The 69338-nt window shown below is 39.4% G+C and overlaps 1 protein-coding gene across 1 annotated transcript; it reads left to right on the top strand.

The window, feature by feature from the left end:
• The first annotated feature begins 26325 nt into the window (after positions 1-26325).
• sstr3 (somatostatin receptor 3) lies at positions 26326-60101 on the top strand. The gene is made up of 2 exons (XM_063470862.1): positions 26326-26491; positions 58605-60101. The coding sequence occupies exon 2, from the start codon at positions 58650-58652 to the stop codon at positions 60099-60101; it is 1452 nt and encodes a 483-aa protein (XP_063326932.1). The 5' UTR covers positions 26326-26491; positions 58605-58649.
• The last annotated feature ends 9237 nt before the right edge of the window (positions 60102-69338 follow it).

Raw genomic sequence — 69338 nt, 5'->3', positions numbered from 1 at the left:
AATAAACGTCTCCAAATCTGCTTGGATTCGTGGCAAAAACACATACTGTGCACAAAAAAGGTCAGTACAGTTTGTTGGATCCAAGAGTCTGTCTTCCTCAAGTCCGTGAAGAAGATCGTAGTAGATGTTGGTGACAACATTCCAAACATCGCGCCACAGGCGTTCTATCCTTTAAAACAAAACAAAACAAAACAAAAAAAACATTTAAAAAAAAAAATCACTATACAGTGACATTCATCCTCATAAAATGAAATAATTTCCAAGCATTCTGTGCAAACAAAATGTTATGGGAATACTACACCTGGCAATCAAAAATATGTTTTTGTTGTAAATTAGGAATACCTTTGGTTATGCACGCTTTTGCCAGACATAAAGCTTCCTCTACCACAGCCCCGAACTTCAAACATGTATCGAGCAATGTCAACATTCTCAACTCCTTGGTCTCCCCTCACTCTAGAAATATGAAAAACAAAGGACACAGAAATTACAGAGAATCACATTTTAGCAATATTTTAAAGTTAAACATTTAAAGAAAAATGTGAATGTTTTACATTCAACTGTATAATATTTTTAGGTCTCTTTGAGCTCTTATGCAGAGCTATATTTGTAAATATTTTCCCCAAAAGTACAATGCACAACTAGTAATGTTAACTTGCAAAGTCAGTGAAATGGTTGTTCTGTCACAGTCTGGCTGAGCAGCTGACTGTGTGAAGTATGAATAGTGGACCCAAGTGCAGACAAAAATGGAATGTGGAACAAAACTTGAATGTTAACAGAAAGCAAGCCGTTTCTTAAGCCTGGTAAAAACTATACAAAACAAAAGGCAGAGATGAAGCTAAACTGGGCAGACTAAAGATAAACATAAAAACCAAAACATGAAACTCGCCGTGGATACAAAGATACCTGAAACATGGAGCGTAGAAGCAGAGACGCATGGAAACATGGCACAAACGACAACAGACAACATGACAAAGAATGAACAGAAACACACAGACTACATACACACAAGTGTGATTAGAGAAAATGAAAACACATGGGAAACAGCTGACACTGATTTGACATATTTGTCCATATTTATCTGATCTTCTACATTTGTACTACATTTGTACTCGCCCCCTCATACACTTCGCTCTTCTTCAGTTTCCCTTCTGTCTGTTCCACATGCTCGCCTAACTACAATGGGACTCAGAGCCTTTAGTTGTTCTGCCCCAAGACTTTGGATGTGCCTCCACCAGATCTCCGGACCATAAACTCTTTCACCACTTTTAAGTCACGTCTCAAAACCCATCTATTCAGAATTGCATACACCTGATTCTGTATTAGTCCATTTTAACTTGCTCAGCTTTTTATACTGTCATGCTTGCTTTTTTCTTCTTTAACTTATGTCTAAATTTTATTTGCAATGTTTCAATATATTGTATTGTTGCTATTGTAAGGTAAACTTAAGGTGTTATAAAACGTATTATTATTATTGTAGTATTTCTCTGCAAATAGAATACAAATGATAGGAAAATTCAATCATTTCCAGACAGTAAGCATGTGTGTCAGGCACGAACGTGTATTCAAAATTGAAGTGAGACTGATTTAAGCCTCTATGCTCTAATGTGAACAGCTAGTTTTTGCATTATACCTCGATGGAAATCCATGCTTCTGTACAGCCTCAAGGAAGAACGTCAGTGCTGTAGAAGCCTTGTTGTTGTTAGCTGCTTTCAAGTACAAGATCTGAAAATAAAGAGACATTATGGAAGTACTAGTACTAGCATCACATTTTCTGCTATTTTAGTGAAGAATGCAAACCTTCCTTGAGAAGCCATCAACACCACCAAACATCACAAGTCCATATCTGTAAAGAGACAAAGACACAGCCCCTAAGACTTCAGACACTGAGTATAACGGGCGACCGTGGCTCAGGGGGTTGGGAAGGGCACCTGTAACCGGAAGGTCGCCGGTTCGATCCCCGGCCTCTCTGTCCTGGTTGTTGTGTCCTTGGGCAAGACACTTTACCCTACCGCCTACTGGTGTTGGCCAGAGGGGCCGATGGCGCGATATGGCAGCCTCGCTTCTGTCAGTCTGCCCCAGGGCAGCTGTGGCTACAACCGTAGCTTGCCTCCACCAGTGTGTGAATGTGAGCGTGAATGAATAATGTCATTGTAAAGCGCTTTGGGTGCCTTGAAAAGCGCTATATAAATCTAATGCATTATAATTAATTAATTGCATTTTTCACCAATAATCAAATATGAAACATTACAAGTTAGGACTTGTCAAATTTGAAAGTGGATCACACATTTCTAAAAGCATGCAAAGGCTGGTGAACTTCTCTTAATCTGTTAGAATTTAGAGAATAAATATATATATATGTATATATATATATATATTTATTTATAACTGCTAACTTGGCGGTAAAGTAATGGCGTAATGTAAAATACAGTGTTTGCATATGCATGAATGAGTTAAATAGTAATGTGCCCAAATGTGCCCTATGACTATTGAGTTATGTTAAACTTACCTAATTAACTTATGGTTGGTGTCAATGTGGAGCAGTGACAGAGGACCAGGAACACTGTATGTCCTTCTAACAACACATCCAAGATTTGCCATCCTTTCAAGGATTCCAGCACTGTCAACACGACGCATGGAATCCCATACTCTGTTCCACTGCACCCTGTGGCCCAGTGCCCTGAGGCGTCCTTTAACCATTCTGTAGCCTAAAACGACATTCCATAGTGAAAGAATTACAACAGCACATTGGAAGGCACTTATAGTACAGTAAATCAAACTACTAACTAATCATGACATTCAGCTAGTGTTATTCATGTAAATATGAAATGTTGCTAGCAAGAAAAATAAAATAGAATCTTATTACAAGCATTATTTTTCACATGAATAACTAACCAAGATTTTTCGATTCCTGTTTTATGGCTGCAATTAAGTTGTCAAGTTCATCATCTGATAGTGAGCTGTAGGTTGCCGTTATTGAGAGGCCCCACTCTTCCATTCTTCGTCGGACTGTTTTCTGCGATATGCCCAAAAGCTTGGAGATACAAGGAACGGAGAGGTCCATCTTTATTAGATCTTTGAGGTGGTCTTTGGAAACATAGAGCTTTGCCCTCCCCCGTTCACCAGCTGAGCTGTCAACAACAATGGCAGACCTTCTTGTATCCATATCGGAATGGATGAGGCAGATGAGGTGGTGAAGAGCTTCAACTACCTAAAAGATGGTTGCATTAAAATATTTAGTTGGATGAAGTCCTAGAATTCAGTTTTACCATCTTAGTAACATTATTCTTATCCCCAATCTTTATATTGAAACACAGAACAAAATTTCATCTTGGATTTAACAAAGCAATGGATGACAGGTGTATTTGTATAGCATAATTACTACACTTTAAAATTAACATTATAAGATACATAAGAATGGCATATATTGAAACGATTTTTAAAGGTAACCAAAACTAAATCAAATAAACCTACCAGTGATGGAACATTAATATGAGCAGAAAGAGAACAGACTAGAGTTGATGCGTTCACGCAGAGGAACTCAATATGATCAAGATCCAAGGGCTGTTGTTGGTAGGACTGCACCAGCCTATTTTGAAGGTTTTGGAAAACATGTCTTCCTAAAGCCACCTGAAAGAAGAAAAAAATGGAATTACTGATATCATATGAAGTGCATTGAAGGAACAATGAAATGTTTTATTGCGTAAAACTCAATAAAACAAAATAATATTCTCATGAAAATCTTTTTATTTTTATTAACTTTGTAATACAGTAAAGAAACTGAATTGCATTAAAAATTATTTTTAAATATGTTCTATCCTGTGCCACCTTGCTGTATTCAAAAAATTCAAACAACATTACTTTAATAATGAAAAAAAAATGAACCCACCAAAGAGTCACAGGGACATCCCAGGTTCTCTGTTCTGGAGGGAGATAGACCAAGGTCCACTTGATTTACAGTCACCTGTTAAGTAAAACAATCAGACAATTTTCAAAGATTTACACGTTTCTCTATGGATGTATCATACACTCTCCTATTTAAGAAGGGTTCTCTCTGAAGTACCCCGTGGACGTTCCCATGATGACACAGATGACCCACAAATTTAGTATAGCACACTTCAAAACACAACCCGATGCAGAAAGACTTTAAAAGTCCCTAAACACATTTGACATCTGTTAGGGTTGAAAATTTATTTACAAGTTTACAAAATTATTAAGTAAGGCTGTTTCATTATTTTTTTAAGATTTACACAATGCAAATGTGCTCATAAGCATGTTGGCACTCCATGTTTGAAGGTTGAGAGCGTCATTCAGCGCTGTATTTGAAATGTTGCAGGTACACATAGAATGCAGAGGGGGTTTTTGCAGCATGCTTACAAACACACGATAATGGTTAGATTAGTCTCTGGGTTATGGAGTCTGAACAAGATGCCGTGAACTGGGCCTTAGAATCAGCATCTGTTTTTATTGTCACAGTATATAAGCTGTAAAGCGTTTCAGCATTATCCTTTTTGGGAAGCTGGTTCACACAAAAGGCTGGCACTATAAACTTGTAATTTCAACTGCTGAAGCAAATTCAATCTTTTTAAATCTTTTTCTCCTGAATTCCTTCTTAAATTTTTGAACACGACACATTCAGCAAAGCAAATATCAATAGACATAGCTTACTGACACCAGACAGACACTGCACTACAGTTACCACAGAAGCATTCTTGGTCAATCTGGTACTGTATGACAGAGTACTTCTTAATGTCACTGCCTATAAGCTGTCATAAATGAAACGCTCACTGAAGCTAGGTCCCCTAACTTTCAGTAGCTGTTGAAAGTTGTTGTATACTGTAATTACTGTAGTATTACTCTAACACAAACTCGGGGGTGACCTGGGACCAGTGCTAAGGTCAAGTCAGAGCATTTCAGTTCCAAATATTACCAAAACGACATCTCACCGGGATTAAACTTAAATCCAAACACATAATTCTCCACGATGCTGCTGATGTTTAAGCAGACAGACCGTGCCACACAGGAGACTATTTGAACACATGCAACACTAGGGCTAATGTTGAGAGCCCTTTTTAAGCTAGCTTTTGGCACCGTGAAAAATTACAGTGTAGTAACCGAACATGATATTCAAAAATATATGTCTGGACAATTAGCTTGTTCCAGTAAACCATAAATTAAAGCTTACCTGCGCTGCAGAAGCGCCACCGCTGTCCTCCATCTTCAAACTGTGTTACCCTTCCAGGACCTGAAGGTCCGTAAAGCATCCCCCCCGACAGCCAAGCCCATCTGTTCTCTGATTGGATTGTTTAATTTGTGATTGACATGACATTGACCAATCAGCTTAAAGGAAGAAAAATAGGGTCAAAATTCGTACTTGTAACTTGCAGGGGTTTTTTGGCTAAGTCCACACACAAATCTTTTTTACACACGCACAAATCTGTTTTACACACGCACAAATCTTTTTTACAGATACAAATCTTTTTTACGCACACACAAATCTTTTTTACAGATACAAATCTTTTTTACGCACACACAAATCTTTTTTACAGATACAAATCTTTTTTACGCACACACAAATTTTTTTTACGCATACAAATCTTTTTTACAAGTACAAAACCGATTTACAAGTACAAAATATTTATGACCACATTTTGAGCCCATAAAATCCTCTCTTAAAGACGAAGAAACATTTATCATATTGTGGCTGCAGCCTTTCACCGTTTACCACAAACATTAATGCTGGTATGATTACAGAGGCACCACTGAGAGTTAAGAATGGTTTGGACTGAGCCGTTAATGAAACTGTAATGTTGTGAAGCTGTGCATATGAGTAGCAGAACTAAAGCTTGCAAGAGATAAAGCTACTTAAGCTTTATTAAAGAGAAAAGAAACTGCTGAGGCAATTTTTATTAGGGTTTACTGGCAGCAGTAAAGACTAGATTTCATGGAGTCATCGAGTCCAAAGGATTTTCATCCAAATATTGAAAACAAACGTCATTTTTAAAATTGTGTTAGTTTGTCCAGTTTCATTTATGTCTCTGAAATTGGTTAGCTATATATAAAAAATATCTATAATTGCTAAAAAGTTAATGCACATGTGGATGGTTTAATTTGAAAGCTACTGTGGAGGTTCATCGAAGCAAACTACAAAAAAAAACAGTCACTGTCCAAACACTTACGGACCTAATTGTGTGTTTGCAGCAGATGTCAGACTCCTATAATATGAGCGAAGATTTTAATTATTTGTTTTTTCAGTTATACATATCTAGAGTGTGGAACCATCTGTTTTCATAATGATTCTTAAAGCTTCCCAAATAATGAAGATGTTTTATAATCACAGTCTGTCTGGAAGGATGATGAGTGTCTTATCCCTGGTGAAACACTTTAGATTGAACGGTTTGGAGGAATTAAACATCTGTGGGAGGTGTAGTTGGCTCCTCATCTACAGGTTGCTTGAGGGTTAAACAATATGAACAGCAGATTATGATGCAAACTAGCAGTTGCCAGCCTGATAAAACATTTTGTACTTTGGTGAGATTGGGTCTCAGTCACGCTGGCCTAGAGACCTCCTGGCAACCTGTGGTTGAAAAGGGGAAAAATAAGGTTTTCTCAACAGGTTGGTGAACGGTTGCTGGGGTCTACTGGCAGTTGCAAGATAAAATTGGTTGGGTATACAGTGCAGCACCGACAACCTTCTTGTGACTGCTTTGGTCAGATTACTGCGGCCACTTGTTTGCAACCCACTGCCAACTACTCACTGAGCAGTGATGCAAATCGAAAAAGGAGATGCTCACCTTCAAAACAAAAGTTGTGCCTTTTGAAATGTGTTGGTTTCGGTGCTGAGGCCCAATGTTTACTTTGAAGGTAAAAACTCTCAGTTTTAAGTTTTTGTTACACTTTTTCAAGTTTCACTACTACTCAATGAACATTACATAAGCAAGTGTTTGCAGACAAGTTGCTGTCTTTCATACAAACTGTGGATGACTGTGGCAATCTCCTAGCAACCAAAGCAATAACAAGGAGGCACCCTCTTTGGGGGTGTCCTCAGGAGGATGCAGCCTATGAATTTGGACACCCCTTTTGTGACCAATTTCACCTAGTCACAGCCAGCAACCACTTGCCAGCCAGTTGGGGAATAAACATTTTTCCCTAACGGCCAATGGTTGCCAAGGGTTCTCCAGCCAGTCTCTAGGCATGTGTGTAATGGGAGTCTTAGATGCTATCATCAAAACAGGAGAAACGTGCAGAGCCAAAAATGACCACGGCCGCTGAGGTCATCTACTAGGTCCAGTCTGCACATAACTGAGTAGACTTGTAAAAAGCTTCACCATATTAAAATTGTTTGCAGTGAATATTTATGCTTAAAATGTCCACCCTTACTAGATTTAATAGATTTGAACAACGTAATTATGCAGCAAAGTCTTTATCAGGCTCAGACTTAACATATTAAACTTCATTTAGTAACAAATGCAGTCCAGCCCTGAAGCTTATTTTTCATTAATTTGTTCCTTTTCTTCCCAAACATTATCCAAAATAGAAATGGAAATGTGTGATGTTTGAATAAGAAAATTGAACACAATGAAAAGACAGCGCTTATGATAAAGTGTACTGATGTCTGAGGGAAACTAGGCTGCAGTTGGTTTGTGATTCAATGTTTTTTTTTAATTGTTATAAATCCATTAAATGGATAAATGGGAAATGACGAGTAAAATGAATGTCCTTCTGTTTAAAAAACAGATGATCTATTCATCCCTGTGTCCATTATTCTTCTTTTGGACAAAAAGAGTAAAAATTTTAACAAAATTTTATTTAAATTTGCTTTTCTTTTTCTTCTCTTTTCTCTTTGCCTGAAAGCTGAAAGAATATGTTAGTCAGTGAATGACAGTTACATCACTGGAGTGTTCATTCAGAGACAACAATTTGGATGTCAAATCAGCCCTTCTCTTCTGTGGTCACAGAAGGTGGAGGTCAGGGATGAAGCTGCCAGGGGTTTAGTGTGTTGTTCCAGTTCACCTGAAGAACACTTCGCTGTACTTTCCGCTCAGTTGCTGAAGTACATCGTTTGAGTTAAGTCTACTCTTTTTTCCTATTTGTCTTTTTTTCATTCGAGGCTTTATGATTGACAGCCTGAGGTTCTTTGTACAAGTGCAATCTTTCCATTATTCAGCACACACAGGATTGATTCTCCCTCTTACAGAGGTTTCTGTAATGCTTATTGATGAAACTGCACTGGTTTTCTGTATTTATTTAAATATCTTTTTGTGTGTAGTTGCTTAACAACAAGAACATAAGTGCTATTTGGTGGTTGCAATGCAACCCAACTTTTCAGGGTCTGTCTTTTGAACCAGGATGGAGGCAGTTCTTTTGATGCCCAGGTATGACTGTAGGGGCGACTCCAGTTCAACCGATCAGACTTTCATTGTCTTACTTTCATAAAAACAAATCTGCAATAGTCCTGGATATGGATGGTGCCACCGTAACATCACCCTTAAGTTTGCTGTCTCCCTATTACGAAACTTCATGTTTTAGCTTTTTGGCCACTGCCATGTATTTATGGAGCCTGAAGTGACCATATTTAAAGGTTGGCGTGCTCAGTTATGAGCCAAAGGTTGGAAAGCTGCATTAATACAATGCTCAGATACAGACATCTGCTAAATAACTGACTCATTTCACTGACCAGAACTACAGCTCAGACTTCTTGGATGGGGATGGATGGATGAAGTCCAGTTAAAAAAAGTTGAAGCTACAGCTACAGCTGCCTGCGTCTGCAGGACTCTCCTCCAAGTGGCCACTAGAGGAACTGCAGTGGCTTCATGTTTTAGCCCTGGAGGTTTCTTCTTGGCAAGAACAAGCCAGCTTTTTCTTGTTCTTTTAACACTTTCAACCTAACAATGTAACAGACACTGGTGGGTGGGGCCCAGTCTAATTACTTATTGTCTTGTCTGCTCTCAGAGTGGATTATCAGTCCTTTATCAATCCTCTACAGCCACACCAGCCATCTCCGAGTCCTCCTTCACTACATCCATCTGTGGCCTTCCTGTTTCTCCTACCTTTCAGCTCCAAAATTGTTGCATTTTTATTCAAACCACTGATGTGTGAAGTCATTTTTGATAAGAAAGCATACTGTAACAGTGAAGTTGTTAATAAATATTTTTCCTTCATATAATTAAACAGGGAAAAGTCTTTTTTCTGAACTAAGTTCCTGCAATAACCTACAGGAGGGCAGCGATGTGTGAAATTATTTCTGGTGACACTACACTGCCCAAGTTGCATGCTTTTGTAGCTTTTTTTGTGTTGTTCTTTGTAGATGGCCCTTGAACGCTCATTTCACAGCACATCTTTTCAATGACAACTTTCTCATAAAAGTGTCCAGCTCATACTCTTCATGAAAATGGTGATTTAGCAAAACGTTTAAAAACATACATGGAAATAGGGTTTGAACACCTTTGTTCAGCATCTTGAATATTCTGTACAGTAACTAGTCTTCATGAGTAGTTCTTCAGTTAGATAGTTTTTAGCCACTTCTTCTTTTGTCTTCCACCTGTACAGTTTGCTCAGATTTTTTAAGAGCACACTGCAAATCAGGCAAATATGGCAGATTTTCAGCAAATAGCTCTTTGGGAACCATCACGGTGGTGTAGATTTTACGCCTGTCAAACTGTGTTTTTTATTTTTTGTAGATTGAACTAAAGAAAGTGAAACAAATGATGTGTTTTTTTGACGGATGCTAGTAACAAAGTACTGAAGATACAATTTAAAACTGGTTCTTGTTGTCTGCTGTTAGTTATTTATAGTTGTCTGTTATGTGTAGACCCAACACTGCTTCAGCCCTTAAGCTGGGTGTCTTTTTAATAGTTGAATGATTCACAGATCAGTGTTAAATGGCTTAAAAAATGGACTGAACATGAGTGAAAAAGCAGACAATTGTCATGGTCCTCTGTCCTCGCCGTGCCAACCTGCCTGTTTCCGTCTCTCCACCTCAACCTCTCTGCCACATTCTTCTGCTATCCTGCTTTGTGTGGTTATGTGTGTGTGTGTGTGTGTATCTGGGTGTGCTGGTTTTTTGCAGTGGTGGCAATCAGTGGATATTTCTCCCCTTTTGGTTCCACACACCTTCTGGCAATCACACACCTGCCTGTGATGACCTTGTCAAGAGCCACTACTTAAGGCAGTGCGTGAGCTTCTGTCTGCGCTGTATCGATGAATGACTACAGTCAGTGTAACCTCAGCTCTGGTGTTAGTTTATGTTTCCTGTGAAGAAACTTGTTGTGTTTCATGTGTAGAGAAACCTGTGGAGCGGAGGTGTGGAGAGAGTGGTGAGCAAATAGTTAATACTGAGCGAGCTGTAGTGGAGAACAGCCTTCTGGAGTAAAATCACTGGCACCTGGGAGTCGGGATCAAACATGACTGTGGAATCGAGGTTTTGGGATTGTTGTTGTTGTTGTTGCACATTTTTCACTTTAAATAAATTCACTGTTATTCAAGGAGTCCTGCATTTGAGTCCTGCTTTGCCTCACAGCCAACCTGACACCACTGTCCAAAGAAAAACTTTAAAAGATCTTTAGAAATCCTGGAGAACTATTCAAGCCTCAACACCAACTAAAAAATATTACAAGAAATCACCATTGGTGAATGCAGGCAAAACAGAAGCTGCCTTGGCATTATCTCTCCTTGGAAGAAAATAAAAAGAAATGAGCGGTGACTTTTGCACAGTGCTGTATATTAAAGCCAAAACCTCATAAACGGGTTACCAGGTTGCTCTGGCAGATAGATTGAAATTGTATTTAGTGTGTTAATTATGTATGGAGCCACAGGTCAGTGTATTATTAGTGCCAGGTCTAGTCTCAAACCCAGATAAATAGGGACGGATCTGTCAGGAAGGCCATCCGGCTGAAATCAAATGTGCAGAACATCAGGTATGAGATTTCTATACTGGATCAGGGTAGACCAGGATAACAACGACTGCTACTGGTGCCATTAATCAGCAGGCTGAGTACTACTACTGAAATTGTGTTACTGCTGGGTAAAGACACAGGAAGAGGAGAGTTATGGATGCAGTGAGAGAGGAGATGCAGAGGGTTGGTGTGACAGAAGAGAAAGCAAAGGATTCGGTGAGATGGAAGCAGATGAGTCACTGTCATGAACCTTAACAGGAGCATCTGAAAGAAGAAGAAGAAAAAGAAGAAGATTGTGTATTTAGACTGTGTTTCATAAACGATCTGGCAACGTGGGTAAAATTAAACACCCAATTTACAAATTTGGCAGCTGGGAAATGGTGCTGAAGTTTGAACAATTCTACAAACAACAGTTTGCATATCACAACCAACATGCCACACAATTTTAAAGTTGTAAAGTATCTTGTAAGAACCAAGCAGTTCTGTCAGCTTTTATGTTCAGTGCCTCGGGCCTTGAGTATTAACATATCACAAGTGACGTGTCTCAAGATGTTTGCTATAGAAGCAGTTTTATAACAGTAGGTGGTTCCATGTATGGCTTTGATTCCAGCGTCTGCCAGTAGCAGCAGCTTCACAAAGGCCAAGTGGATGTGCAGCCTCCTCCCTCATCAAAACCAGAAAAAAGATCAGTGGCAGGCAGAGTGCAGTCCACACTCTGGCAGACGTGCTTTATTCAGAGACAGTCTGCATGCCCCAAAAGTCGAGTTTTATTCACCAGAATTTTCTTTGACTACAGCCCTACAGAGCAGGGAGGTAAACAATGAGCTGAAGCTCATTATAAAAGCAGCAGCAGATTCAGCAGATAATCCCCTGCAGGTTTATCAAGACAAGAGAGAAGTACTGTACGGTCCTTGAGTAAATGTAGCTTGCACCACTAAGAAGCAGTGAACCTTTAACATTTCTCCTGTCTCTGTTTACTAATTTGTACTAAACACTGAAAAAGAGCCGCACTCATTAAACAGCTAAAAGGCAGAGAGCAGGGATCTCATTAAGAAGATCCTGTTTTTGTTACGCGCTCGCCCACACCTCATCATCACATCTGACTCATCAGAGTCTTCGCAGGACTGTCCAACAAACGGTTAAAAGCTAAAAGTTAAGGATCACGCTTTGAGGTGGATGCCCTCTGAGCCCTAGGCCGCTGCTTTCGTTCACCCACGTGCAATCGACAATCCCTCTATTTTTATGCATGTGAATTTAATTAGACAAACATTACATCAGGTAATGAGCTCAAGCTGGAAGCAGGGTCTGACATCCCCATGAAACAAAGACATCCAGAAGATGTTTTAATTTGACAGTTTCATTGACTTTGTGGAGCTGGTTTTTTTTTTTTTCCTTTAGGGATCAGGTTTGCCATTTACAGTCTGTGCTATTTGTAATGATAAAGCAGGCAGGAAAGACGTGGGCAGTGTCCGTGACCTTTTTGATGCTGTAGGAGTCTGGTCCCTGAGGCGCTGTGCGGCTTGCACTCTTCACATGGATGGTAAACTACAGCAGATAAAGAGAATGTAATACCAAAGCTATAGGACTGTTATGTATTGTGCCCAGACTGAGCGACTAAAAGGATAACCTTCATTTTCTTCCCAGGCAGAGCCAGTTGACAGCTCTTTTGCTGAGACCTAATCTGAACCATGGAAAATATGAATGGTAAACTCCGATAATAGATCTTCTACAAAAGGCTGGTGACAGCAAACACGTGAATGTTAGTGCTGCAGCACTTCTGTTTGTAGCCTTCACAAACATTTTTATATCGGTTTCCTTTTTTTTGTGTTTTTTTTATTTCTCTTTTTCCTTGAAGAATCTAAACTTGACAGCAAACTTTCCTGTTGTTCTCTTTTGTTAAGGTTGCATTGTGATACAGATAAAATTTCTCATTTCAGTTTGATACGTATTTGTGAATCTGACTCAAAATGTCCAATTTTGGCCTACGTTTTTCTCAAATCCAACATCAAAGTAATTAAGTAATAGAAAAACAATAAATGACTGAAAATTACCTTAGAAATGTTGTGGGTTTTTTTTTGGTTCAATAAAAAATGCTTTAAGTTGACAAAAACATTTTGCTTTATAATTGCAAGAGAATCAGGTCAATGAGCTACCAGAACTTTTTCTGCAAATTTACACATTTATTTCTTACAATTTAAGCCCAAAGAGCCGTGTTGACAGATACTAGAGTGCCTCTTTTTCATGCGGAAAAAAGAAATTGCACTTCTTTTTCTTATATTAAAATATCTTAGGCACTAAATGTGTAGTTAAACTTTACACTGACAGAAATACGAGTTTCCCTGGCCATGCTTTTAGGTGACAGTTGTTGGCGCTATAAAATAAAATGGAATTGGACTAAATTGGTCCGGCCCACTTGAGATCAAAGTAGGTTGTATGTGGCCCACAATGTAAAATGAGTTTGACATCTCTGCCCTAGGAAAACATCTGACCTGATTTTGAACTCAAGTTCATACAAAATGACAAAAATTATATTTAGCCTCCTAGGACCTGCCGTCCACATATGTGGACATCACATTTTGGGTTATTTAGACCAAAATACTCAATTTTGCCCTACATGGGCCTGATATCCACTTACGAGGACATTATACTGCTACTGTTCTATCAGAATTTTAAACAAATATCCTCATATGTGGCTCTTATTTTTCTTAAAAACAAAAATAAGGTAAAAAAAAAAAATCTGGTAATTCTTTGTTTTTACATTCATCGGGCCCCAATATACCCAAATATCAAAGAGAAATTAAAAATGCATGCCGTGGAAGAGTTCGGGTCTTAGGAGGTTAAGCTATGTGCAGTATAACGGAGCCCCAGGCACCTGTGAATTTAAAACCTTTTTTGGGGTGCTCAAGCATCCCGAAATTTCATCCTAGCACCCCTAAAAATTGCTATAGTAACAGCAGTAATAATAATGTATTTTGGTATTATCTGACTTACTGGAGTCTCTACTGAGATGGTGCAGCTTAGAATGAAAACAGGTTTAAATGTCCAGTGTTCTTGATGTCACGGTGTTAGGGTGCACACACACACACGGGCGCGGGATGCTTCAACACTAAGGCTTGTCATCAATAAATAAGACTTGCCGCTCGGGACAGAAAGGAGAGGAAAAGGTAATTTCATGTCACAAACTTTAGAAAGTGAAAATTATTCTGTTAATGCCCGGGTCATTGCAGTACTTAAAAAGTGTCTGGTTGTGTGTATTTGTTCTCTAAATAATATCAACAAAGTTCGCTAAAGTAGGCTAAACTGCTAGAAACTGTGAGCTTTCTGAGTCACAGTCTTCTGGCATATCACTCGCTGCCAGCCAAGAAGCTGATGTCCTTTATTACTTTAGTCTGTTAAAGTTTTCTATTCTTGTCAAATTGGGCTTCATTATTTATTTAAAGTACATTTATGGATAATGAACTCAAGCGAAGAAAGGAAAGATGCTGTTCTGAAAATTACATTTTTTCATATGTTACCTCTTAAATGACCGCCAGTCGTAGCAGCCCAATATTCAATTCCAGTATGACTAATTGATATGGATGGAGAGGGAAATCGACAGGGAGAGCAAGAGAGGGAGAGCTGTCTGAAGACAGCAAAAACAGACAGCACAAAGAAACAGGTAAGAGTGGGCGTGTGGCCAAAGTCAACACCACTGTTTTAATGCCAAGACAGCTTCTGTTTTGCCTGCATTCACCAATGGTGATTTCACATAACTAAGCAGTATGCTACATTGTAATCAAATGTGGAGTCTCCCTAACCTGATTTTAGAATATCTTATGTCTCTTTATTTACTGATAGTGAAGTTAAATGGAAAACAATGATTGTTTAGCCAGAAAAAAAGATTGATTTGTGTGCTTTTCAGTGGAATTGGAGTGTTTAATCCTACATTAATTGCTTGATGAGTTGGTGGACGGCTTGTGTGACTGAAACAATGTTGAGTATGTTTCTACTTTGATCTGCTTTGCTAAAAATAGTTCTTCAACTTGCTTTAGAAAATTCTGATAAACATGACTAAACCTTTGCCTCAGGTTTGATAATTGAAGGGTCCACTCCAAAGCAACTGGATTAAATTCTGATCTGCAATTATTCTTCCAAATTATTTTTAGACACTCCAATCAGCCATCCGACTAATTAGGTTGCTTTTAAAAGAAACACTGTAACGTGTATCTAATTAAACTGACATTTGGAGAGTTATGAAGGGTTAAAGATGTTTACTAGGAGCTTACGCCATCATTTACTCATTCTCAAAACCTATTTTGTGGTATAAAACTCACAATACTAAAAGCAATTTACTATTTATGTTTCATCAATTATAAATTGGAGATATACTCTTGAAGTGTGACCTTATTATGGTGAGCCAGTCCCAGGACATACGGGGGTATTGTCGACCACTGTTATCTGCATGAAACGCACCAAACCACTTTGACATCTGGCAGACCTAGTCAGTGCCTTTTTGTCTTCAAGTGGTCCAGAAAAGAGTGGCCAGTAGTAAGACCCTCTCTCTGCCTTTGTGTGTAACTTTGAAGATGAGACAAATCAGGTGACATCTTCACTTTTATGCACTTGAGCTCATTTTAAATGTTTTGCAATCTGTTTAATCTGCAGTGATTTATCATATTCTCCAAAGTCATGTTTGTAGTGTGGCTGTTCTGCAAGGAACACTAAAACACGGCTGTTTTTGAGCTCAGAGAATCACAGCTGAAGTTAGAGGCAGGGTGTGACATGGTTAAATGTAAATATCTGCAGGGGAACTGAAAATATTAATGAAAAGTAAAGGTGGTGTATTAGCAAAAGAACAGGTTAAACTTACACATTTAGTCAAGTAGGTAATCTAAAACTGCTTGAGACTCCACCAATTCTACGCGCCTGTTTTATTAAACTAGATCTAGGAGCTCATCATCATGGATTACTTTGTTAACATGCTAAAGCAGTTATTAACAACTTTTTCACAATATACTCTAAATCTACCCCACATGGTCAGCGTGGGTAGTAAAAAGAAACCTATCTGTTAATGATGCTAATTTACAGAAGTTTGTTTAGTCGCTAACCCTAGCTCCGTTACCACAGAAAGCAGAGATGTAACTGATCTCAGATCAATGAAAGCAGAGCTAGCTACAGCTTGTCTGCAGCACGCTTGTCTCTAATCAGTTTCCTGTCAAGGACCAGAGCTTCATCCACAATGTGCAAACAAGAGATAAAGCCACTGGCCTCTCAGCTTCACAAGCTGATGCAGGCATGCCATCAGAGTGGTAATTTAAGTAATTTAAAGGAAAGATGCAAACAGGCCAGAAGCTTTATGACAAATTATTATTTTCGATGAAATGAGAGAGATCACTTTAACTTTGGTTTTAATTAATGTCTATTTTTAGATTTCAGTGGACAAGCACTGCTTGCCTTGCTTACCCTGACTGGATGGCACGGCCTGAAAATATGAGGCAAAGTGAGCGTGAGCTACAGTAATAAAGTTGTAAAAACAAACAACTAAAGCACAATATAAAAATATGAATGGGAATATTTGAAGAGTGATCAGTGACACTTGATTGCTGTTACTTTAATCTATGCTGGCTACATAATTGTTCATGTAACAGTTCATGCTCCATCTGAAAGCTTAATTATTTCCATTAAATTAAATATTTTCGGACTGGCTGCTCTTTTCACATCAGGTAGATGGGGCTTCCTGAATGACCATATTAAGGGCTCTTCCTGACAACACAGAGACCCAAGAGTAGAAAAAACTGTGAATCCCAATTGTTTAGAACACTATAAAATTAGAGTTTTGGCATTTTTCATGCTGACCTCATTATATGAAACTTTCTTCACATTTAAGATGAGCATACATATGTCACAAAGTAAACAAAAGGCATGGGCCTACTTAAAAAACAGTATTTTTTTAATTTTCCTGGTAAAAAATTAAGAAAACTTGACATTCACTGAAGAAGAGGACTGATCTTCCTGAACAGACAGACAGAGATTTCAAATTACCCATTATTTGGATAAACTGACCACATATTTAAAATCCAAATGGGTAACTACTCATCTAAATATCCATCCTGTTGTAAAAAATAAAACATGTCTCTGATGTTTGGCCGATCACTTCCCTTAAGTGTGTTTTTTAGTGTATTTTTTTGTTATGTTCTGCAAATATTTTGCCCTTTTCTCTGTGTTTTTATACACACTCTATAATACTTTCAGTATTGGGTGGCCCACATTCTTGTGGAGGTTTCACTTTTCTTTCACAGTCTGCTTTCACCGCAGAGGACACACATATATTGTATGTGAAATGTGGAATGAATCTTCATCTGGTTGGCCGTGCATGTGCACTCACACAGACTCACGCGCTGTTGCGGCAGCAGATGGGCTCATCATCCTTGTTGTCATGGGTGTTTTAACGAGAGTGAAGGCATCCTTTTGTAGCCTTGGAGGGAGAGAAACACTTTATTTCAGAGAACCGCCTGTTTGTGAAAGCACAGAAGAAGTGATTATAGGGAGTCTGGAAAAAGAGCTGCACTGGTGGTCTGTTGATCGGTTGCACAATTCAATCCATACATCTGAAAGAAAAATGTTGATGACAAATCTGGTGTATGAGATCTGTGGTGCCAACAAAGCAACGCCAGCACACAGGCCGTAAAACAGACACATTCTCACAATAAAACTATATTAAAAGATGTCTTTCTTATTTATCAGCAGGACTAAAAATTCTTTTACCCACATTGTCACCAATCTTGTGAACATTTGATGCGCATACGACAGCTTTATTGTTTTTCTATTGCTTATTAAGTAAGAAATGTAATAAAATAAATCCCTGCAATGAAAGACAGACAATGGAAAACACATTATATGACAAACATATTAGATGGCAATTTGAAACTGATGTATTTTTATACCCAACCTCATGGCAGCTGTCAAATAAGTACTATTTCACATGGATCCACTTCAAGTCCAAATTATCACCGGCCCTAGTATGTGGGAGGATTTTGTGGAAGAGAAGTGCTAAAATTTCCCCAAATTTAATAATGTAGCTGTGAAGCCTTTGAAGATAAAAACATATTTAACTCCTTCTTATTACTTTTATCTTCAGCTTTTTGGGGGCTGGGAGCTCATTTAGCTTTCAGTTTCTGCACCTAACACTCCATTATCAATAAAGAATTGCAGAGATTGGTGTAATGATGAAGCTAAAAGCAAGACACTCTCATAATATCTCCAGTCTGAAATCAAGAAACAAGATACAAGTTACAAGATATATCATTTATACCTCAAGTGCATCTCCAGCTGAGGCTTGGCATGTCCTAAAATTAATCATATATTTAGTATTTGCTCTAAAATATATCAGCATATTTTATTGCTGCAGTGGGCCAAACATATTATAGACTTTATAGAAAGAATTTAGGTTGTCAGTTCTGAATTCCTCTTCTGAAGCCTCATTGTTTCTCATTCTGGTTGCTGTTCTATTTTTTTGTTTGTTTGTTTTTTGAGCCCCAGGTTACACGAGTCTACAGCTACAGCTAAAATGCTTAAAAATAATCATTAATTTACTAATTTTTGGTTCAGTGAGCATGAAAATGATTAGGTTTGCTCTAGTTTTCTTATGTTAATTGGTTATTTCTAAGTCCAAAATTAACTGAAACTAGAAACGACATTTTGTTTCCTGAATTTTGGTGTTGAAAAAAGAAATGTGAGAATGTGAGTGTGAATGCTTGTCTTTCTCTCTGTGTTAGTCGTAGGCTGGCGACCTGTCCAGGGTGTACCTCTTGCCCTATGATAGCTGGGATAGGCTCAGTTGTAACTGTATCAAGTACAAAGAAAGATGAAAATACAATCATATGACGTGACCCTAAAGAGAGAAGACATAAGCTCATAATTTATCAAAATAAAATTGATCTAACAGATGTAAATACAGCAGGTATCAAATGTGAAAATAAAAAAACAAGAGCACTCAGAGAGATTCAACTGCCCCAAACGGGCAAGGGCTGTAGTAAAAGTTTTTTTTACTTTTTATGTCAAAATACTGACGTCAGTCTGCTTTTAAAACAACTTGCTGATGTCTGACCTTTGACCTTGAAGCAGTACAAACTAAAATGGTGTATTTTACCCATATGAGTGCAGCAGAATCGGCTGAAATCTTTGGCTTCTGCAAGCTGTAAAAACTTGAGTTTTCCAAGGTCTAGTATATAGTTGTGAAGTTTGAAGGCGATCCATAAAACATTGTTGGTAACATTTAGTTTTTACTGATTTTCACACTTGGTGTGACCGTGACCCAATTTTCACCAAAATTAAATCAGCTTGAGCTGTTATTGTTTTTAGGTACATTATTATACCATCACAAAAAATTTTAACTTTATATTCTGAAAACTGTGGATGCTAGACTGCTAATATACCGACAGACAGACAAATGGAACTGATTACATGCTCCCTTCCTCTGGGGAGAATAAAAAATTTACTTACTTTACATATGTGTGTTCTGTGTATCAAATTACATAAGATGTCATCTCTGAAATAGATAATTAGCCAAATCTAGAATGTTACATCCACAGGCTGTAAGGATGCTTCGTACGGACACCCATAGATTCTAATTAATGCAGTTAATTGAGAATCATATAATGAAAATACTGATTTTAAACTTACCAAAACTTGATTCAGTGACTTGATTTAACAAAGATGAAGCCTGTCATCCCTGGTGTATCTGTCATGAAGGGGAACTGCAAGCATGTTTATTTCCCCTGTAAAGTTGGGTGTTTTAATATGGAGGGGATTGACTCCGTTTTAGAGTGAGCCTCAAGAGGCCATGAGAGGAACTGCAGTTTTTGTCATTTCTGTGCTGGTTCAAATGTCCAGCCCCACAGGTTTTCCCATTAATATGCATGCTCCACCTCTGCAATAATGGTTTGGTTAGGTAACAGAAACATTAATGGATAAATTATTACCTTTTAAAAAGTTATATATAAAAAGTCCCTGAAGTATCTTAGCTGTTTCTAGGACCGCACTATTCTGGACAGAGGTCCTGGATGTTGTTCCTGGGATCTGCTGGAGCCACTCACCTAGCTTGGGGGTCACTGCACCGAGTGCTCTGATTACCACTGGGGCCACTGTTACCTTCACCCTCCACATCTTCTCGAGCTCTTCTCTGAGCTCCAGCTTCTCGTGTTCCTTCTTTCTGATGTTGCTGTCATTCGGTATCGCTACATCTGTCACTACGACCGTCTTCTTCTGCTTGTCCACCACCACTATGTCCGATTGGTTAGCCATCACCATTTTGTCTGTCTTTATCTGGTAGTCCCACAGGATCTTAGCTAGGCCATACTTAGCACAGATTTTTCTGTATACTATGCCGGCCACTTGGTTATAACGTCCCATGTATACCCTGTCTGCTAGCATCTTGCAACCTCCTGTTATGTGCTAAAATGTGTCAGGGACATCTTTACAAATCCTGCACCTGGGGATATAAATTACTAACAGATACGTGTGTTGTTAATGGTTTAAATAAAAATGTAAATCATATAGCTCAGCTTGGTCTCATCGCCATGGTGGCAAAGAATACTGTTTAATCATCGGGGCTGTCCATCCTAACTCATCCCTCTTCACTGTGAACTGTTCATTTTGTGAAGGGCCTTTTTGTAACCCAAACCACTATATTTGCCTAAATCTAACCAAGCAAAAAACCAGTGACTCAACACGTAGAATTCAAATCAAGTACAAAACAAAAGGTCCAAACAGGAAGTAAACCATGGTCTTCTGGCTAACAGTTATCCCTCCAGTCTTCTGATGTGGACTTTCTAGGTCTCTAAAATTGATTTGTTATTTTTTTGGCATGTATCATTGCCACAGCTGGTCTGTCAAGGAAGCAATTCCCACAAAGCGCCTTGTGTGTAATTGTGAAATGCAGGGAGAAGGTGACAGAATAGCATTACATGACATAGACATTTAATAACGAATTTCTATAATTTATACCAAACATTACAAACTGAAAGTCTTCCTTGCAAAATGCCCATTTTCTTTCTTTCTTTTAAACAAAGGCAGCTTCTGATTGAAACCTGACATTTTGGGGATAAACCACAGAGGACAGCAAACAAGCAGGAGGGAAACCTGCACTGTCATCAAATGCAAAAAGCGATTCTTCTTCTTCATAAAGCATTTTCGGCAGTGACAAAAATGCACAGAGAAAGAGGCGTTTATTTCTTTTCTCTCCTTTGCGGCATCATTATGACTCTTGCAGCTGCAGTATAGTCGACACTCGACAGATTTTCCATTCCCTGTGTGATCTGAAATGAGAAGCTGAGCTGAGAGATTGGCCCTTTGAAACATTTGTTGCAGAGAACACGCTCATGTAGCTGAATAGACCTGGAAAAACAGGTTACTGCACTTCATGGAAACAGATCTTACAGACAGACTTGTAACAGAGTTTATGTGTATTTGCTGGTAAATGTAAACTTGATATACGGCTGAGCAGTTTTCCAGGAAGATGTAGTGTCAGGAAAAGCGAAGACAAGATGCCTTATCTGTCCATTGATGCTTGACCGTTAAAAAAGGACAACGTGACTAACATGAAAAGCATGAAAGTGTGCCTTTTTCTGACATATACAGACATGCATACACACCAAAAACATATATTTTTGTGCGTTGGCTATACATTATGATAAACCTACCAGGCACATGATATTAATATGTGCAGCGTAGTGTTTGCATCACAGTGATGCTCCATTAAAATAGACCTGAGCTCCGCCAGAATCACTACAGCTCATTAAGTGTGATTAAAATCTAACATCTCACTGTCTGTAATTTTAAAGGATCGGCATGTTGAATTTAGGCGGATCAATTAGCAGAAACAGGATACAGAATTCATAACTATGTTTTCATTTGTATAGGGTCAACTGTGATTATGAATAGCTGGTTTCTGTCAGACTTGAATGAGCCTTGCATATCTACAAAGTGAGCAGATCATCTTGCAGTCTGCAGTGTTGCTCCACCATGTTTCTGACTCTGAGGGTGCTCAACCTCTAACTCTGTACTTAATTTTGTCACCTTGTGACAATTTCCATCTCCCTGTGTTTATTTATTTATTTATTTATTTTACCTCTTTTCGGACATTTTGTGTTTATTTTTCATCTCTCTCATAGGTTTGTAGCACTTTGTAGTCATTTAAATCTCTTAGATGTTAGCAGTCTCTTTTAAATCATTGTACTTGCGGTATTTATATTTTTGCTTTCAGTATGTTTTACTGGTTTATCTGAATGTTTTTGATAGCTTAACAGTCATTGCATCACCCTTAACCACATGGACTGTTTCTCTGTATGCAATCAAAGCAGACTCAGATGGGATTGGTTAATTGTGCACAATCATATTCAGATATCTGTTAGTAGAGATTTCATCTTATCACTAAAGGTGCAATAATTTCTCTCACACACTGATTCATCTCTGCTTCCACAAAGACAGAAACCGCCAAGCTTTCATACCTCATGCAGTAAGTCTTCACAGTGCAACATGTGTGTCTTGTAGAGAAAAATCTGTCCTCTTATGGCAACAGCGCCTTTCTGAACCCTCGCAGCACATTTGTATTTCACTGAGCTGTGAGTGTTCTACTTATTATTAAGCTGTTTTGTTTTGTGCTTAGCTTAGTTTGTAGTTGCTGTCACAAAGAAATTCATCAGCTTTTGAAGTGAATAATGTTGTGCTCTTCTAAGTTGTTCTGCTTATTGTTGGGGTTAGGTTTTCCTTTTGTAGTTTTAGTATTTTTTGTTGGTCATCTGCAAATCATCTTTTTGTAGTTTTTTGTAGATTTTGTGTCATTATTTGGGTGATTTTTCAGTACTTGTAGCTGATTTGTGTGTCTGTTTAATTGACTTTTGTTCCTGATGTAAAAAAAACAACAACTTTATATTGGAACAAAAAATAGGACAAACATAAAGATGAGATGTGGCAACAAAACAGTAAGAAGAAGAATGTATAAACATTGAAATGTGTGTGTATGTGTGTGTGTGTGTGTGTGTGTGTGTGTGTGTGTGTGTGTGTGTGTGTGTGTTGAATATTTGTGTGCTAAATGTGTGAGAAAATGCTGTGAAACTGTTAATTCTGTCCAAAACCAACAGTATTGAGACTGGTAAAAACAAAAAGGATCAACAAAACAAAAGCAAAGAAAAAAATAAATGAAAAGAAAAATAAATTGTAATAAATATTTAAGTTTAGTTCTGTGTTGTTTATGTTTAAATGTAAAAATATAAATAGTAATAATAGTAATAGGGAGGTACTGGAGGAGATTAAAGGAGGGAGGGGTAGGTATCAGTGCCTGTCATGACCTTTGGACACCGGGGACGACTCAGGATGAAGTCCTCATTAGGATCACTCATGGTGGCTCAGGGATTCAATATCAGCCAGGTCATTGGAGTTTTTATTCTGTGTTCAATAAAGTCAACATTTACATGTATCTTTAATCATGTTTGATACAAGTATTTGTTTCTTTCTAGTTACAGTTAAGCTCATAAATTGTTGGGCAAATACGTGCGTTTGCAGTTTTGTAACTGTACATCACCATGGGTTTAAATCAACCAATCAGGGTAAAAGTGATGTGCAGACTTTCAGCTTTAAATCAAAAGGTTGACTGACCAGCAGTTTCGTGGCCAGGTGAGACCTGTCCCCTCATTATCTCATTACAAATGAAGCAGACATAATATCCGAAGTTGATTCCAAGTCCTAAATTTTCAAATTGTGGCTTTTCAGTTTTATTTAATAAATGAGGCCCAAAGAGATGTCAGTGCACGTGAGGGACGCCATTATTAGAAGTAACCTATCACAGAGACAGCAAAAATCTTAAGGAGTGGCCAAATCAACAATCTAGTACATTTAGAAAAAGGTCTTAAAGACCACAGAAGACAATTTAAATTGATGACGACAGAATTATTTCCATGGTTATTAAAAACAGCGTGACAACATCCAACCAAGTCAAGAACACTTGAGGGAGTAGGGGTGTCATTGTCAAAGTCTTCAATCAAGAGAAACCTTTAATGGAAATAACAGAGATCAGGGTGCAAACCACTAGTTACACTCAAGTCCAGACGGGTCAGGTTAGACTTCACTAGAAAACATCTAATCCAAGATTTGATCAGATTATACCAGGCATAAAGAGAACTAAGAACTAACTCCCTCTTCCCGCTCCACCAAACCCACCCACACAGGTAGGGCCTTGGGGTGCGGGTGTGTCACCAGGGTGCAGGGGAGGCATTCCCCCCCCCCTCTGTCCCCTTCTGGCCACCTGTGCCTCAATTTTATTCCACAACTTAGACATCCACATTATTCACACTCTCATAACACACACATATATATAGGGCCTTGAGGGTGACCACGTTAACGGCGTCCAGTGGACGGTCTGTGTATTCAACCTTACCTCTGGCGCCGGTGCCCACCTCTCAATTTTAAATCCATGTAGACATTGAGGGTTCTCGGGAGGGGCCGTGCTAACACCTGCTGCTCTCTGGCAGCAGCACCATGCCCTCCCTTGTTTTAAATGCACTTTAACAACACGCAGCAACACTACACATGAGCGGGAGGAGGGAGGTATGGGGTCTTCACACACCCCCGTTCTCTACTAGCCATCGGGGCGGGGGGCTGGGAGGAGGTGTTGGCTGTCCGATGGGCCTCCCTGCTGCCGCGGAGCCTGGGGCGGTCTGCTTGCCTCCACCCCAGGGGAAAGGGTCACATCTCTTGGGTCTGGGTGCCGTTTCCCCGTCTGGGGGTGAGGGTACCTGGACCCGGGGTATAGAGTATGTTTGGGGAGTGTGATTGTGTGTACATGTCCATGTATGTCTATCCTTACGTTGGGTGAGTGCTGAGTGTTTGTATATGTGTGCATGAGGGTGGGAATGCATGTTTGTGTCTGTGTGTGCCTGTTTGTCTGTGTCTATATGTCAGGTCGGGTCTTAGACTCCACCTCTCTGGGAACACCCAGGCCCTCCAAAGTGTGGAGGTCTATCTCCCCTCACCACACTCCCTGCCAGTGACTGATGCCCTCAGGGGTTGGTGCATTGGTGGTTCTTGGTGTCCGGGGCTGGGCGCTCAGGTATGCACCAGCTCACTCCCGGTGGCTACTTGGCGGGGCCTGGTGCCTGTCGCTCGGTCAGGCCTCTTCCGGGGCAAAGGGGACCCCCCGGGCCTCCGGCCTCGGGGCCTGCGGCTCGGTTCACTCTGGCACAGCTGGCTACCGGCAGAGCCGGCGGGCAAGCCAGTGCAGCCCCCTCTGGCTTCTGCTCCGTGGCTACTGGGTGACCCCTCGTCTGGGGATCTCCTCAGCCCTTCCCAGGAGGGTGGCACGGATGCCCCTCCGGTGGTCCACCTTGGGCTCTCGCACTCTGGGGCCTCTGGATGTCTGAAGCCTGGATCTTCTCCATGCCTGCTTCATGCCCTGGGGGACGGGGCTATGGCCCTCCACACCCTCTAGCAGACCGTTACATGGAGAAACCTTTTGTATACAAGCGCGCTGATCCACACAGGTGTGCACACGGGTGTTCACTGTTCGTAGACATAAACTACACCTTTCTTAGCTGCTACTTCAAAGCACATTGTGCGCTGTCTGTGCTGCACAACAACATTCAATATTTAGTATTTACTGCTGTTCACACTTAGCTAGATTAACGGGATGGTGTTGTGTTTAGTATGTTGCTTTGTTTTTTTTTTGCTTGTTTTCTATTCTTTTTCTCTCAACAGGTGATCCAGGAGATTTTTTTTTTTCTCTTTGTCTTTGTAAGTGCCCTTTCTCACTGTCCCTCTTCCCTTCTGTTTTTCTTTTCCTTCCTCTCTTTCTTTCTCCCTTTCCTATCCCCCAATCATGTCTGTCCCATCTGTAACAACCGAAAATAAAATAAATAATAACAACAAAGGTTGATCAAAGGGATCAATCCGCATTCTGTACATTTTTGTTTTGTACTTGTCATTTCTTATGCCTTTTTCCTGCCTTCTTTTGTGTTCTTTGTGATATTTTGGGGGATGAAGAAGACATATCTCCCGTTATGTCATCTTTTCTGTAAGGTCCTCAATTTTCAGAGTGCAGGCTGACTGTTATTTAGAGTAGAGGGAGGTACTTATACATGCCTGCCAGGCAGCTTTCTAACTAAAGTGTTTAATTTAAAGTATCATAGGCTACACCTGCGCTCTTTAATGGTTCTTTAGGCTTTGAAAGGATACCTGCGCTGCTACAGTCACATTCACAGACTGTGCACACACGGGGACGACACACACACGCACACACCAAAGGATTTTAACACCTCCTATTTGACTGTGTGCGGCAGCAGAGCTGTTACCTAGTTACAAGCTAGAGACCGTGCGACCTGCGCTGCTCATAATGTTGCGGTGGGGACTCTGAGTGCATCAGTCTGTCCGGAGCAGACGGAGGGAGAAGTGAGACGGAGGCGGACGGAGGAGCGCAGCGGGCTGCTTCTCTGCTGGAGATGACACTGGAACTCCTCCCGACGGAGGACCGGCAAAGTGCAGCGGCTCTTCTCGCGTTGTTTCACCGATAAATCCAGCAAAGCCCCGGTAAAAGTCGGGTGCTGAAGGTGCGGAGAAGTCTCAGCTTTAAGGTAAGTTTGGGTATCTGTTGTAAACCTGACCGGTTCATACTAATGGATGTTTGCTGTGAATGAGTGCGGACAGCTGATGATGATCTGTTAGCTCACCTGTACATTCAGATGATTTATGGTTAACGAGAGTTTCCGTTAAATGCCTTTAAATAACCCTCACAGACGTGTTTAGGAACTTCTGAATGGGGAGCACGGGCTCAGTAAATGACTTTTAATTGATTTAAAATTAAAGGTACAAATTCTTCACATAATAAACTGCACGTTTTTTAACATTTAGACCATTTTTTCACTGCAATAAATGCCAAATAAGCAACTTTAAAGATTCTACTACAGTCCGAAACCTTTCAATAAATAGCAGCTACAGCAGCCATGGGCAGATTGTGAGACAAAAGCACTCCCTCCGTACACACATGTAAAAGGTACCCACCCCACTGAGAAGGCTGACCCCCCCCCTCCCCAGACTGAATGAGTCACGGAATGATTGTGAAGGCTGTGGCCATTTTCTTCTTCCTCTGCTGGTTTTAGTTTTCTTTGGATTGTGTGTCTCTTTTAGAAATTTTTGCAAATTTTGAGCTGTTTGTGAGTTATTTTTGCCTTCTTTGATGATTCTATAATGATTTTTTGGGGGGGCATTTCTTGTGCTCACTGTGGTATTTCTAGTCACATGCTTGTGATCAGTTTTTGTTTGTTCTGGTTCTTGTTGTGTTTTTAGTGTTTTTGTGAATCTTTTTTAAAATTAATTTTGGTGATGCTTTTAGTAGTTTTATTTGTTTTTGTGGTCAGTTTCATTGATCCTGCAGTTGTTAATTCTTTTAGTCTCTTTCTGTGCTCTCTGTGATAGTTTTATTTTTTTTCTATAGATTAGGTCATTAGTTTTTTTCCCCCTGTGGTTTATTTTGTATTTTTAGCTATTGTGAGTTTTTGTTTGTAGTCTTTTTGTGCATCTTTGTGTCTTTTGTGCACTCGAAGTACTTTATGCAATAAAGCTTCATTTAAACCTAATTTAAGCTTAGCCTACGCAGCTGGCTCTCACCACTGCCAACAGCATCCAGTGAAAAAGTCCTTTTTTAAAAAATGGTTTGATCAGGATGTATTTCGATATTGCAGGGGAGATGGAAGAACTACTTGTGAGCGATGTAGTACTTCACAAATACCTTGCATATTTAAGCTGATTTGGTATCATGAAAAGAAAAAAGAAGATTCAAATCTCTGTATCTTATAGTGATTCTTGTTTAAAAAGGGATTCTGTGCTTTTCTGAGGTAGTTCACATTCAGTGCAAACTGCTCCTCACTGTCAAATATAAGTAAGAGGCATCTATATTTGACAATGAAATGAGGCAGAAACATATAATGAGTTACTTCTTTTAGGCACTAGTAGCATATTTAGTCCAAAATTCCCTATATTTTACATTTTCTGTTATGGTCTTAAGCTAAAGGTCATTTTCTACATCTAGTTTATCTCATTGAGAGTCCAGTCGTCACCTGTTGGGAGCATTTGGCTGCAGCCATTTCCATGCAATGGTCTTCTCTCCTGCAGGCAAATGCATTTTAATGAGCTACTCATTCTGTTTCCTGGGTTTATCCATGATTTTGCACAGGTACTGTGTAACAAAAGGGCAGTCGGCTTCTGAATCCTTCAGGCAGCTTTAGTGACTTCTTTCAAAGGCACTTTGTTAGGAAACGCAGCTGTTATGAGAATCTCATCTGCATCTCTTTGCTTGCTCTGTACTCTCATGTACATACATATATTTTAGTCCTGCAGCTTGTGTGTATTTCTGATTAACCGGCCAGTTATTTATGCTTTTGTTCAGCTAAAAAATAGATTAAAAATACATTACAATTTGCATTTCTATAGTTTAAGGGCAAACACAGATGTTTTTACTATAATGGAAGAACAAGGAAAAGGAAAGCTAATATTGCATTTAAGAACTTTTTAGCATTTTTGGATTAAAAAAAAAAATCAATAAAGAAAAGCTTGTAACTACTTATCTACCCATCTAGTTATACTCACCATCATCTATGTTCCTGTGTGGTTACTGCTTTTAGAAGAACTCTACATAACACAATAACTAAACTCTAAATACAGTACATACTCTAAATAACTAAATACAGCAATTGGTACCCAAATTAACTTTTCTTACACCTTGATGTATACAAGCCAAAAAATATACAATTTGTCCTTTTTTAAAATCTTTACAATCCAGTCATTTTACTGTGTTTCACTCATTTTAGTAAATACAATTAACTGCAATTAAAAATTATTATAAACAAGCTTAACAAAAACACCCTGTTTCATTTTGTTTCAGCCACATTTTGGGATTTTAGGCCTAAATATGGAGCTCCCATTTATGATACTTGTATCTTTGGTGAGATCATTATCAGAGCTGTATCTCAGTGAAGTGAAGTTTGAGTGTTTGACAAGACGTTTGGGAGAAAACACTTTCCTTTTTCTCCTGTTAAAAAAAAAAAAAAGTTCCCTACTGTGTTTATGACAGTCTGAGTGTGATTACCAGCCGACTTGATTTCCGCCATTTATTGTGAAAGAGTAGAAAACACATCACGTCTCCATCATGTGAAACCACTCAAGATGTAAAATGCTCGATCTTTTCCTGGCATTTGATTTTTTTCTGTTGCTTAGCATTTCAAATCTAAAGGAGTCAAACACTCATTTTATTGAAAATGTGATCCTTGAAGTTAATTGAGATGCATTTGCAAAATAATAGCAAACTGATGCCATCATCTGCCCACAAATGAGTCAAGCACACACACACAGAGTCACCACAGGTGGGAAGCTAACAAGCACAATCCACAGCCTCATTTCAGGCAGAATTGCCTTTTAAGAGAAGAGTAAATTATCTCTGGTAACATTATGATATCAATATCTCACTACATTTAAACAGATTGTGGTGGGTTTTCTTTCCCCTTTCTTGTAGAGATGTACAGATAAAATATTTAACATTGCTGGTTTACTCCAGTCATGAAAAAAGGTTGGCATGGTTATGCACCTTTTAAGTAAAAGTTCAGTCATGAAGAAATATAGTATATTTTTAATGAAATTAACATATTTTAAAAAGAACTCTTTACATAAGAAATTATAGGTGGACTGACTCTTCCAGGTCCCCTTCCACCTGCTCCCCACTCTCACTACAGATCAAAATGGCATCTGTCAGTCACTCTCCCCAGAGACTTCTGTCTGACCTCATCTGTCAACCTGTCCATCACAACAAGAAGGGGCTCAGAGCTGATACTTGATGTTATCCCACCCCCACCTTGAACCCATCTGTCACTCCTACCACCTACCTCACCGTTGTCTCTATGCCCTCATACATGTCCTTCACCACCCTCACATACTTCTCTGCCACTCCAGACTTCCTCATGCAGCACCACAGTTCCTCGTTTGGCACCTTATCATATACTTTCTCTGGATCCTCAAAAACACAATGAAGCTCCTTCCGAAATTCTCAAAAGGAGAACCTCTCTCCTTCAACAACTCTTTCCCCATATCCTCATGGTATAGCTCATCAGCTTTATTCCTCTGTAGTTACTACAGCTCTGCACTTCAACCCTGTTCTTAAACATCAGTACCATTACACTGATTGTTGTGGACTTTTTGATTTCAGTGGTCAAAGTCCACTGTCTTCTCTCCTAGACATCTCCATACGTTCACAGCTATGTCATCTGGACAATCCACCTTTCGTATGTTCATCCACTCCAGCCCTCACGTCCTCCTTACTTAGTGAATCAGGAAGTGCAGACAATATCTTCATTCATCCTCCTCCTCAGTCTCTTATTCTCTACAATCAGCTCCTCAAAGTTCTCCACCTTGTCAGCACACTTTCTTCAGTTGTTAGTACATTTCCATCTCAATCCTTGATCATCTTAACCTACTGCACATCCTTTCCGGCTCGATGTGTCTGCCTAATGAATTGATTCAAGTCCTTTTCTCCTTCCTTAGTGTCCAGCTTAAATACAGTTTGGTTCATAAATATTTGGACAGAGGCCATTTTTTTTTCTAATTTTGGTTCTTTACATTACCAAAATTGATTTTAAATGAAAATTCTGGGTTTCCTCCTTTTTGGGGGTGGTTGTAGCTCAGGTGGCAGAGCAGATCAACCACTAACCAGAAGGTCGGTGGTTCGATCCCAGGCTGCTCCAGGCTGCATGCCAAATATCCTTGGGCAAGGTACTAACCCCATGTTTGCCTACTGGTGGTCAGAGGGCCCGGTGGCGCCAGTGTCCGGCAGCCTCGCCTCTGTCAGTGCGCCCCAGGGCAGCTGTGGCTACAATGTAGCTTGCCATCACCAGTGTGTGAATGGGTGAATGACTGAATGTAGTGTAAAGCGCTTTGGGGTCCTTAGGGACTAAGTTAAGCGCTATACAAATGGTCACCAGAGCATACAGTAAAAGTAAAGCCAGAATTGGATCTCAGGCTGCGAGTGAATTGACTGAGTTTATTAAGTCTGTCTGACTCCCTGAGCCCTTAGGAGAAGCCTTCATAACCCCCATTTTTAATCCTCTGCCAGGCCTTTACTGCAGCGGCTTTTATTTGCTGTTTGTTTGTGGGCTTTTGTGTCTGAAGTTTTAGTCTTCAACAAGTGAAATGCATCCTCAGTTGGGATCAGGTTTGAGTTGGCCACTTCTTTGCTTTAATAAACTATTGGGTTGCTTTAGCTGTATGTTTTGGGTCATTGTTCATCTGTAGTATGAAACACACCCAATCAGTTTGACTGCATCTAGCTGGATTTGAGCAGACATTGAATCTTTGAACAGTTCTGAAGTTATTCGGTTGCTTCCGTCCTGTGTCTCATCATCAATAAACACTAGTGTCTCTGTACCACTGGCAGCAATGTACGTCCAAGCCATCACACTGCTCCGCCATGTTTCACTGATGATGTGGTGTGAGCTGTTCCACACCTTCTCCAGACTTTTTGTTGCCATCATTCTAGTAGAGGTTGACCTTGGTTTCATCTTTCCAAAGAATGGTTTTCCAGAACTGTGCTGGCTTTTTTAGATTTTTTTTTTTTTTTAGCAAAGTCCAATCTAGCTTTTCTATTCTTGGGGCTTATGAGTGACTTGCACCATGCAGTGAACCCTCCATATTTACATGCAGTCTTCTCTTTAGGGTAGACTTGAATATTGCTACACCTACACTACATCCTGGAGAGTGATGTTCACTTGGTTGGCCGTTGTGAAGGAGTTCATTATCATAGAAATGATTCTGCGATCATCCACCACTGTTGTCTTTTGTGGACTTCCAGGTCTTTTTGCATTCCTGAGTTCACCAGTGGTTTCTTTCTTTCTCAAGATGTACCAAATTGTAAATTTTGCCACTCCAACTATTGTAGCCTTTCTTGGATGGATTTGTTTTCTTTCTGTCATTTTCAGCTTAAAGATGGCTTGTTTCATCCTGCATGGAGAGCTTTGACTGCATGTCGAGTGTTCACAGCAAAATCTTTCAAATGCAAGCACCACACCTGAAATCAAATCCAGGCCTTTTATCTGCATCATTGATAATGAGCCTATAGTCTACCTATGCTCCTCCTTCTTGAGAGATCTGCTATGTTAGCTTAAACAAGTTAAATAGATTTGTCAAACAATCAGTAAAACACTCAGCTGATCATCAGTCTCTTAAATAAGCAAACAAACTGCACTTGATCAAAATTCAGGCTTTCATGTTGCACCCTTCCAGTTAATCCATGTGACTGCAAATCCAGACACGAGTCCAAGTTTTTAAATTGCCTCAAAATTTATGTAAAGAAGTACAAGTCTGGAAGCGGCTTCGATCATGTAGCTGAAAGATGCGAAAAACAAAATGTTTTTTTTCCTTCAGCTTCTGAGATTGACATCTACCTCATATACAGGGCCAACACAAGAGAGAAAAAGGTCACCAGAGCATACAGTAAAAGTAAAGCCAGAATTGGATCTCAGGCTGCGAGTGAATTGACTGAGTTTATTAAGTCCGTCTGACTCCCCGAGCCCCTAGGAGAAGCCTTCATAACCCCTCTCTTAAGCTTCAGAAAGGCGGCAGCAGCAGCACCCTCAGGGTATCAGACTTCCTACTGAGTTCTAAGGAAAGGAGGTACAAATAAAGATGTTAAATATTCATGTTGAGCCATGAGTCCCTGATTTATTCAAGTAATGTTGATTTCATTCTGAACAGTGGCGGAAAAAGATTGCCAACACTTCTGATCCTCAGCTTTAAGCCCACACATGAACTTTATGAACAGCTTGAAGTGCACATTACTTTTTTCCCCATATGTTGACCAAAGCGTCCCACACAGTTGTATAAGGTCACACTTGTAGACAAAAAAAAAAGAACGAAAACAAGAAAAAAAACATGTTTTAGTGACATATGTAGTTGGTTTTACAGGGCCGATAAATATCTTTTTTTTTTTTTTTTTTAAATAGTGTTGTTATATTTATAAGAATTTACATATTTTGTCTGTTTTTAAAATACACTGAAACTCTTTGAATGACAGATCTACTCTGACAAAGTCTTCAGAGCTGTGAGTAGTAATGGACTTTTTTCATATTTTATGGACAAGATCATTTTCAGTTTAAATGAAAAAATAACTGGAAGATTAATCAAAAATGGGATCGAATTGTCAGATTCATTCCTGATGTTTGTTGGATTTTGCCAGGGCAGGCAGCAGCAGAGGAATGCGGAAGGTGATTTCAGTTGTGGTGATCTCGGGAATTTGTCTCCGTGGATGATTTGGTCCTGTTGTCTTCATTAACCAATGACCTCTATTTCGCTCAGGGGCGTAATAGAGGTCTGAATGGTAAGTGGAAGGGATGACAGAGTGTTTGGTGAGAAGTGGGTGGATCATTCCATGTTATTCCTGATTTAGACTTCTGCGGAAAATCAACGTCGTAATTTACGATATAACCTTTTTTATGTCTTAAGAGTGCACGGTTATGTGGAAGGTTACGGCATAGTGTTAAAAGGATTTCCAGTTATGCTGTAAGTTACGATGTGGATTTCACATGTGTAAATCAGGCTTTAAGCCCAGTATATGGTTACCGCATTGGTTGTTGTGAACAGCAACAGAGACGTCCATTTATACAAGCAATTAAGGTGCACTGAACAGTCTTCTCCAGAATGATAGGCACTGGTATTGCAGGTCAGAAAAAAGAACTCAGGATCAGTGCTGGTTTACGATTAGAGGACATTAAAACAAGAAGCAGACTTATGGCTCACACCTCTGTTGATGAGGGCAACAACAAGCACGCGCCTAAACAGGCAGTTAGCAGTGCCTCAAACGGAGGAGTTCAAGGATCTTGGAGTCTTGTTCTTGAGTGGGGGGAGAGTGGGGACTGAGAAAGGGATCAGTGTAGTGTCTGCAGCGATGCAGATATTGTACAGGTCTTTTGCAGGGATTTGATTATGACAGCTGAGCTGCATCCTTACACTCATCCATGGCAACGAACAGTGGGTAGTGACCATGAGAAAATATCACAGAAACAAGCAGAGGATTGAGCGTCCTCTGAATGGTGTCTGAGAAAATCAGAATCATGGATAACTGTTTACCATATACATGAGGAGTTGACAGTATAGATATATCACCAGTATCAGCATCATTATCACTCTCAAAGGCTGAACCAGATGAGGGGGTTCAGGCCATTCGGACGCTTCTGAGGTCAGGTGATTAAAGCATATGCACCCATGGAGACCCCCAGGGCAGGCCCAGAGCATGAGGAGAGTGAGTTGGAAAGGTTGGTGGTCCCCTTGAATTGCTGGAGGTGGTGGCTGGGGGAGAGGGAGGTCTGGGCATGTTTGCTAACAATAGCTCCACTGCACTGACCTGATAGTGATAGAAAATGGATGGATGGCTTGATGGATCAGTTATTGGATTGAGAATGTAAATACTATAATCAGCCTAACCAAAACCATAATAAAACTGCTAAATCCCCGATGTTCTGAAATGCTCCAGCTCTTCACCAAATCTTGGTATCTCAAAACAACGCTGACCTTTAAACAAAACACAGAATATTTTCTTTATTTTTCAGCCTGAAGGTTCCTGCGTATTCTTGACCTTCCAAATGTTATTAGATTGAATGAGTCATTATGATTGCACAAAAACCACAGCATAGCCACAGAATCCCTGAAGACACTAAAGGCCCTAGTAGTGCCTTCTCTGGTCTTAAGAAGAAACTGAACTGCTTTTTTTTTTTTTAACTGTAATAAGGAACAATAAGAGAAAATGCAAATACATATTTGCATGTAATTTCAGCCGGTACCGTTTTGTCTCTATAGTTTGAGATTTTACAAAAATATGCTTCCTTGCTCTCTTATTGAGACTCAGCGCTCCCTGCAGTGGTATCGATCTGTCTGTTTTTCCTCTGCAGATTCTCTGAAGGCCACATCATGCATTTTGAAAGAAAAGCAAGCCCTTTCAACAGAAGAAAAGCATTTGTGACACTTCTGATCTTCTGAAATGGTGCTCATGATGCTTCTATTGTGACACACTGTGTGAGATTGAATACTACAGTTGTGAAGTAAATAGACAGTGAAATGAAATGACCTGCCTCTATATGGCTTTACGGCTGTGTGGCTGCACAATTCAAATATAGTGTTACTTTGTGTCTAATGGGAATTTCTCTACAGCACTGCTATGGTAGATCCATAAAAGAATTGTGGAAATGTCTAAAATTGTACTGATTTTTGACTAACTATTTAATGCCATCTTTAGTTGTTTAGAAATATACATAATAAATGTTCTCCAGAAGTAAGATTTATAGTTTATACACAAAAGCTTAGATGCTTTAGTGGTGTCAGAAATAAAGCTTTGTGTGTATGCATGGCCCTATTTTCTAAATCTCATTCACATTTACATGAGCATGTAATCTTTAAGTAGAGAGAGACAGCTTTATAAGAAAGGTGCACAGAAACGCTTTTCTGATGAAAACATCTTGTGGAGTATTTAGCTGCCAATAACATTTCCCAGGTGCTGTGCAAGGTATGGCTGTTGAGTTTTAATATATATATATATATATACCAAGTAAGATTTGATATTTAAGACACTTGGGAAGCAATCATAAATGTACCTGTAAAATGTTTCCTATGAATTGGTATATAAATATTAAATTAATGCTTTTTTATAAATGTATTTTCAAGGATTATATTTGGCTGGTGTAAAAAAAACAGAAATGGAATCCTTCACAATAAAATATAACAAGGCCTCATTCAATTTAAATCAGCAAACGCTAAAACCATAAGAAAAAGCCGGAACAAGATTGTCATATATTTAACAGGATGAAAAATGAATAACAAATAAAGGCCCTCCATTCAGACAAGTGCCTTTTAAATTTAATAGTTTCTTTTGGACTTCTTTCTTCAGAGTGACAATATGAAACGTTTGTGTGTGTTTAAAGCAAATGACAAATGTTCCAAGTATATATCACAAGTATATCCATCCATTTCAACTCCTTATCAGAGTCTGGTTCACAGGGGCAGCACTTTAAGCTAAAATGCCTTCATCTCTATCTCTAAGGCCCCCATCTCCAGCTCCTCGAGAGGTGATGACATCAAGGCATTTCCAAGTCAGCTGAGATACAAAATCTCTTCAGTATGTCTGGAGTCTAGAAACACTTCATATAGGAAGCTTAGCAGCAGCTCTACTCTGAGACACCTTGAATGACCAAACTGATGCTTATTTCTCCAGCTTGTATTCCTTTTCTTTTACCCACACGTCGTGCCATGGGTGAGTGTAGGATTGGTGATTAACCATCACATTAACAACTTTTCTTTCATGCTTCGGCCTCTCTGGTGTCTAATCAAAAAATCCAAACAACTACTGTTGGTTGCAGTGCATTTCGAACTAACACATTTCTGTAATAATACTGCGTCTTTCAGTTACTGCACTACATTCAGTAATTACTTCAGAGTTGCAACTATGTTGTTACTTGTTACGATGGGTACAACTATGTACTTCTGGATGTCGTACAACTGTACGATGGGTGGATAAAGAGGAAAAAAACCCATCATCCATGCCTTTTTCTTCCTGCATACAGGTGCTACAATCAGCTGACTCTGGTCCATGTGCAGGAAAGAGGAAAAAGATGGAGTGGTTTACAACTTTTCAGGAATGCCGATATGGACATTTTCTATAGGACAAAAGGGCAAGAGCATATTGGTAACGTGCAAACCGCAAAGAACCCAGAGTGACATTAAAGCCAGACAACAAATAAATATTCCTCATTGACTAAAGTTTATATTGTTGGTAACCATGTCTCGTTTACACATTCATACAAGCACTTTTTTCTATATCGAGTGCTTAATATGCACGCTTAGATGAATTTATAGGGAGCAACTTGGGTTTCATAGCTGGATTGAACCACCAACTTTCTGATTCCTAGATTACCTGCCCTACCTGTTACAGCTACCCCACAATGCATTTCAGTTTATGTTATGGAGTAAAGTGAAAATGATTTAATGAGTAGTGTAACCAGTGAATGAGCCTAAATCAAAAAACAGTGTGCATCTCTGTGATTCAAGCAGTTTCTTGCAAATCTGCACGAGAACACGTTAAAGTTACCAGTGAAACCTGTGAAATGTCCAGTATCACAATATCCCATCAACTCTACCCTTAAATCTATTTGAAGTGGGATTACATGTTGAATGCAAAACTGTGGGAATAGTTTCTAACCTGAGAGTCATACATGACTCTGATGGGGGTGGTGGGTGTCGAATATCAGCCGCTGGAGATGAAGCTTTTTATAGCCAGGGATGAACCTTGAACCTTAAGCTGCTGTGCTTTTAATGTGCTGTGCAAAGCTTTTGTAATGTTGCTATGGTTACCTCTTGATTAAGTTACCTTTCACATGTATTAAAACTGTCATTCAACCCGATGACTCAATTTAGATGTACAGATATGTGATATTAAAGACTGTGTTTCTAAATACACCAACAATATCTTATTATAGCATCCAGCTTTTGATTATAATACAGTCTTTCTGCACTCTTCCCTACTGGGAAACTGATTGGTTCACTGCTTGGCAAGCTGCTCAAAGGTTCAGTCTTGGCTTTCAAGAGAAAAAAACAAAACAAAAGAAAACAAAGCAAATACACTCTTTAAACATGTCCTTAACGGTGTCCCTGAGCTGCTGCTCAGTCCTGAACCTTTCATGGTTTTGTGGAGACTAGAAGGCTCCAGTAGACTAACTTTGAATAAGAGTTTTACACCTTGGCTCCTCATTCACAGACCTTCCATATGCACTTCAGATAAGCAATAGAAAAGTGTTCTAAAAGTAATTGGAGATTTTGTTATACAGATTTAAACCGTAAACGGTCGGTTCTTCTGTTACCACCAACAATCAGACATGCAGCACTCAGTAGTTGTCAACATTTCAGAGCAGCTGCATGATTTAATTTCACTTTTATATAAAGGCTGGTGAAAAGAAGTCACATGCTGAGGAATCAGAGGGAGACTGAAACACTGCAGGGTTTTTCTTTTTCTCCCTTCCTAATAACAGGATCAGTAATCATTACAACAGTAATATTTGTATATTGATTATAGTGATGTAGGTAAAGTGATGGCCCTCTGGATGTAAGTGTGTTTTGGTTAAGGGAGGCATGGAAAAAAAGTGAAAACTGAAGTCTTAAAAATGTCTTGTGTAATATGAGTTAATCCTTACCACTGGGACCACTGTTACCTTCACCTTCCACATCTCAAGCTCTTCTCTGAGCCCTCGGTACTTCTGCAGTTTCTCGTGTTCCTTCTTCCTGATGTTGCTGTTATTGGGAACCGCTACATCTATCACTGGGGCCGTCTTCTTCTGTTTGTCTACCACCACTATGTCCGGTTGGTTAGCCACCACCATTTTGTCCGTCTGTATCTGGAAGTCCCACAGGATCTTAGCCCGGTCATTCTCCACCACCCTTGGGGGCGTCTCCCATTTTGACCTTGGGACTTCCAGGCCATACTCGGCATAGGTGTTTCTGTATACTACTAACTATGGTTATGGCGTTCCATGTAAGCCCTGCCTGCTAGCATCTTGCACCCTGCTGTTATGTGCTGGATTGTCTCAGGGGCATCTTTACACAGCCTGCATCTGAGGTGTTGCCTGGTGTGATAGACCCCAGCCTCTATGGATCTTGTGCTCAGAGCCTCTTCCTGTGCTGCCATGATTAGTGCCTCTGTGCTGTCTTTCAGTCCAGATTTGTCCAGCCACTGGTAGGACTTCTGGATGTCAGCCACCTCCTGTATCTGCTGGTGGTACATACTGTGCAGGGGCCTGTCCTTCAATGATGGTTCCTCCTCTTTCTTGGGTTTCTGCTGCCTGAGGTATTCACTGAGCACACAGTCGGTTGGGGCCATCTTCCTGATGTATTCGTGGATGATCGTTGTCTCATCCTGGGCTGTGGTACTGCTTGCACCCTGGGGTACCAGCCTCAGGGTGCTGCACTTGGGATGAAACTCTCTATGCATGGTAAGAAGCTTCCTGGTCTTGATGCCAGTGGCTTCTATCTCCTCCTTTGGCCAGCTTATTATCCCAGTACGGTACCTGATCATGGGCAGGGTGTAGGTGTTGATAGCCCGGATCTTGTTCTTACCGTTCAGCTGACTCCTCAGGACTTGCCTGACCCTCTGCAGGTACTTGGTGGCTGCAGCTTTCCTAGCGGCCTCTTCATGGTTCCCATTTGCTTGTGGGATTTTGTCTTAATATTTTCTTGACATAAATGTTATTGAGATAAGGAGGGCAAGGGACTATCCACACAATATAACAATAGATTATCTAATGATAAATTAAACTGCAATAAAACATTAAAATAAAAGATTTATTAATAAACAAAATACCAACTGTCTTCATACTCATATATACAAAATCAATGTGGTGCTTCCAAATGATGTTTTATCCACCATCACACCTAAGAATTAGATGTAATAAACCTTTGTCAATTATTCATTTGCATATGTTTTTACCTTCAGTAAATCAGCAATGTAAATGAAACAAAGGGGATAAACTTGGTTTAAAGGGAGACTGTAGACTGTTTTTCAGACTGTGCATGAGCTGACAGGCAAAGCATACAAAGAGTCAACGTTCTGCTGGAAATGAGCAGAACAAATTCAGTTTAGTAAGAGAACCGTGGGTAATGGCTTAAATTAAAGAAGACACTGGTGCCTCTAAAATTTTAAAAATACATTTCTTAATTATCTCAGTTATAAGTAGGACACTATACAGTCATATTTATTTAAAAACATTGGTTTGCTTCATATCTGTTTTTGTTTTAATTGTGAATATTCTAAAATATAAATGATGAAACTCTGTATATCCTGGTTTCCACACTTATTGTCTGCAAGTGACAGTGTAAAGATACACTATACAATTGATGATACTGACTTATGGTCTTATATTTGCACCTTAAACGTTAATAGAAGAACTTAAGAGCTGCATTGGCAGTATAGGCTTGATTTTCCTGCAAACAAACTGTAGCTGCAGGTGTCCCCTCCACATGACACTGCAGAAATTGCACATACCTGATACAATATTTTGTATCAGGTATGTGCAATCAGTATCAATTTTGTATTAGTCTCACATTTTGTGTATTAGAATTTCTAACTATAGTATAGTATAGTTACACGTATAAAATGATTCAACAACAGTTCCCAGGCGGCAGCTTCAGAGTTTAAATGTCAATCTATATGATTGATTAGGTTTCACTTGGTAGGTTAACCTATAACCATGTTTTCTTGGTTTTTTTTTTAAATGCTCTTAAATGCATTTTGAACTGCAGTAAGAGTAGAAGTATGACGTGTCATAGAAAGTAAAGTATAAGCGCATCTCATTGGCCTCTGTGTGAACACCTGGTGATCTGCACTGCTACTCACCTGTCAGGATAACAAAGCTCCTCCCTGAAATGCTCCGAACCTTTAAAGCTGTGCGACTGTCGGAGACTCTGACCTTTGCGATGAATGCTCGGCTCAGCCCAGCAGGTGCAGCAGCGTTTGACAGCTAAGATGTTGGCATTTCCGCTCCCGCAGCGAGTTAAACCTGCCACTGCAGTGAGATACAAAAAGAAAAACCCAAACTCTCCCAACTGTGTTTACCTTAAATTTTGCAATGAGATCACTGTGCTGCTGTTGTGCAATGTGAATATATTTAGTCCCGCAGCAAAAGAAGTCATTCCCAGTGGTACAGTGCAAGAAAACAATCTATTTTAGAAATCTTTTTTTTTTTTCAGAAATACCTTATTTATGACTGATCTTGAAGACAAAGGAAATTCAAACCAAATGAGATCTGATTGAAATTTGACTTCGTGTGGGGAGCTTGATGTTGAGCCTGTGCGCCTTTGCATTAAAGGAGCCAGCTGAGATGGTCATGCTCATTAGGATTCCTTCTGAATGCCTTCCCTTTAGGGTAGACCCAGAGCTCACTGCAGAGATTATGCATCTCGTCTTGTCTCAGAATTAGAACGTCCTGGGACAAAGGATCTCTGGATGCTGTTCTTAACCCACTGCCATCATGATATTAGCAGAAGAAAATGGATGATTTTGCAAAGTGAGGCATTCACTTTGCCTCAAACTGTAGACAAATGCATTATAAAATACTTACAGTCAAGTGCTTGACTACTATATGTAAGTAACAAAGCAACATGGGCAGTGGCCTCCTCATCATTGTGATATCAAATCATGATTGTTTCAAATATTAAGTCAGTAGTTTGCCTAGAAGAACCAGTTCAATGGAGAGTCAGTGTGGAGAGTACTCCACAGGCTGAGCTATCGGCTCCATGGTATCCCATGTTTGATGTCATTCATTCACCAAATAATAAATGTGCTGCAGCTTGGCGTTCCTCCCAGGAGATGCTGCGGAGCTCTCTTAACAAACCAGAAAGTAATGCCACCCTGCCTGCATGCTGCACTCATCCTTTTTTCATTCTCATCCCTGTCTCACATTGTTGGATCAGTGAAGTTGCGACCCCAGTACTTAAGCATCTAGCTAGCTTTGCGGGGAGCAAGCAAGTTACTTCGTTTGAACTGACAGTCTTGCTAGCTGAAGTGAGTTAGGTGGAAAAAAGTTTGATAACTTCACTCTCAGAGAAAGATGTAAGGAAAATTAGATTTTTTTCAAAAGTAAGGACTGCTCAGCAAGACAGATCTTAAACTCATATGTAACATCCTCATTTGTAGATTTATTTACTTCAGAGAGTAGATTTGTTCAGGATGTGTGGATGCTTTGATTTCATTTTCTGGAAGGTACATTTCCGGAAGATCGGAATATTTAAACAAACAGTTACAAAATTGTTGGAACTGTATAAAAAGGAAAAACTTCCTTTTAACAGGAAAGAGTTCCAGTAGAACCAGGCTCAGGCAGGAGCGGCCATCTGTCGCGACCGGTTGGGGTGATCGGAGGAAGACAGGACGAAGACACGCTGTAGAACAGAGCCAACAGCTGCAGACCTTTGCAGTCATGTGTCACCAGCACGACTCCAAAGACTTCTGATCGGCCTTGTGATCCTTCCCTAAATCTAGACTATTAACTAGAGGTGACAGAGCCTTTGCAATCATAGTTCCCACTCTTTGGAGCTCTCTGGCCTCCAGTCTGTGATCAATGAGCTCAGTTGACTTTAAACTGGCATTCAGGTAACTTTTTATTATTTGCCTTTTGAGGGTTTTATTTGATGTGAAGTACCTTGTGGGTACCTTTGTGTCTTGAAAACCACTAGATAAATAAATTTGCTTCATTCAGAAAAGCAGTTGGAAGAACATTATGACAGCTTGCAAACTGCATATATATATTACAGAATACTACTGAGTAAATCAGTGTAAAGCAATAACCTTGCTTTACACTGAGTCTGCAACAGCACAGGTCAGCTGATCACGTCTGTCCACAAGCAATCTGTTGGAGGTTGTCCCCACCTGTAAAATCTCACTTTGATCCCTGAGTATCCTGACTCATACCTCCACAACTGCAGCATTTTTAAATGAAGTCTTAATGATGAATGAATGAGCATGACATTCAGAAATGGGCTGTGTGAAATTCTAGGTTTACGATTATTGTGGACATGCCCACAACTGCAAAATCCACAGAGAAGAAAGATGGTTAGGAATACAAGCACAGAAACAAGTTTAAGACGAGAAAACTGACAGGGGCAGATGGAAAGAGAAGGCCGAGCTGCCAAAACTGTCACGTTCTTTAAAAAAAACAACAGTGACGAGATGGCAGCATCAGTCTGTAGCAGCAGCAGCAGAAGGCAAAGACAGACACTAGTGCTAATGTACCTCCAGCATCTATCTGGAGATGGCAGAAGTGATTTACTAATAATTGACCTGCGCTTTTCTGGTTTTAATTCCTTTTGTATAGACGTGAAAAATGTTGTTAACACACGGATGTCCATGCGCTGTCAGCTTTGAGTTGTTCATCTGTTATTTTGTACTGTTACTAATTATACTGTCATCTGTTATCCATTATGATGCTCTGACATTAGAGTTAGTCAGCTACAACCATACAGCCTGTTTCAAATATCAGCTCAGTTAGTCGTTTTCAGTGCTGTGCATTTCACCGTGGCTGGTTGTTTGAACGGTCTGAAATGATTTCTTTGACTGGGATTGAGAGATTGAGAAGCTGCTGACCGCACAGGCCAGCCGGTGGCTAATCTGGCTTTAATCAGCACCTATCTCGAGAACCATTCATTTAATTTACTCCAGAGTCTCGTGGATTGGAGTGAACCCAATGCTGCGCCACACAGCTGCTGACAGTCCAGTGAAGTCACGCTACACACATTTAGCAGCCACTCTATTAGTTACGCCTTTTCAACTGCTTTTTAATGCAAATATCTGATCAGCCGATCACCTGTCAGCAAGCATTTAGGCATGTGGACATGGTGAAGGCAATGTCCTGAAATTCAAACCTGAATGGGGAAGAAAGGAGACTCGTGCAAAAACTGTGTGATGCTATCACGTCAACATGGTGAAGAGGGGATCTGACCTGGTAGTTGCAAGGTGTGCCTAATAAAGTGGTTGATGAGTGTATGTATAGTATACGCTTATGTGTACTTAGCAGTCCCACAACACCTTGACACAAGTGTGTGTCTTTCTATGTTTTTCAACTAAACCTCTCCTGACAATGTGTTTATATCTGCTTTCAACTGAAGAGCGGTTTCACTGCTACCACTGACAGTGTGTTACTGGCCTTGGTCTTTCATGCATATTTGAAAAATGCTTGAAGTCATTTGACTGAAAACACTAATGCGATGGTGGATGGTATTCAGGAGCGTGAGAGATCCAGAAGTCTGACTGACAAAAGTACAAATGGTTTTGAGTTGTGAGATTCAGATCAGAAGTGTATCAACACAATAGCAAATATCTATAGTAGTGAAGTATGTGTAAAAATCACAGCAGTGTGCACAGAAACAATGAGAAAGGCTAATGTGGGTGGGGAAATGCATTACTGATTTCAGAACTGAATTAAGAGTACTGAGAATTATTTTTCTGTTGTGAGAAAAACACTAAATGCATTCTCATGTTTAACCTTCCCTAGGTACAAAAGTAACTAACCCATTCTTTAACCAAAAGCTATTTTTGAATTTAACCCTAAAAGAGGCATTTGAAGAGTGTGAGAAAGTAAGAGAAGGACAGAAAGTTCTTACTTTGATAAAATTGTATCTCACTGGTGGTCTGAAAGTCAAAGTACTCACAGAGTCAAACAGAAACAGTCACTCATGTTGTTTGGATGAGCGGTTCCTGAGAAGGCTGCAACCCACAATCACACCCACACTCTCAGCAAGCCTCTCTTTTCAGCTGTAACTGTATGACTTCCTGCATGTGATGCGTTTAAGGAACTTCTGTAAATTCTATCTAACAAAACATCTCTGCAGTAGTGTGGGGGGCTCTGCATACACTGAGGGCTCAGTGGGGAATGACACACAGCAGGAGGAAACAGAAGTGAGACAGATGTGAAAGTAATTACACACAAGTGAAAACAATCAGGGCAATGCAGAAAGAAATGAACATGATAACAGAGAAGGTACAAGCACTTGAAAGATGGAGATGGAAACAGCGAGGAAAGTAAAAATACAAAACAAGAAATAAAGGAAACTTCACCACTAAAAGTAAAAGTAAACCAAATAGGGAACCAACTAAAAAACAACTCTACAACCATGACACTGGCGTGAAATAAACTAATTAGAGAAAATACTTAAAAAAAATACCAGCTTATGATCTCACATGGTGGTTAAAGCGCAAACCCTTAAGTTCCTCTGTGGATTATTAAAACCATCTGCCAGAGGTGGGCAGATTGAACCAAAGCTATCAATAATATCGATACCAACTCTGGTTTTGGTATCGGCCCAATAATAATGTGATTGTATCGATACCTCGTTTCGATCCTCAGTGTTCAGTGTGTAGACCACAAATAAATCTGATCAGCCAAAATAAATAATCTTTTTGAAAATGAATAACTGTACCTCACACATACCCTTAGAAAAATGAAGCTTTTTTGCATCTTACATCTATTTTGCTTTTTAAACAACTGAAGCTGACCCAAAGTGCTTTAGACATGGTTCAATTCAATTCAGTTATTTATGTCAATTGAAGTGAAATCACAACAATAATTGCCTCAAGGCACTTTGTGTGATTGTAGGGTCTTTACCTTACAATATAAAGGCTGGTACATTACCTTTCCAGGTCTCCAAACAAATGGTACCAACAATGCTACACTGTTTCTTTGGTCTATATCTTGATTGTGAGAAAGTATTTCGACTTCACATGTTCTAAAAAAACAAAACAAAACTCAAAGGGTTTGTTTAAACAGTGACCCACTCCATTGCTTGCATGATTTTCCAACAAATCACAGCTCACAATAAAAACAAGTACTTCCCATTCACAGTAATTGTAAGTTGTGTGCCACTCACTTCCATGAAACCACAAATAGCAGTCGCACCTTCATGTCTGAGATAAGGCAGCTTTCACCTCCAGCAGCTCTGATAGCTGCAGGTTTGTTCAGCCACACAAAGGCACTTCTGCAACAAAAGCCACTTGTTCTACTTGTTCAAAGATTGTTTGAATAAACACACACTGGGGTGATTTTAAGCCCAAGATATATTAAAGGGGGTCAGTTACCTTTAATACCGTTACATGTAAAACAGTGTTTTAGCTTGAACCATCAGAGCGTGTGCAGACCTTTTTGATACAGAAACTCCTGAAGTCTGTTATCTTTGTAACAGCCATCAGGGAAAAGGGAAGTTATTACAGTTATGTAGGTGCAGGTGTAAAGCTGCAAGGGCTCATATCTGGGTGAAAAGCAGGTGAATTTCATAGTGGCCAAATGGTGGCCACAAGGCTGTGAGATAACATCGGCCTGCCCTGTACATGAGACTTCATGGAGACTTTTAAAAAATGTAATAGGGATTTCTCTGTAGTGTCCTCAAGGAGATAGAAACTTGATTTTAGGGTTAAATTTAAAATCAAGTCTTTACCCACAGGGCGGTTAAAAGGAGAGCTGGACAACAAGCTCTAACATTTACAGGTTTCATCAGAGATGGTCTAAAAATCAATCAAAGATTGCTGGACAGATTTTTTTTATTCGATTTTTTTAGTCGTTTTGATGAGCGGTTCTTGAGAAAGTTTCACCCCACAATCAGCCATTTTGCCCAATCAGGCACATTCACATTCAGTCAGTCTGTGCTTAAACCTGTCATCTTTTCAGGGCAGCATCTTGTGTGACGCACCACTGTATTAGATAAATAAATCTGTAAATCTGTCCGGAATGACTCAGTGAGACAACCAAAAATAAAGAAAAATAAATGTGTCACCACTGATCACAAGAGATGAGTCCATCATCCAGTCAAAGGCTGCTGACATCAAACTGCTTAAATATAGATCATATCTCATTTTAGTCAGGTGTGCTGTTTTTTTCCAAGTATTCTTCTTTTGCTGTCTGAAAGGTGCAGAATTCTAGTGACAGTAGAAAGCTGGTGACCAATAATCTGAAGAAAGCAAAAACTGATGTTTGGGTCACAGGTTTGAAAACGTTGTAATATGGCAACTTTAGAAATATGTGAAGATTAATGAGAATGAATGGAACATTACAAATAAAGTGCAGTTAACAGACAAGCGTCAAGGTGTTATAGATGTAGACAGAGAGCTTGGTAAATTAATTCTGTGAGCCTTGTAAAAAATTTAAATTGGTGTTATGGATCCACGGCAGAGTTTATTTTAAGATGAAGCTGCTAATTGTGTAATATTTGAACTTTCCTGTGGCTCATGAATATTTTCAGCAGTCGACGAAATTTTGGAAACAGAGCCCAAATTGATATATTTAAATGGCTTTTATTTTTATTTTTTTTGCCTGTCCCGTTTGGATCTTTAGCCATCAGAATTGTTGTCTGAAGGCCAAGAAAGATGCCAAGTGGATTTACTTTACCAACTGGATCATCATGGCCTTGCCATATTGGTCCATTTGATTGATGTTTATTATAATTATGTATTTATTTTATTTGATTTTCGGTTGTTACAAACGGGACAGACATGACTGGGGGATAGGACAGGGAGAAAGAATGAAAGAAAGAGAGGGAGAGAAAGAAAAATAGAGGGGAGAAGAGATGGTGAGAAAGGGGGGAAGAAAAAGAAAAGAAAAACAAGCAAAACACCTGGATCACCTGTATGGAGATTTTAAAAAAAAAAAAAACTAAACAGAAGAGAAAACAAACAAAAAAGAGCAACATAACAAATACAACACCATCACAATAAACTAGCTAGCAGTAGATAACAGTAGATATTAAATATTACATGTTATTGTGCAGTACGCAGGATCGACAGCGCACAATGTGCTTTGAGGTAGCAGCCAAGTAAGGTGTAGTTTGTGTCTGTGAACACCCGTGTGTACACCTGTGTGCACACCTGTGTGCATCAGCACACTTGTATTCAAAAGTTTTCTCCATGTAACGACCAGCTAGGGAGTGTGGGGAGTCATAGCCCCGTCCCCCAGGGCATGAAGCGGGTATGGAGGAGATCCAGGTTCCAGACATCCAGAGGCCCCAGAGTATGAGGACCCAAGGAGGATCACCACAGGGGCAACCCTCCTGGGAAGAGCTGAGGAGAGCCCCAAACAAGAGGTCACCCAGCAGCCACGGAGCAGAGGCCAGAGGGGGTTGCAGTGACGTGCCTGCGGCGCATGAGCGCCCAGCCCCAGACACCAAGAACCACCAACACACCAACGTCTGAGGGCATCAGCCACCGGCAGGGAGTGTGGTGAGGGGAGATAGGCCTCCATCCAAAAAAACAACTTTATTCAGTTTATCTTCACACATGACAAAGAAAGCAGCAAATATTTGAGTTTTTTGGTTGAAAGAAGACCTGAATTTGTTGTGAAATACAAGCGACGGTTTGCACACAATGCCATACATGTAATTCAACTGACAAACATATTTAGCTGTTTAATAGTTTTTAAATTAGCTCACATAAGACACACAAATCAAGCTGCTCATAGAAGCCAAGACAAATTAAATGACATTTTTATGACCTGTTTAAATGACGTCTGTTTTTTTGCACCAAAAATCTGAAAAGAGGCACTAAAATTCACATTTATTGTCACAAGCCAGGCTTCCATAGAAAATTGAAATGAAGTTTCAGAAGAAATGTAAGCCTTGGTCCTTGACTGTTATGTGAATGTTTGGAGGCACGTCATTTAACCGATATCTTCCGATGTGGTGCCGGTTGGCCAATTTAAAACCATTAATTGCAAAGTCCAATATCAGAACCACTGACAGAACTACATACAAGGCCAGTATTTGGTGCCCTGAATTATCTGAACTTCTGATGTAACAGCAGTTATGTGGCTTTCTTCCACAGACATGCAGTTAGTGGGATTAGGTTAATTGCTGGTTCTAAATTGGCCATAGACGTGAGTATGAATGGTTGTTTTCTCTGTTTGAGCCTTGCAATAAACTGGTGATCTGTGTCCCTGCCCTCTAAATCTATAGCAGGCTCCTGCTCTCTTGTGAATTGGATAAGTGGAAGAAAATGGGTGAATGAAGAATCAGGTTAAAAAAATAATCAGTGAAAAGACAAACAAAGTTGTTGTTTTCCACTTCTGTGATGGTCACAGTTATGATGTTGATTATACTTTCCACCTGAGAGTATTCTAGGGCCCTCTTGGGCCTGAGTGATGTACATTTTGTCTGATTGTGAGGGGATCTGTGCAGATGTCCCTAGGTCTGCCAGCTTTTTGGGGAACATGGACCTCACATTGCAATGCACCATCTATGCATGCGCTCAGGTTGTGGACTTTAGGTGTAAGTATAACAGGAACGACTACTCAACCATCTGCACATGTGTCGTAAAAATAAAAGTCACCAGACTTTCTAAGTTGTTGTTATATATTCATGCAGGTTTGGCTATCCTGGTGACAAGTGAAACTGAAGTTGTAGCTTTCTTATTATTAATTCAAAGCACCACACAGAAGAAATGCCAAATGATAGAAAGCCATTAGACACTAAATGAAGCTTTTCCTCCGTGACTTCAGTGAGAGTCGTGTCTGTTTACATCACAGTCATTATACTGAACTAAACTGAATAAATTAGAGCAGGTGCAAAAGATTTAAGTGAAATAAACAAAATTAGAAAAAATGGAAAAAAGAAACAAAGTAACTGAAACTATTTTGTGTGCCTACAGAATAAAACAAATATTTTAATATTAGTTAAATCCTGAACTTTCACTGAAACTAAGACAACAAACTGTCATCTTTTCCTAAACATAATCAAGCATTTTTTTTCCTGCCAACTTATTTTGGTGGAAAATACAAGTCCTACTAAGGTCCATTAAAATAATAATTTCACATGAACTTTTGGTTCCTCGTGGGACACCAAACCTTCTTTTCATCCGCTATGACCTCATTTTCCTTTGGGCGTTTTTTTTGCTCCAGCTCTGCAGTAATGGCTCTGGATCAACATTCATATGATGCTCTATGAGTATGTGGGCCAGATTAAGAGAAAAACAAGTTAAATAATGGATGAAAACCCAACAGAGCTCCACTTTCAAAAATATATCAGGGTTGTTGATGGCTGATTTGAGCTGATTATGACCTCGGAATGATTTTGACAGTCTGACACAGACCGAGCTTTTAAGTTCTGATTTATTTATTTAGCATGGAAAAAAAGTTTTAGGACTACTGTTGCTGCATGTCTGAAGACTTCATGAGTGACAGAAAAAAGTTCCAAGTTCAACCAGGGATCACATTACCATTAAAACGCCTCTGTGCTCCTTCTACATGATCAGGGTGCCAATTCTGGCAGCATCCTAAATCTCCTGCTGAGGTGCTTTGAAGAAACCAATTATAATTCTTTTTTTTCGAATTCTTCTTGGATCCATTTAAACTTTTTTGTGATATGTGATCACTTTCCCATCTAAGTGCAAATGAGGTCATGTGCACTCTTCTTTATGCCTTTGTTCCTCAGGACAACATAAGTGCTGCAAAATAAAAGGCTCTTTGTTCCTTGTGGCTTTTGAATAGAGCTAATGGTTTAAATGGCACTAATTTATTTATTTATTTTTTTTTAGAGAGAGTAATACCCATTTTGGTGACACAGAAAAATCAAAAAGTAAATGAATTAAATGAATTGTATTGTATATTTGATATATATTGTTCAACTGCAGTCAGATCCCTGACACTCCCATACTGCCAGACTTGGAAAAATCGATTAAAAATAACAACTTAACAAAGATTGAACTAAAATGCCACAACAGTCACGGAGGAGGAGGGGAGCCGAATCCAGACGAACAGGAGGCAGAAGTAAAAGTCCAAAATCAAAGGCAGTGGAAACAAACAAGCCCAGCCAAACAGTAGCTGTCCACTCAGCTTCACCTCCGCTGAACTGTGCACTGTGTTTGTTGTGTTTCTTCTGGCTGGAGCATTTTTAATGCCATTATCTGAAAACTAATATGGCTTGCTGTGTGGTCAGTTTGCAGTCCAAGAAGTTTGTGCTTGAGTTTTGTTGAGTGAAATTCTAGTATTTTCTGAGTTTTGTACTAAACTCAAATTATCAGGCTGTGTGGGAGAGTAAAGGTGGTCATATCAAACAGACTTTCTGGCTCGTTAGAATTGTTTTGGCCTCATATAACATGTTTGAACATCGTTTTAAAAAACCTCTCAAACTATTTCTTATTTTGCAAGCAAAATATAAAGAGATGAGGGGTGGCTTAAGACTTTGGCACAGTACCATATGTGCCAGAGTCAAATTAAAGAACAGACGGTACACGTAAAAATGGATAAATGGATGGCTCATTTAAAGACACAAAACTGGCCTGACAGTTAGACATATACCGGGCAACTCTTTATTAACTCTTTTTATTCTTTTTCTAAATAAATAACCAGTCAAAGACTAATCAGGGCAGAAGACTGAGTTATAGCAGAGTAAATATTCAGAAACTCTGGGAATATGAATCTGAAGGTGATACAGCATTTCAAAAGTTTTCTGTGAGAGGACCCGTCACTCCATGTGTCCCCTCTAGTGCTCATACCAAACCTGCCCCCATGCATGCCATTATTTTTGGTATCAAAGCTGATAAGAAGAACAGTTCCATAGTGATAACATCAGGACACTTAGCACTTTATATACTTCATACTATATTTGTTAACCAAACCAAATACTATTGTCGTATTGTATTAAGGTTTCATTACAATTCTCTTTCCCGGGGAATAAATTGAAGAGCACTTATTTACAAAGCTTCTCAGTACTATGAAGTGTTTCTAGTGATAAAAGAAAATTCTAAGAAAATTGATAAGTGTTCAAGCGTTCCCTTCATTATGATGTTTTCTGAGAAATCCGGCTTAAAGTTAAGACATATCACGAAAAAGAATGATCTTCACAAAGCAGCGAGCCCCTAGAAGAGTGGAGAGGACTTTAAGAGGCTTAGGAGTACCTTAACGAGGGGAAGAAATGGAGGAAAGGCACCTTCCCTATGACAAGTGGAAAACCTTAAAATCTGTTGGTTGTTGGTTATAGCTGCAGTCTCAGCCGGTGTCACAGCAAAATGTGAAATTACCACGAAAAACCAATCTATATTTGTGTACACAGGCACAAAACAAAAAGTACGACTATAATCAGTTTATTTCAGTAATTAGTGTATCTTCAGCATGTATTGTGACAAAACTGGAGATGTGTTACCACGACAACCAAGAAGCCAAAGCTTTAAAAAACAGGTAACAGCTGCTGCAAAATGTGATATTATCTTCACCCTAACCCTGTAGTTTAAATAACAGATAGTAGTAATAATAACAGATGAGTAAAGATAGAATAAGCAGCATAGGAAGCAAAGACCGTGGCTGCATTGAAGAGCTTTCATTGTTTTTAACACTTTGTAGAATTCTGCTCTTCTCTGAAAAACCAACATCAGCTTAAGCACATGACGGTAAACAGCTGTGACATATAGATGACGTAGATGTAGATGACGGCCTGTGAAGGTGTGCATAGGCTCTGCGTAGGTCCACCACAGCTGAGTCACAATATCTAGCTGGGTTGTGTACTAAAATGAATTTTCTTCTCTGCGGTCTGTGGAGTGGCTGATGGAAACAAGTCATAAAGTGAAGTGTGTTGACGTTATGAGCCATTCACGCACTCTAACGTTCGTGATTGTGTGCTTATAGTTGACAGCATAAGACCAGATCCTCTAACTGTAGCAGTGAACCACATGTACATGTCACTGAAGAAACACAAAGCAGACCTCCAAGATGAAGGAGTGTTTTCTAAACACTGAATGGCAGACTTTTAATTGAACGCTGCAGGTTTGATGCTGCTGAGATGGGTTTTTTTGTGGTGCGTAATTGGATCCCCGACCTAACACCATATCACGCTCAGCAGGAATGAAAGCGATCACGACAAAGTTGAGAATGGAAATCCTGGAGAAATGCCACGGTGATGACTGGGATGTGTCTAACCACAGCAGTGATCACACAAACAATTACAGCTCTTTCACAGCATCCTGTTGTGATGCAGTTTACGTGATTTTTTTTTCACATCTAACAGACTCGTGAAAAGCAGCAGTCGTCAGTGTTTAGCTAGTGTAATTTAAAAAGCAGGCCAATTGTCCCTGTTAATTATAAATTGATTAAATGAGATATATATATATATATATATATATATATATATATATATATATATATATATATATATATATATATATATATATATATATATATATATATATATATATATATATATTTTTTTTTTTTTTTTTTTTTTTTTTTTTTTTTTTTTTTCTTTTCAAATGATGGTTGTGAAATCTGTTCTTTAGTCAAAGCTTCTGGTGACTCAGAAATATGCACAATGTCCTTTAGCATTTGCCCCATGATTCACATCTTAGCAGTGAGATTTGTAACTCATCATATTAAAAAACAAACAGCAGCTGAAATTAAACAAGTATTCTTTTATGTTTTTAGGTCTTCAAGTTATCTCACCCCTGTCCAGTCATTAAACATACTTCACTATTCCCTGTTGTTGTTGTCAGTTGCTATCTTCATGTTGCTTCCTATAGTGAAGCTTTCTGTGTGTTTGCTCAGGTTTGCTCTTTGCTTTGTGTTCTTCTAGTTTACTTTGTGTATGACCTTTTCCAGGGTTTCTTTTGCCCTTTGCCAGCTCCTTGTTGAAGTCGCCTGCTTCGCTCACTGACCTCCTGCGTACGACCTCAGCCTTTTCATTAAAGATTTCGATTTTTTTTTTGTTTTTGTTTTGTACTCTGCCTTCTTTTGTCCCGCGCTCGAGTCCTCCTCTCCTTCACTGAATGAATAAAACAGTGAAACTCTAACTACAGTCCCCAGGTTCACATCTACACCAGTGCCATCCGAGCCTCTAACTCATATACACTTTAAAATTTCCTTGTTAGTTTATAACAGTCATCCAAATGATATTTATAGAAGCACTACACAGTATTCATTATCATTTAGAAAGGGTGGGATGGTTGAACATCCTTAGCCTAAGAATGAAAAATGTCTAACTATAAAGTCCCCTAGTGTATATGTAAAGTAAATTATGTATTTGTAATACATTTATAGTTAGCTGTTGTCTCATAACAGCCTAATATTGCTATTTGCTAGTTCAATCATTTAGAAAGAAATTTAAAAAGGTATAAAAATATATATATACATTATAATGTAACATTTTAAAATGAAGGAATTTCTGCATTGAATTTATATGGATCTTCTGTATTTTTGAGCCAAAGAATTTACCATTTAAAATTTATGGAAATGCCCATAAACAAAAAAAAAAGAAAACATAATGACGTGAGAAACTGATAAAGTCGTAACAGCTGGATCAAGCTGAGAAAAACGTCTCTGGTTTCTATAATGGTGTGAATTGTTTGAGGCATGGCACTTGATGAAGTCTTTGTCAAATAGCAGTGGACAGCTCAGATTTGCAGAATGGAAGGTGTTAAAGCTGGTTTCTGCGTGTGAATCTCGTCTTATTCAGGGAGCTTTTAATCATTTTTTCACATGCATTGTCTTATACTTTTGCTAATTTCCTCATTTTGTATTTTTTACGTTTCTATTGAAGACATAGTGCTTTGAGCTTTTGACAGTGTCCGTCTGCCTGTATGTTTTCCCGTCATAACTATCCCATTTTGCTTGTACTAGCTCCAAATTTTTATTAGACACAGCTGACTGAGAAACCAACGTCTTTTCCCACACTTGTGTGTGATGGAGTTGTATAATTCCTCCCATTGTTTCAACTGAAAGATCTCTTGCTGCGATGCTTCCTTTCAATCAGCCAGGTGCAACAGCTCATTAAGGTCTGCAAACACTCAGACTGTTGTTTCATATTTAGGTTTGTGCACATCTTTGTTTTAGAAATGCAAATTACAGGTGATTACATGTTTTTTCACCAACACTGAGTGATTGGATATTTTTTTCCTTATACCTAAAAGTACACCATTATGTTTTCTTGCTGAGGGACTGTTATTATGAAGTGTTACTCTCTCTAGAAAGACATTTGCTATCAACACGTTATGGACATACGGGCAAATCCAAACCAGTTTAGCAATATTAAAACTGTGTATCTTTCTCATTGGATAATGATAATCCAGCTGATTTGGTAAACATGTTGACAGCTAACGAGACAACAGGGACACATTTAAACATAACCAGAGGACATAATTGTATTTGTTTGTTGTTTGTTTTTTACAGTTTCTCTGTTATTTAATTGAAGAGCGATATGAGTTCAGGGCAGTACAAAGCCACCATGTGCACAGGCTTTTATCAGCAGTACGACATACCAGGCCCAATTTGCTGGTGATTGTAATTTGTCCTTGTTCCTTGCAAAAGAAAAACGATGTGTACTCTTTCTTCCTCTCTTTCAAACACTTCACCTCGAGAAGAGAAAAAACCTCATTTTTCTTTTATTTGGTTCAGTTTGATTTACGACCCTGATGTCTGGGCTTTGTCTCCCCCCTGTTTCCATGGTGCCCAAATTTGGGGAATGTAATGTGAAATGTGCGTAATCACGAGGAATTGGAGATATTGAAAAATGATTAATGTGACAAAACCAAGAAACTACTCGGCCTCGTAAAGAGGTAAACAGTAGATTGGCTGTTTTTGTTTTCGTGTTTTGCACTTTGCATTTTTCCTCACGTGTCTTAAATTAAACTAAAGAGACTGAAATCCTTTTTTATTGAGTCTGCAGCTGCCGCCTTGGCACAACAATAAGCTTTCAGTCAGTTTGTTGGATGAACTCTTGGATGAGCTCAGGGCTCTGCTGTTCACACATTAGATGCTCTGTAAGTTAAAAAAAAGAAAAAGAAAGAAAGAACAAAGCGATTTTGAGAAGGCTTTCTGTAAAATTCATCCTTTTATTCTGACACAGTATGACACTGAATACACTGAATAGGCTGTACTGCTGTGTACTTATTAAAGAGTTAACTTAAAGTCTTTGTAGGTGAGCTACGTCATCTCCGTTAGTCTACAACATTGTGTTAAAAATGGTACAGATATATTTACTGATATGTTTAAATGGTGGGCCAGCACAGTTGCACGATGGTTAGCACTGTTGCCTCACAGCACGAAGGTCCTGAGTTAGATTCTGTGGAGTTTGCGTGTTCTCTCCGTGTTTGTGTGGGTTCCTCCCACATTCCAAAGACATGCAGTTAGTGGGGTTAGGTTAATTGGTAACTCTAAATTCACATAGGTGTGAATGTGAGTGTGAATGGTTGTCTGTCTCTATGTGTTAGCCCAATTGTGTTTACAATTGTGTTTTGTTTAGTTACCCCTCGTGTGTCATAGTGGTCTGATCAGGCATTGTATATACTCTTGTGTGTCATTTCATGTTTAGGTCAGTTATGTTTGTTTGGGCAGTCATTTGGTTTGTTAAGTTTGCAGTTCTTTGCCTGAGTTGAGTTTTGTTTCTTTGACCTCTTTTATGAGCTGAACATTTATTACTTTTGTAAATATAATTTTTTGGGGTTAAATAAATGGAAACCCTATTTTTCTAATAATTCATGTGACTCCTCCTGCTTTTTCAGCTCGGTCCATCACAATGTACCATAAACTGTATATAAAAAATGGATGTAGCTGAAAAGTGACACCAATGCGGATGTACCTTAAATTGCTGTATTTATTTGCCACCAGGGGGCGATGTTTATGTTTACTATTGAAATCGTAGTGTTAAACTCTTTAGGACAACAGACCTTTTCTTGCTCTCGGACCTCAGTACAGCTATCCTAGTTTCAGGTCACTGAAAACAACAGAATACTTCAACTGTTAATAGAAAAAGTCTTCTCAGTCTACAATTTGTACCACATTTTTGACAATATGTCATTTCAGTTTGGACAGCAGTGACCAATAAGCAGAACAACACGACCTTCTCTAGCATGCCAGATACTCATTCTTTCTTCCATGCTTCATTTATAAATGAAAGAGATTGTGTGGGTGAGCGTAGCAGCTGTTATTTCCCTTCAGTGTTTGGTCAGCATGACACAGTCTCACCTCACCCAAAGTCTTCCAGTCGACTCTCCTCCATGCGTGTTCCCAGTTCACATTAACTATAGTGCTGCTGGGTTGCTAATGAAATCTCAATTATCTGCTTTTTCCGTGTGTGAGAACATCCTGTGTTTAATTTACCTGCTTTATCAAAAGAACCAAATATAGATGGCATGGTGAAATCATGCTGCAAACAAGCATCTTTATCTGTTTGCTGTGTGAGTCATTATTTCATATCCATTTCTGTCCCATTTTTGTTATTTTATCTACAGCCTTTCCTTTTTGCAGCTCACCCTCTGAGAAACATCTCTGCTAACTCTTCATGTAACAGCCTAGCTCATTATGGCTAACAACACTTTTTGGGAGTGAAAAAGTGACTTGCAAAGCTTGCATCTATAAAATACCCCAACTCTTAATTTACAAATGCATTGTAATACTATATCTAATAATCTGTGCTCAGAATACAGACACTTCATCTTACCACAAGTTTTATAATTGCAGATAGATGTTTCCTAAATATGTTTTATTTCTCATTAGCAAAATTACAACATAACTACTATTTAAATGTATTGGAGAACGAAATTGGGAGACCTTTTGTTGTAGACTTGAAAACCTTACAAAGATTGGGAATTTTGCTGGGTCACTATTTTGCAAAACTAACAAGATTTCTTCTTCTGAGATTATTTCCCATCATACTCCTGGTGGAGAGCTACAAGAAAAAAAAACACTGGTGGCTGCCAGTGCTACCCCTCAGCCTCCTAGTAGGTGCACATTTAAGTTTGAAAACCCAAGGTGATTTTCTGAAAGCTTGTCTTCTTAACTTGACCCTGAGTTCAAGGTCACTGAGATTCAAAGTCGTCCAAGATATTTAGTAGCTGCACCAATGGTTTGAATTTTAAAATTCTAGGTGACTTCCTTCTTGAGCTATCCCATTCACAAGACTTTAAGAAGGACTTTGAGGTGTGACACAGATTTTTAATAGATACACCTATGGTATGAATTTCAAAATCCTCCAACACCTTGTTCCCGAGTTATTCGCAAACTTGGGTGTCCACACTACCAACCCCACCCACCCACCTTTTATGGCTGAGGGGTTAAACGTGTTGAACAGGAGCTTTGGGCCACAGCTGCCTTTGTGTACACAAAAGAAAAGCAAAAAACCTAAATGAAGAAGAGAAGGCAACACAGACTGTGGACATGTCAACACATACCACATTCACATTAAAGAAATTCACCATTTACAAGTTAAGACATAACGCTATAACATTAAGACAAGAAAAAGATGGATTTGAACAGCTCTGCTGGAGTCACAGTAAGGTCCCATGAGCATCAAGCAATCGATTGCTTCCATTGTTTTTACACACTTTGGGGTTTCCATTGTTTTTACACACAAATGAGTTTATTGGAAGACTGGATGGATTTTATTGCATCTGTGAAATCGAAAAGTCATTAAGTGAAAGGCCGGCTTTAGGTTATTAAACCTGTAAATAGCAAAAAATAATGTTTAGTGGCTTGAATAGCAACAAACCATTTGTTGATATAGCAGTTATACCAAGAAAAACAAATACTGTCTTCATGTGGTTAATGTGTGTTTTACATGCAAAGAATCCCCAGTTTTAAACCCGGATGAGATGGGCATCTGAAGGTTTATGCCTTTAAATCCAACCTCAGAACCTCGGCTTCGTAAAATAAGGGAGTTGCTGAAAGTACAGCTATAGCAGTATTTAAAAAAATCAGACCAAGCTTATAGTTAGAAAAAATAATATTATATATATAAAATATTAAATATGATATTCAGTACACACAAATAATAAATAGCTTGGGATACCTTGTGAGCATCATTTTCAATCAAATAGTAAATTCTTTAGTGTTACACTTATCTAATAACAAGCATACTGTTTTGTGTTTTTAAAAATTGAAAAAAAGATCCAATTAGGGCAAAATTGTTGAAATTTATTCAAAGTTACAAATTTTATAGACTTTAACCACTTCAACCATCATAGTTCATCATGGTAAATATATATTCAGGTTAATATTTCTTCTGAAGAGTCTGAAGAGCTTTAATATTAAAGTAAAAGTACTGTTACCCTTTGTCATGTCCTTGAAAAACAGTTTTTCCATTTCTTTTCATTGTTTTCTGAAAGAAACTTGAAAAATGTCAGCTATGAAGTTCAGTGACTTTATTTTATTTTATTTTTCTTTGCTTCAGCAGAACAGATGGGTGGGAGCTGAGACCACAGAAGGACAAAGCAACATGGGTGACGCGTCGTATTCCGGCCTGGAGATGACGGCTGAGACGTGGGAGAACGGCAGCTTTGCGAGCCCCTCGCCGGGTCTCCCACTGTTTCCGCTCATGTTCAACGACAGCGATCTGAACGACACGCTGTTCAACTCCACCAACTCCACCGCCCCTGATGCCTTCTCGGGTCCCAGCGTAGCAGGGGTCCTCATCCCACTCATTTACATAATCGTTTGCATCATCGGCCTGGGCGGCAACACTTTAGTGATTCACATTGTTCTGCACTACTCAAAGATAGAGTCCGTGACAAACATCTATATTCTCAACCTGGCCATCGCCGATGAACTCTTCATGCTCGGCCTGCCTTTCCTGGCGGTGCAGAACACGCTCCAGTCATGGCCCTTCGGCTCCTTCATGTGCCGACTGGTCATGACTGTCGACTCCATCAACCAGTTCACCAGCATCTTCTGCCTGACCGTAATGAGCATCGATCGCTACCTCGCCGTGGTCCACCCCATTCGGTCTTCTAAGTGGCGGCGCCCTCAGGTGGCCAAAGTGGTAAATGGCACTGTGTGGGCACTGTCATTCCTTGTTGTTCTGCCAGTGGTCATCTTTGCTAACATCCAGAAAGCAGGAGGCACCTGTAACATCGCCTGGCCCCAGCCGGCTAACATCTGGAGGGCTGCTTTCATCATTTACACCTCCACCGTTGGATTCTTCTGCCCTCTTCTCATCATCTGCCTCTGCTACCTGCTCATCGTCTTCAAGATCCGCAGCTCGGGGAAGAAAGTCCACGCCACCTCGACCAAGCGGAGAAAGTCGGAGCGGAAAGTGACACGCATGGTTGTGATTGTTGTTGCTGTGTTTGTTTTCTGCTGGTTACCTTTCTATGCCCTCAACATCATCAACTTATTGGTGGCCCTGCCACCAGAGTACCAGGGCCTTTACTACTTTGTCGTAGTGCTCGGTTATGCTAACAGCTGCGCCAACCCTATCGTCTACGGCTTCCTGTCAGACAACTTCAAGCGGGGTTTCCGGAAAGCCCTCTGCCGCTCCACGAGGAAGGTGGAGAACCACGAGCCCCTGGAGCACCAGCAGCAGGACGAGGGCAGGAGGGCGCTCATGCCCAGAGAGAGCCTGAGACGAGCAATCAGGGATGAAGAGGATGATGATGAAGAGGTGGTTTCAGAAATGACTGAGATATACAGAATTGCCCAGAATGGAAACAGTAGCTACCAGCTGCAGAGCTCGCAGCCGTTATTCTTAGAGAAAGGCGCGACGCCTGGAGTCACAGAGCTAGCCTCCCCAGATAGGAGGGATAACATGGGGGATGCGAAAGGGAAAGACGCCAACGGGGCCACCCTGACTGTCCCACTGCTTCTCAATGGAACCAAGGGTGGGAGCACTAAAACGCTACCAGAGGAAAACTTGGAACCAAGCGCCTCATTGGAGATAAGTTACCTATAGTGTAAAATATGAACTTTAAGTTTATGGGACCGATGTGGAGTGAGTATAATACAGGGTGGCCTGCTTCTAAGCCAAAAAAACCCCCAAAAAAACCCCCATAACAACCCATTAATGAACACTTGGGTGGGTCTTAACATTCTTTCATCAGTGTACACATTAAAAAGCATGTTTATAATGTAAATTCTGTTTATATGCATGCCTGTATGTACAAATATGTGCCTTTAATTGGTTTGATCACCACTTTTTCTGCTCTTTTAAGCTGTTATATTCCATAATGTGAAAATCATTTGCTCAGGTTTGGCTGTATTTAAGCTTCAGTCGCCATCTAGGTTGATGACATGGGTGTTGTTACTGCAACTATTATAAAACCAAATGCCTGCAGCTCCAGCTCCTAGAAATCCTAGTTTGTCTGTTAGTTTCATTTTGCTGCCGGGATCACACTTTGTGTTTTCTATAGAGAGTCAAACAGGTAAAGAGGTGGTCGGGGTGGATGGTGGATGAACAACATGCAAAAAAAATAATGTTTCTGATTGGGTTAGGACAAAAGCACTCATTTTCACACTCAGTGAATCCAGAAAAAGTCAATGTATTACATATTTTTTGAATATGATTGTTTAATTTAACATAACCACCAGCTGCCAGCTCCTAAACACACTCAGCATCTCATTAATAGTGTCATATTTTATCTTAACCCCTTGGATGCACGGTGCACTGTTAAAATAATCCTTATATACTGGGCTCTGTGCAAGGCATACTGTGGATCTATGATATAAACTATCTATATACTATATAATTTGTGGAAAACTGTTTTCTCTTATTTACATTATTAGTATGTTATTATTTTCAAAGCCTGCTGCACTTTTTCAAATTCCAGGGACCCATTATGTTCATTTCCTTGCCTCATATTTTCATTCTTTGCTTCTACTGGAGTAACTTTACACAATTAACAGTTGAGATGAATCCTTATTTAGCTTCCACTGGGGCTTCGTACAGCCCCTCAGTTTATCCTCCATCTAAAACAAGTTTCTCTGTCTCTCTGTTCAAGACAACTTTTGATTGGCTGGCCCCGCACATACAGAAATTTTAAACTCATGACCAAATGTTTTGGCAGTGGCACACATTTTGTGTTTTGTACACTTTGTCACTTCAGTTTTTACTTGGATTATTTTCAGCATAAGCATTTTTTGCTTTTTTTTTTTACTGGTGAGTAATCAGTTCTGGCCCAAGTCCTGATCGATGGTAATCCATTTCTATGTTATCAGTGCTTCAAGTCGATCACCCTTTGTGGGCTTCAGGTTATCTGCTTGCTTTTAAAGGACTGATCATACGAAAAACATGCTCAAAGATCAGCTTCTTCCAATGGTCCAAGAGCAATGGGGTGATAATCTGTGCATTTTCCAGGATGATGGAACACCACGTCAGAAATCAAAGTGATAACTAAGGTCAAATCAGCATTTTGGATCAACGGCCAGGAATCTCCTCAGATCTATTTCTTAATCCCACCGAGATTTAATCTTAGAAATGTGCGTGAACAATCAGCATTGCCATCATTCAGGATTTGGCCCAGAGGCTGATATCCACCACGCCACAAATAACGTTTGTATGAAACACAAGATTTGTGCTTTTGCCAAAACCTCTGACCTCACTGTTAGAAGCTTTGGCCATATTAAGTAATAAACGCATCTTAGATATAAAAGATGAATATATCCACGTTCATGCTGTAAAATTGAAATTTTCACGTAGAGCTTCTAGCCCTGCTTTCAGAAATCAAACACTTTAACAGTTTTAGATCCAGCATAATTACAAAATCTTATTATCCAGCTGCTTCCAGTGTGTCATCAGAGCAGCAGTTGTGCACGTAAAATAATTTGAAAAAGCCGCCTCATAAAACCAAAGTGCTTTATAATAACGGCTGGATTGATGTGACAGTCAAAGAGATATTAGAGAATCCATTAATCTGTCAGTGCTGAACCGATACCTGTGTGAAAACCCTGAGGCTGCTGTCAGAATGAGAGTGCTTCTAATAACCGCTGACATATAGAAGCTGCTGTTCTAAAACATGCCAACAAAAAAGGAAAAGTTCATAGGAAAACCATTTTTCATTTAAATATTCTATATTTTTTTCATTAATTTCAGTGCCCCATTTAAACTCAGTATAATCTCTGAACTAATGAAGATCAAGGTCCTGTGGGCACTCACAAACTCCATTAGCGTCATCCAGGTTTCCCTCGCTTGCATCATTTTTCCGTGTCGTAGTTCCTCACCGTGAAGATGTGAAGCGTGATGCAGGACCGAGTTCTTTCATCCAGAGCGTCTCGCGCATTTCTGATGACGACACGGCGGCTCACACAAGTCAAACTGCAATCACACTGGAAAGCGGAAATGCTGTGAATTTTTCATGTTGCGTACACCTTTATTTATATTTCTATAGATACAGATCATTATATATATATATATATATATATATAGCAAACTGAAACAAATGAAACTGACACTCAGATTATAGAAGGAGAAAAAAAACCCTTCCCATTTCTGATATATAATCATATTGAAGGCTTATATACCCATATATGATTTACTTATGAAAGTGTCCACTTTCTCATTACTTTCATATATTGTTTTAAGAAGTATCTAATACATACAAGTTTCATTTATATAATTTTTCAGGGGATCTTATATCTGTTTTCACTCTTGTATGCTTTTCATACAAGTTTCACACAAGACAGATACTAACTTTATAAGATTTATATATATCTTTTCCATAAGCCTTATATGATTCACTATATGAATCATATAATCAGATATAATCAAATCTGATGCAAGTCTTTTATAAGTTTTTTCGATTTTTTTTCCATATGTGTAGTGTCAGAGCAGTCTGTTGAGTGAAGGCAGGTATCCAATGATTTCAAGCCAAAGGGTGAATGTAACAAATTCTCTTAAATTTCTTGTACCTGCTGCTCAGGTAGCGGGCCAAATGTTTACTTATTATTTTGATAAGACTTAAAACCACTGACAGAATGAGCCAGCCTTAAAGCTGTTTCATTTTAAGCCTCAAAAATAAAAATTCAAGGTGCTGGAAAACACACATTCACTTTTCTCCTTATGCTGCAGAAAAGCTTGAATATTTAACCAGTGACCTTGAAATCAGTTTAAAATGCTTCATAAATTTTCTGCTGGATATTGTTATTCTTCTTAGATTATTTTTTCTAATCATATCTTTCAAGCTATTGTCTGCAAATAACATATTCAGATTTTATATAATATGCTTTTTTTTTTCTTTTTTTTTTGCAGCATAAGGGTTTTTAAGATAATATCAGATGTGGGTGGCTGATCTCAGCAGTTCCATCTATAGAAATAGTACGTCCATAGTTCACACCGACACTGCTTTTTAACTGACAGGTTTACTTTTTCCATGCATGGCAACATTTTCCCACAAGAAAGAGACAAATGTATTAATAAAGAAGGAATGAGGGAATATACTATGAGAGTGCGTCATTAGTTCTTTAAATTGATGTAAAAAGTATCTGTTCATTCAGTAAGGTTGCTTGACGTAGGGAAGTTGGTAAGGTTATGATCATAGGGTTGCAATTATTTCTGGTTTTAAAATACAGATTTTTGTGGTTCGCTTATTGCCCTACTATTAAAATTATTTGCTATGCACAGGTTGCTAAAATAATTTTATTACACAAGCTAAGCGAAAAGAGAAAAGAAAACATCGCCCCTATGCCCGGAAACATTTTTTTTTTGTCTCTAGCTGCCATTTTGAGTTTTGATATTCAAGGCCAGACAAGTGGGACTCCACTATTTAGAACACGGGTATTAGACATACAGCCTGGGCCAGAACCAGGATGCCAAAGGTAATGTGTGGCCCAGTGAAGACGACACGTTACTATTCAAGGAAACTGCAACTTTCTCCAGGGTAGAAGTCTAAACCATCACCAGTTTTGCAGAGATGTTACAGAAAGTGTGCCAGTGGGTTTGATTTATGGCAAAGATATTAAAATTGCGCCAATTCTGCATCAGACATTCAGGCCTGTGCATATTTTTTTGTTTCTATGTTTAAATTTTTATTTAATTTTAAGATCAGAAGTTCAAGATTTAGAAGTTCTTTGGTAACTAACATGCAACACTAAAGATCAATGCAGCTGTCAGACTGTGTGGAACTCTTTAAAAATAAAGTCAATGAAAGTGAAGACAAGAGCAAACACTGCCAGATAAAGCTGTCACGTCCCAGTCGCTTAGAACGGGTGCAAGGAGACGAGCTTTGAAGAACACTTGAATAGTTCTCAGTGAATATCAGGTAGCTTTTTTGTTCGAATTGCCCATCCCAAGCAGCGAGTGTTCTGTATTATATTCTATTGATATAAAAGAAATCAAGCTGCATTCAGTTTTCATGAAAACGTGTTTGCCGTAGCAGGAATGGTTCATAAGGACAATTTCTAAGAGACAGAGTTGCATGGCTTTTTATGTTACAGCATTCTTACTGATTCTATACAAATAATGTAGATAATTATCTGATTACATGGGTGTACTTTGAAATTAATCTGTGTCGCTGCTCAGATTGTGACCTTAGCGAAAGAGCTAATTTGTTTGTGTTGTTTCTTGAAAGCTGAACACTGAGCCATCATGCCGAGGCTCGCTGATTAATTATACACATGCTGCCTGGGGTGTGTAGGCCAGGGTGGATCCAGAAATATTTGAGCAGTAGCCACAATACTGTTTTTATGGTCCTCATCAATTTCAATCAGTACAGCTGTAATTAAACATGTAATTCTGAAGGATCTGCAGCTTCATTCACCGTTATGATCTGTATAACTGCAACACTGAAAAAGATTTTAAAAAGTTAATAAGTTACTATTTTCTTATCTGAAGTTATGTCTTTGTGGTGTACTGAGCTGCTTTGGGAATGTGAGTTATCATGTAAAACAAACTCGGTCACACTGGCTTTGTGTTGGTGTGCATACTTGGTAATTTTGTGTGTTTTAATTGTCATAAAGTAAAGCTATGTGCCAGACAGGCGTCCTTTCTTTATCAGACTCCGGTACATGTGAATGGACTCCTGTACACATTGTACACACTGTTTGCACTTTGGTGTGATTACACACAGACTTTTTTTCACATAACTGTAAAAATGATTTTGTTCATTACTCACAAACTGTGTCAAGTTGCCTCTATTGAGCACACAAAGGTTTATTGGGGCTCATGGAAGAGGATCTCCATTAAATGCCAAATATTGCTTAAAATTTACTACCGACCTGCCTTTCTTCTTTTTCCTGCCCTAAAAAAGTAGTAATTAAAGTGGATTTACTAACAACTAGGCCCTCAGTTCACAACTGCTGGCAAAGCAGTGGCGTAAAGTTCTGCATGCAAATCACAGTCGTACAAACCCCGTCACAAAAGCACAGATCCGTGCTACTCCACAGCACCTTGCATTTAAATGACGGCTCATTTAAACTAAAAATGGAAATAGGTTTTGTTTACATGTAGTCATCATTTATTCATGAAACGCGTTAAAACATTATGGCATAAGAACCCCAGAACGAACTTACTTTATACTTTAATCATGGCACCAGTATCGGGGACGTGATTATTCATAAAATGTATGGGTCTGTGCAAAAACCTTGAGCCACTGCTCATTTTACTTCCAAGGAGTCAGACTTGCTTGTAATTTTTAAAGCGCTCTTGAGCAATAGTTTCACACCTTCAGAAGTTCTTTCAATGTCTTGATGCATTCTCAATCATCCAGGAAAGTAAATCTCCAAAAAGTTGATTCTGTTCATCTGCACGTAGCGTTTTGTGGAAAAAACGCTACGTGCAGATGAACAGAATCAACTTTTTGGAGAAATTCTTTCAATGTTTTTCTTTGGCTGCTTTTTCCACTTGTTTTCAGTTGGTTGTGAAACATCTGTCTCACTAAAAACACTGCATCCAGATAACCTGAATCACCTTTCTAATATTTGCCTACGTGGATTATTGAACATGTATCGGGATATTAGCTGAAACGGCACCATATACAGGTATTGTGTGCGGCATGTCCTTAAAAATTTAAGGAAACAGGACAAATGGAGGACCAAGGAAGAAGAAGCCAGTCTAAAATATCTTCCCACCGTGTCTGGAAGTCATATAGATAATAAACAAATCTAAGTCTAAAGGTATAAAAAACACTTTTTAAGTATCTATGATATGTACATGTAAGATTATAATAGACATAAACATTATTATTTGTGGGGAAAACCGTACAGAATATTAGGAAATGAATATATAGAAATCCAGTATGCATTCACCATTCCAGGCATGAAATTGCCATACATAAAGCTATTGCAGAACCTGGACCTGCAAAACCTCTTTCCAGTGGGCAGGAGGGGGAACGGCTGGTACATGGTGAATGTGGGCTGAGTCTTTGATGCTGTTATGGGCTCTGTTGAGACAGCGTCTGTGCACAGCTCCTCGATGGAAGAAGTCACGATGATCTTCTCTGCAGTCCTCACCACACTCTGCAGCGATTTCCTCTCTGATGGCGTCCAGCTCACAAACCAGAGGGAGATGGCTGGTCAGGACACTCCCTATGGTGCCCCCTGGTGGTGAGGACAGGAGGGGGAAAAGGCGTGGTCTCCTCTTCCGGCACAGGAAGTGCAGTTGCTGAGCCCATTTAACCTGTAATAATGTATTAGGTGACCAGTCAAGACTTTCGGTTATCTGCACCACTGAAACTTGATACTATTGACTTCCTCCACTCCACTGTCAATGATGAATGGGGAATGCCTGGGCTGGCTTGTGCTGAAGTCAATGATCATCTCATCTCATCTGTCTTCTTAACGTTCAAGATCAGATTGTTGACAGTGCATCAGTCCACCAATCACTTCACCTACTCTTGATAGGACAGGTCCTTGTTTTCCCTAATGAGACCCACCCCTGTTGTGTTATCTGCATACTTGATGATATGATTAGAACCAGATGCAGCGCTGCAGTCAAGGACTTAGGACATATCCCTGAGGAGGGGAGCTGATGGAGAGGTAGATGCAGTTGGAGGGGGTGTTTCCGTGTCTACCTTCTTTCTGACCTCAGTAAACACTTTCCTGATGAGTTCACGCTTTCATTCACTAGTTTCAGTTCATATTTTGTACAACTTATTCTCTCAATTACAGTAAAAAGGAGGTTAAAGTTGTCACTGTCCACCTGTCCTCACCTCTTGACTCACAACTTTCTATCTGAACCGATCTACCTCTACTATGTTCTTTATGTGCATATTTGTGTGAGTGTGCGTATGTATATGTGTGGTTAAATTTTCGTGCAGAAACTCCACCTGAATTCCTGCCTTCTGCCTCCACACACCTGAAACAATCACGCACCTGATCCTGAGGCCCTCGCTTGTTCCCACTACGTAAGGCAGTGGCAGATATTCAGTCTTCGCTGGATCGTTACATTGTGACAGTTAGTGAAGCCCGGTGTTCTGGGAATCCATCCTACCTCACAAACCATCCTGCCCGTTGCGCATGACTAAACCATCCTACCTTCATGAATATGAGCTAGAATCATACTCTGATGGGTAAAGTTAAATGGCAAACTGTCCTACCTACTTAAATTTATGCTGGAATTATTCTGTGACAGCAGAAATGTGCATAAACTACATACGGTAGAACGGTTTGCCAAAGTAGGATGGTTTACCAGAACACTGGCACCTTCTTGTGTTATAGTACCTGTCAGAATGATTCTGTTGTCCTCCTCAATAACCCTACGTTGGTGAGCGTTGCAGAAACGGTAGATCTGAGGATATTCTTGCCTGTGCAAACTGGGACCATCACAGCTGCTGATCTTTTGTATAGACCATTATCTCACTGTAAATAAATGCACTGAACTTGGGTTAGGGTACCTACTAGGGTACCTCAACCACCTACTTGCCAGGTGCTTGAGTTCTACCTGGCTAGTAATCTCTGACAAAACTACGGTATTCTTTATTGTGTAGCTGACAACTTGCTTACTTATTAGTTTCAATGTCCCCCGATTTCTGAGTCAGATCTGCTCCTTGCTAATCACAGTCATCTTTAGCCTCTTTTCCATGGTACCAGGTACCAGGTACTTGTTTAGTACCTGCTCGGCTGGGGTTCCAAGTGATCCAAACAGGTATTAAAAGACACATACCTTTAGTACCTACTGCCAGTACCATTACTTGATGAGTCATGAGAGTGTCTCATTCACGAAAATCAAAACTGCCATTTTTTAAACTTGACAACGAAAGAAATGACTACAAAAAAGGCGCCATGTTCCCCCAAGTGTGACAAAAAGCTACAGACCAAGTATATTATACCTCAACCTTTGTTGTACCATTCTTGTCACATATTAATTACATCGCCGGACACGCAGAAATGTTGCAAACAAGGTACTTCTGGGTTGTAATGGAAAACCAGTTTATTCCGAGTTGAGTCGTGTCGCTCTGTGGCGAGTTGACCCCAGTAGTTTCTAATGGAAAAGGGGCTTTAAAACACCAGGATGGTGATAGTGAAAACTCTCACCTCAAGGTTTCCCGCTGGTACCTCACTAAATAATGGATGGTATCAGACATGTACACTATATTAACAAAAGTATTCACTTGTCTGCCTTCACATACATATGAAGTTGAGTGACATCCCATTCCTAATCCACAGGGTTTAATATGATGTGGGCGCACCTTTTGCAGTTATAAGACCTTCAGCTCTTCTGGAAAGGTTAGGGTTCTATCGTGTTGGGGTGCAGGCCCATCAAGTTCTTCCACACCAAACTCGCTCATCCATGTCTTTATCGACCAACTGTTCCCACAGAGTTGGGAGCATGAATTTGTCCAAAATGTCTTGATATGCTGAAGCATTAAAAGTTCTTTTCACTGGAGGTAGGGGGCAGAGCCCAATCCATAATCGTCCCTCCACCAAACTTTACATGACAGCGTACCATGCAGTCTGCATGCGTACGTGCTTGATTTTATACTCCTGTGGCCATGGAAGTGATTGATACACCAGAAGCCAAAGATTTAGGTGGTTGTGTGGACACGTGAAGTTAAAAAATGTATTTTATTTCAATTACAGTTCATATTTTCCACCAACTAAAAAAAACCTGCAGGTGATACAATAAATTTAATTGTCAGTAAATGTGACAACAACTCTGTATCTTTGATGGAAACCCAACGTCCCATGGCTCATTCATGAATCTAAACATGCCTCACAGCATGTTTTATTTATCCAGCTGTAAATACAATGAAACAATGCT

The sequence above is a fragment of the Pelmatolapia mariae genome, linkage group LG4 (genome assembly GCF_036321145.2).
Source record: "Pelmatolapia mariae isolate MD_Pm_ZW linkage group LG4, Pm_UMD_F_2, whole genome shotgun sequence".
Taxonomy (NCBI): Eukaryota; Metazoa; Chordata; class Actinopteri; order Cichliformes; family Cichlidae; genus Pelmatolapia; species Pelmatolapia mariae.
This window is presented reverse-complemented; position numbering and strand designations above follow the sequence as displayed.

Coding starts and splice junctions, on each gene's coding strand:
- sstr3 (XM_063470862.1), top strand. CDS start 58,650: ATGGGTGACGCGTCGTATTCCGGCCTGGAGATGACGGCTGAGACGTGG.